This window comes from Molothrus aeneus, chromosome 6 (genome assembly GCF_037042795.1).
Source record: "Molothrus aeneus isolate 106 chromosome 6, BPBGC_Maene_1.0, whole genome shotgun sequence".
NCBI lineage: Eukaryota > Metazoa > Chordata > Aves > Passeriformes > Icteridae > Molothrus > Molothrus aeneus.
In genome coordinates this window covers 46881174-46948430 of record NC_089651.1, presented here as the reverse complement: position 1 = coordinate 46948430, position 67257 = coordinate 46881174, and the positions used below count along the sequence as shown (strand labels likewise).

General features: G+C 37.0%; 4 protein-coding genes across 7 annotated transcripts; 3 read left to right on the top strand and 1 right to left on the bottom strand.

The window, feature by feature from the left end:
• Positions 1 to 1199: 1199 nt before the first annotated feature.
• Positions 1200 to 16505, bottom strand: CPSF2 (cleavage and polyadenylation specific factor 2). The gene is made up of 15 exons (XM_066551496.1): positions 16455 to 16505; positions 15740 to 15925; positions 14107 to 14266; positions 13919 to 14024; positions 12302 to 12431; positions 11860 to 11975; positions 11106 to 11293; positions 10421 to 10711; positions 9259 to 9359; positions 8721 to 8921; positions 7968 to 8120; positions 7205 to 7430; positions 5218 to 5517; positions 4134 to 4268; positions 1200 to 3987 (listed from the first exon to the last, which is right to left on the bottom strand). Exons 2-15 carry the CDS (start codon positions 15886 to 15888, stop codon positions 3895 to 3897), a joined length of 2349 nt encoding a protein of 782 aa, XP_066407593.1. The 5' UTR covers positions 15889 to 15925; positions 16455 to 16505; the 3' UTR covers positions 1200 to 3894.
• A 74-nt stretch (positions 16506 to 16579) lies between these two features.
• Positions 16580 to 19486, top strand: NDUFB1 (NADH:ubiquinone oxidoreductase subunit B1). 4 transcript variants are annotated; one of them, XM_066551500.1, is made up of 4 exons: positions 16637 to 16678; positions 17673 to 17723; positions 17889 to 18033; positions 19170 to 19486. In XM_066551500.1, exons 3-4 carry the CDS (start codon positions 17894 to 17896, stop codon positions 19204 to 19206), a joined length of 177 nt encoding a protein of 58 aa, XP_066407597.1. In that variant the 5' UTR covers positions 16637 to 16678; positions 17673 to 17723; positions 17889 to 17893; the 3' UTR covers positions 19207 to 19486. The 4 variants fall into 4 exon arrangements, with proteins under 4 accessions (XP_066407595.1, XP_066407594.1, XP_066407597.1 ...); XM_066551498.1 differs by lacking the exon at positions 17673 to 17723 and having other exon boundaries at positions 16580 to 16678; positions 17892 to 18033; XM_066551497.1 differs by lacking the exon at positions 17673 to 17723 and having other exon boundaries at positions 16583 to 16678.
• An 871-nt stretch (positions 19487 to 20357) lies between these two features.
• ATXN3 (ataxin 3) lies at positions 20358 to 36687 on the top strand. Its single transcript, XM_066551439.1, has 11 exons — positions 20358 to 20397; positions 23155 to 23319; positions 23841 to 23885; positions 25166 to 25251; positions 25681 to 25747; positions 27896 to 27983; positions 28228 to 28360; positions 29424 to 29599; positions 30004 to 30127; positions 30863 to 30951; positions 31498 to 36687. Exons 1-11 carry the CDS (start codon positions 20374 to 20376, stop codon positions 31590 to 31592), a joined length of 1092 nt encoding a protein of 363 aa, XP_066407536.1. The 5' UTR covers positions 20358 to 20373; the 3' UTR covers positions 31593 to 36687.
• A 2241-nt stretch (positions 36688 to 38928) lies between these two features.
• TRIP11 (thyroid hormone receptor interactor 11) lies at positions 38929 to 67037 on the top strand. Its single transcript, XM_066551899.1, has 20 exons — positions 38929 to 39348; positions 41778 to 41854; positions 42821 to 42931; positions 44045 to 44320; positions 45131 to 45199; positions 45908 to 46073; positions 47944 to 48306; positions 48977 to 49017; positions 49890 to 50093; positions 51088 to 54117; positions 54327 to 54467; positions 54680 to 54873; positions 55824 to 55987; positions 56311 to 56414; positions 56664 to 56763; positions 60449 to 60530; positions 61329 to 61443; positions 62040 to 62162; positions 63441 to 63588; positions 64932 to 67037. The coding sequence occupies exons 1-20, from the start codon at positions 39210 to 39212 to the stop codon at positions 65138 to 65140; spliced, it is 5856 nt and encodes a 1951-aa protein (XP_066407996.1). The 5' UTR covers positions 38929 to 39209; the 3' UTR covers positions 65141 to 67037.
• Positions 67038 to 67257: the final 220 nt, after the last annotated feature.

Sequence of the window (67257 nt, the reverse complement as noted above, 5' to 3'; positions counted from 1 at the left end):
AGGATTCCATGAAATTTTGATCTTTGTATTATATTTCTTACCCAACCAAAATGAGTCTCAAGAGAAGGTAAGACCCAATACTGTTTAAAATATTTTTAAAAATCAATGCCAAAAGGCAATTTTATAGATTCGTAGATTCTTTTGATCTAGTTTCGTTATCCCATTTTGAACTACCATTGATGACTCACACAGTTTTCAGACCAAGAACTACAATTCTGGTTACTAGATACATTTCTTTATGAGATTTGACTGTGAGATCATCTTCCCCAGCACTTCCTTTTCAAAACTATGAAAACATCTCTAAAAGCCATGAAACAGAATATCATGCAGCATTCAGATCCTTAAAGTAAGGACAAAGACTCAAAAATTTTTAGTTGTTTTCACGGTTTAGGAATGGTATTCTCCCATTTAGTATGCCCTCCAAAACACTCCAAACCATGTGCCACTTGTTCACTCCTCCCTTCCCCTCTCCTTCCCCTCTTGGGGCTGAAGAGGAGAATTGGAGTCACAAAAAGTGAAGATTGTGGCTTGAGATAAGACCAGTTTACCAGAAACAGCAATGAAATAAGAAAATGAACAGTGACAGCAGCAACATTAATAACAGAAGTGTACATGGGAAGTGAGCAATTCCCATATGAATGCTCACCCCTGCTCCAAAGGGAGCCCAACAATATCTTACCACTGCCAGGAAGGGACCCCTTACCCATTCTTGGAAAATTACTTGAGGTGGCAGGGAATAACCTCTGGGTACTGCCCATGCCCCTTCTGGCTGCTGCAAAAATCAACCCTGTCCTGGCCAGAACCAAGTTTAAGTGTTTCCCCCAGGCAATACACTCCCCTTTACTACCCGAAGTAGTAATACATGTCATGCCTTAGCAAAGAAATCTTGATTCTGTACAAAACAAGTGTTTTAGGGTACAACCATCTATAATAATTATTTAGATTGGAGGGTGGGGAGGAAGCATGGCTCTGCTTGTTAATTCCTAATGAATAGCATTTGACTCCAATTAAAAACTAGTAGATATGGGAAAATCCCTACATTTCCAAGGAAGTTGTAGCACCAAGTAGATCTCAAGTGCTCTCCCAAGACTGTTACTCTGACAGAATGCTGGGCACCCTACCTTTCCATTAACAGCATATTTTGAGAAGTGGATCTGGTTATATCTAAATATTGTTGAAGAATGGACAAGACTGTCACCTTTACTTCACCTCCAGCTCATATTGTCAAAGTAAAAGGATTAAAAATGAAACTGTCACAAACAATGCTATTTAACTCAGGGTAAAGCTACGTTTTGATAACAGGAACAGCAAAATAACTAACACTAGAATTATATTTTTATCATTACAGACCTTTCCTCTGTCTCCACATACCCTTGGCTCTTCTTATGCGAGGAATCTGAACTATCCAGGTGCACTGGAAGGAAATATTTTTAACTGGTGAACACCAAAACTAGGTTTGAAGTTAATGTTCTTACCCTCCGGAACAACAGAGGGCAGAATAAGAAATGGTACTCTTTGTCACATTTTTACTGTTAATGAAAAAAATGTAGATGCCTGAAAACACAACTTACGGATCACAGCAGGACTGACATTTTGTGAAGGTAAGGGGAAATCAATCTTTTATTTCAGATAAAAACTAGAACTAGACTAGTAACTCTGAAAATCACACACAGAAGTTCAATTACTGTCTAAAGCAAATCATAGTTAAGAATATTTTAGGGAACTGACAGCAGAATAGGCAAAATGAATGAGCACTGGCTTCAGGTGCACACTGCTTTACAAGCACGGAATGCCCAGCTGAGGAGCACACCTGCCCTACAGCACCAGCGCAGCCTGTGGTGCATTCTCTACAGACCTCCAGACTCAGCTCTCAGCTGACTACTTGCACCTTGCATGTCAGCTTTCTAGGTCTGATTTCACTCTTCAGCCACACTCATGCTGAATAGACTAAAATAAGCAGCTGTTTTGCTTATACTTGAGCCTTTTCCTCAGTGATAGCACTAATTTGGGATGTCAGCACACAATAGAATTTACAGACTGCTAACACTAAAATTTTGTGATCCTAGCTGAATTTGTATCAGTAGGTCAGAAAAACAAACAAAACTGATAGAAAGGTTTATGATCACACTGTGCTGTCTTTATCCTTTTTTTAAAAGCAGCACTATTTTGACTTCCTAAGGGTTTTTTTCTTTATTAGCATATTCCATGCAGGTGTATGTGATCCCTTCCCATCCTAAGCCCTCAAGGTTAAAGTCCTACAGCCAATATAATTATGTACAAAGTAATTCACTTTATAAAAGTTCACTAGTATAAACAACAGTAGTAATACAATAGTATTCAGTAACAAGTATGCAGCATCATATAGATTTACATAGCACTGCTACAAAACCAGAGCATTTCTATTGAGTTCTGGATGTCAATATAAGGAAATACACATTTTTCTAGCCTGTTAAGAAAAAAACCCCAGATTTCGTGTAAGAAAATACATTCTCACTCAGTATTGTATTTTCAACTTTTTTACATTTCTAGTATACAGTTCTATCAAATGTTTAATACAGTCTTCACTTTTAATCTACTATTTTAAACAGAATAGTCTGTAGATCAGACAGAAATTTTTTGTTGAGAATGATTTGCAAAGTAAATTATCTTTCCATTGATAGCCCACAGGGCTATTTTTTGCCACTTTTTCAAAAGGTTTTATTTAAGCACACACACAAAGAGCATATATTACATTGTTTTATGTAAAAAGCAAACAACCCTCGACTGCCAAAGCTGGTGTTTCACACACAGATAGAGGAAAAAAGGATTAAATAAACTTGAGAGGCCATTTGTTTTCATAACTTAATTTCTGAGAAATTAATGAACTCAAAACTGTGTTTATCCTTACCTAAAAGATAAGGTAAATTCCTAGCATCAGCAGCTATAATAAGTCTTACTGTCATCTAGAACAGAACATGGTACAAAATCATTAAATACATTACATGAACAGATTTCAAGAGAAAAGATCTTCCTGAACTTGGCTCATGGCACTCTGAACAAACAGCAGTGCATGGATAAAGGCTTTAGAATTTGAAAAGTATTAAAATCACAACTTAGAAAAGGTTTTATAATTGGCATAATTTTGCAAGAGCTAGGAGTTATGAATTCTGTAAATTTGCACAGAAGTTACTCTGAAGCATAATTACTGCATTTTAAACTACCTGAAAATATAATCCAATCTTCTTAGAGTAATTGCCCAAGTAATTTTTTTATCCTGCAGATTACAATATGAAATGCTGTTTCAGAACAAATCAGTAAGATGGAAGAGATACAGCATTAAGATGCAGCCAGATTAACACTGGGGAAACTTAAAGCAGTCTAGCTTTAAGTGGGCTGTTAATAATGTACTTCAACTAACCTCAATTTCAAAACAAAAGAGGGAAATACTTGAGACTGTTCCCCAAATCAAACTTACTAAAAAAAACCCCAAGCATCCAAAACCAAAAACAACCACACAGAAACCGAACAAAACCAAAGAAACCAAAGGTCTTTATCCAATCTTATTTTAGAACAAAAAGAATGACTTTGACATGTTTCGTACTCTTTGACAGGAAATCTGTGAAACCAAAACATGCCCCGGCAAATTGAACCTCTCCTGAGAAGCATTCAGTCATAAACTCATTTATAATGTGTTATGTGGGAGATGCCAAGTTGTAACAGTTTAAGAGTCAACTACATGGAATGTACCAACAGGTTTATGAACAACAGTTGCAGTTACTCACATGTTCATGGCAGCTAACTCATCTTGTGAATTAGGTTTCCCTGTATAAATTAGAAAACTACAAAAAGTCAAAACTGGGAGAAACCTCCTTTGTCTGTAAAAGTTCAAGTGTAAACACCTTTGCAGCACTTTTCTTAGACAATAGCATATTGCTCATATAAAAGGTCTCTTATCCTATAGAAGTCCTGGCAGAGGCAGCCTTCCAATCCAATACGCCCTGTTTCAGTCTGAAATAAAAGACAAGTTTCAACTTATTATCTTTACATTAATTAGAAACTTCCCTTATTACTAAAATAATATTTCATTTATTACTAAAATAATATATTATTTCATAATGTTATTTTCCAAAGAGATTAAAACACAGAACACCTACCCTGCGGACAGCCACCAGGTTGTTGCACACAAGCACTCCTCCAACAAATTCAGCTTGTATACCTTCCCGCAAGAGAACCTGCTTGAAGTCAGACAGTCTTGGCTCATTCATAAACACAGACTGATGCCCAAGAACCTTCAAAACAACACACATAATTTTACTGCTTCTATTTAACACCTTCCATTTTTCCAACGATCTCATTACTGCATTGGCAGCAGTGAGGCCAAGACTTCATGACTCTAAATTGGTTCTATTTCTGTTCACCTGCAGCAATACATCTTCAGGACAGAAAAGCCTTAGAAGCTGCCCATCACACAAAGCAAAAGGTTTTTCTTTGCTCCCATATTGAAGACAAATCCAAAGCTACAATGAAGATCCCTCTTCCAAGCCATGCTATGCCAGGGACCAAGTTGCAGTGAGCTGTACTGCTGATCAGTACAGCGTGCTATGATGGTTGCCGTGAATCTGAACAGACCTGGCAGTTGTCTCCACGATTCTCTAGCTCCCAAAACAGACTACATTTAGGATTGTGAAACAAAGAATCTTAAAAAGCATCTCTAGAATTAAAAGGTACTGGAATAATTCAACAGAAAGATAAAATAATTATCTCCTAAAATGCAAAGTATTTTAAGAGCTATGGTAAATTTATAGAAAAGATATATTTAATAAACTCCCAAATCACTACTATAGAAGCAGATGTATGAACGTCAAAGATCTGTATCTCAAGTATATAAAATATCTTCCATGACATCAACAAAACACAACAAAATCCTGAAGTGACTAACACCAACTGATTTCTCTATCTGCATGTACTAATTATAGATATGACACACACTAATTAAAATCTTAGTTCATAAATATATGGCACTGTTAATGGATGCAAAAGATCATCCTCACTGAAAAGCAAAAAAGCTGAACAAAGAACAGTACCAGGTTTAACAAAGAGAAACCCAAACATGAAAACCCAGTTTCAATTAGGCTTTCATTTGAGTAAGATCACAGTATCAACTTTTCAGCACTAGAAAAAGACAAATTAATACACAGGTCTTAATAAAAGAAATCCAGATCAGCATCATTTCTGTACCTCATGAGGTGGCAGAGGTTCCAAAGTAGGAATGATCTCGCTCTCCTCACACATCTCCTTGTCATCGTCACCAAAGAGGCTTTTCATGGCCTTTTGTTGTGCAATCACACTCGAGTCTGAAGAAGGCACATCCACTTGCATCTCTAAGTCTTCATCTTCCCTCAACTCTCCCTCTTCCAAAATAACTCCAGTATCCACCTTTGAAACCCTCATGTCCAGAACACCATCTATCCAAGCCAGCTCGGCATCCTTGGCTTTACAGAACTGAAGAGAGCTGACAAGAGAATCTTTCAACCTGACCTAGGTTGCACAAAAAATAAAAGTACTGTTAGTTTCATGGAAAATACAGAGGTCTTACTTCAAGCTTTAAAGATTAGCAAGTTTCTCTTCACCATCTTTCCAGTTGGTTTGATTCATGCACTTTTATGGAGACAAAGGATGGAACTGGTATCACCAAAGCAAGATACTTTAAAATTTAATATATGTAACACTCATATCACAACTTAAAAAGCAGCAGAGATCAACACCTTTTTCATCTTGGCTAAAATGAAAAAAGAACCTATTGAACTGCAAACCTGATGTAAATTTACAGCAAGAGCAATAATTTCCTTTTAAAAACCAGAAACCTTTTTTACAGTCAAGTTGTTCCTCAGTTGGTCTTGGCAATTTCAGAGGAAGTTTCTATAAATCTATTTGTCAGTAACCTAAATGGTTCAAAATTTCAACCCTCCAAAAAATTATAATTACTATTTTATTGTAAGAAAAAATGTAAATATGAGAATTTTACGTGCCCTTACCCTGGTTCCTCTGGTGGACTCTGGGACTTTAATCCTTTAAATAAAGCACTACTCTCAGAGATTGTTATCCACATTAGGAGGTCCATGATTCCCACAGTGCAATCAAGGCTGCAACCATGTGAAAGAACCACCAGCTACCCACCCGTGTGCAGCACAGCCCACTCAAATGACACTGTGACACTGACACTTCACTCAAATCTATTATTTTCAAATTCAACATTGCCACTGCACTTCTCCTGGGTCCTTTCTTACACTCTAGCAACTCTCATAGCTTTAAAAAACAAACAAAAACATCCCAACAACCAACAAACCACATGAAGAAAACACGCTCTTTTAAGGCTGCCATAACTAGATGATTTTTAATAACTGGAATTTTCTACTTTCTAGAGGATAACAGATTTTTCTCTAGAAAGAAAAAGAAGTACCTCTTTCAACAATTCTACCAATGTTTTTCTATTAACTTTAAAAGAACAAAGGAATAAAGGACTACTGCAAAAAGTGTTTGTGAGACAATTCCCTCTAAACAACTTCAAAAATTAAATTGGGAGCATACACAATTTTCACATAATTCACACAAGCAATTCCAGCTTTCTTATTTAGAACTTAATATATTGAATTTAATTTTCACGGCTAACACACAACAATACATGATCATAACCTTACTTTCCAAGAATCAGCACATTAAGTTTTTGGGGGGTATGGGTATCTTATTTGTTTTTATCATTAACTTGCTCCTAAATTTACATGTTCACTCTTAGGTACTATTTAAGTATGAAGCATTTTTTTATTCTAGCTCTTTAAGGCTCCATTTGAGATTCAAAGAGAATCCTGAATTGCAGCTAGTATACAATGGTATTCTAAATATAGGCATTATAAATTTGTAAATACTTCAATAAAGCAAACTGATGCCCCTGTGGACACAAATGTGCAAAATTGCCTTTTGCACCTCAGGTAAAAAACCCACTGATATTACATTCAAGCTTTCAAATGCTTATGAATAATAAGCCTCAGGAGAATGCTTATCTAAACACAGAAAAACACAACTAATGCCTTGATCACACAAAACTGATTGAACTCACAGGTGGTATCACCTCTCCTCTCCCAAAGAACAGAGGGCAAATTACATTCTGCTCATACAGCTCTACTACAGTCCACAGTAGTTACACAACTAAAAAATTCCAGTACCTTACCTGGTAAATGTGTGTTTCACTTGTAGCATCTACAGTTTCATGAAGTTTGGGCATGTAAACTTTAATATCTTTTCCACCAAAAGCTCTGCAACATTCTGCAAGGTCCTGACTGGCCTCAGGTGGGCCATGGACAATGACCAGTTGTCTTGGTTTCATTTGGTTAATAATTTTTTTAATTGAGTCCCCATCTGAACGTCCTTCATAGTCAATGTATGTAACTCTGGCCCTAGTTTGAATTAAAAACCCGAGAATAATATGTTTTAGTTTAAAAGATTAAACCTTTGAGTATTCCAAAGTACTTCATTAAGATATTTTTTAATTATTGTACATCAACAAAAGCTGTCAGCACAAGGTATATTATAGATTGTCAAATATTAGCATGTGTGTATTTAACACTATACATTCACAAAATTCACTTACATAGTTATCAAAAAACTAAGTTATCCATGAAATAATCATATTTGAATATGTTATCCTTTTAACAAAACATACTTAAGCATCTATTTTAACATACTATTGTATCATTTCTTCTATCTCTTCCAGTTGTCTCCATAAGACAGGAAACAAACCAAATTTTTTAAGAGTGGGGAACCATAAGACTGTTCTGCACTCCCAGAAAGACTAGTAAAATACAACTTAGCTTGGGGAAAAAAATAAACAAAAATCAAGTCCTTTCCCACTTTGGGAAAATCCAAGTTAGCCTTTTACCCAATTTGCACTGTACCCATGTTCTAGTAGAATTGAGAAGAACAAAGTCACTCACTTGATTTCCATGGATTCTGTTGCAGAAATACATTTGGTAGGAACATCTGATAAATCCTGGTCCATAGGCTCCTCTCCATTTGTCAAACCAGACTCTAATTTGCTTTTTTCTTCTTCTGTTGCTTGAAGCTCTGGAACTAGAAAATCCTCAGGTCTAAAGAATTAAAGGTATTTTGCTTTTTAGAGTAAAACCAAAGCACTATCTAATATAAAAACAAACAGTGCTGATTATTACTACTAAGATTTTTTGTAACTGCTATTGCCAGCAACAACTACACCTGCCAAATATTTCTGTACTTGAAAAGAGCTGATTTGGAAAATATGACCTTCCTATCTTAAAAAAGAAGTTGAATAACTTAGGAAATACTAGCAAATTGCAGATTTCTAGCAAGTATTCCTTACGCAAAGCTGACAAATATCACTGAATTTTGTTAGGATGAATAGTGTTTTCTCACCTCACAAATTTAACATTAAGTGAAATTTAAAGCAGAATAGTCAGGTTAAAATAATTTAAAATCTTCTATCTCAAAATATTTTAAAAAAAGCCTGGAGTGAAAATACATCCTGAGGGGTGTGACCACAGGTCAAAGATCAGCACTCTGCAGCTTCAATCCTTATCATAAGCTGTGTCTAAGACTAAGCAGTTTAAAGAGCATATAGCAATGCTGCAAAAGAGACAGAATGGCGAATTTAATTCCTTCTAGGTTTTGATTATTTCATAGCTACTATGTTAGTATACATTACCACCACATACTTGATAATTTCACCATATTCATCCCATTTAATTCTTTCTTCAGGAGCTGGAAACATTGGATAAGATTTTTTTGCCTGTTTGAAGAAGCTTCCTTTCCGGCTACCTTCACCCTTCATCATCAAATCATGTTTGGTCTTATGTAAAGTTGGCTGATCAATATCCTCTTCAGCATCACTCTCATCACTGGAATCAATATCTGCCCTGAAATGACATTCCAAAAACACCTAGCACATCTTTTTTTTTTCTTCAGGTTTTATATTACATAGACACACTGACTAGAAAATAACAGTTGACATAACACTAACCAAGGCCAAGGGCAGTTTATGTATCTGAGAAAGAGCTCACAGTTAAATGGCAGATGAAACTGGGTCTATCAGGACAACAGATTAAAGACAACCCCTCCTGATTTCCTCAGGGCCCTTAGACAGGGCTACTGAAACTCTAATTCTCATTTAGGCCTGAAAAGAGTTGAAGGAGCAGAATAATCACACAAAAATCCCAACTCTGATCATAACAGGAGAATGAGCAACATACTTACTCTTTGGACTGCTCTAACTTCTTAGCTGCCTCTTTCTTTAGTTTCTCCTTTTCTAGATATTCCTCAAGTTCTTTTCCTTCCAACTTGACACGTTTTCTCAACTGCAGATGGAATTAAAATTAATGTTATTGTGAGTAGCAAACACAACTTTAATAATTCTCCTATATGCTGCTGACAAGAATACTTGTCCTTGTGCAACAAAGGCAAGCATAAAAGACAAGACTATGGCAACAATGTGGTACCTTGACATCATGATAGTGTCAATTTGTACAGTTTACTTTAAATGAAAGCATTTCTAAAAATATTAAAATCAATTAAGCTTTCCAAAAATAAGTGAAGGCAAACACTCTTAGATGAGCAGTTGTTTTATAGTTTTTCTATCTTTAAGATCAAACCAGAAGAAGCTAGCAAAGTCATACTAGCTGGCAAAACAATGGTAGATTTTGTTTCTTGTTTTCTGAGTACAGTTCACTTTGAATAAACTGAATTCTAGTAATAATCTAACACTATAATTCAATGATTTCAATCCAATCTAAAACCAAAATAAAGCTGCACCATCAGTGCTGAAATTATCACTGCAATCACAGGGGACTTCCATAAATTAATAATGTGCACCAGAACGAAGTAGACACAGGTGTACAGATTATTGAAAACAATTTGAAAGCATGAATAGCAATTAATTATCTCCTAATTTCCAGCATTTGCTTATCCCTCTAATCCTGTTGGGATTTTTATACTAATTTGAATTGATTCTCCTCTCATCCAAACCAGGAGAATTTTCCAGCAAGACTAACCCATTATATGTAGTGATCTGTATGTCAGCTGCAAGCAGAATTTTTTCTATTATAATAGAAACACAAAGGAATGAGTTGTCTAAGAATAAATATTTAAAAGGAATTTCATGCTCAGCTCGATTAATTTTGCCATGCCATGAAAAGCATTGTGCAGTTCTCAGGAGGAGACCTATTTTTATGTAAATTTACCCACAATCTGATAAATATGCAACATACCAATTTCAGGTTTCTCTCCACCACTAGAAGCATTTCCAGAAGATCAAAAGGGAAACCATGTTCAGTTTTGCCCACACGACCCCAGAAGAAGAAAGAATAAGAATAAGAAGAATTCCACAATAAGAATCTGGAGCTATAGTAACAACTCTTACCTCGATATCTATAACTTTTTCAGCAGGATTATCAATCAGGAATCGTGCTAATGTTCCGGGTGTAGTGCGATAAGTTAAAATTATGGAGTTTTTGGAATCCTGGCACCACTGAATGAAAAGATCTCTAGAAAACCCACACTCCAAGTCAGGCTGACTGGCAAGAACAACTTTAGGACTAGGCACTCGAGCCAGATCAGACAGACTGTGACATAAGGAGAGATGGCGGAACTGAAAAGGGTTGTTTCTCTTGTCTTCAAAGCACCTCATCAACTTGTCACTCATCCATTCCACCTAAAATACATATTAGAGAAACTTATCTATACAAATACAAGTTGTTCAACAGCACAAGCTTCATATGAAGTATAGGATGCAATATGGCCATGATTTCTTCAGTATTTCTCAGCAGGTATAGAAATAATGTTGAGCATAACCAACACTGAAACAAGTACTTTAAGTTCTCTTTTTTAACAACTATAAACTATGCTAACAAGTCTTATCATCAATAAACATGTCCACTGTCACAACTGGACACTGTGTTACTTGATCAAAAGAGCTGAGACACAAACATGCACTACAGAATAAGGACATTCACCCAGTATTTTGCCATTTTTTACCATTAAAAAGAAAAGCTTCTGCATAAATGTTCCTTTACTCTTCATAATTGGATTTTAAAATCAAAACAAACCTGGGATTTAGAGAACTCCACTACATTGTAGCTGACATTATTCAAAAGAGCAAGAGAGTAGACTCCCAATCCTGCATCTTTTGTTCTCCAGATCTGATCAAGAAGCTGAGCAAGTTCCAGAACTCTGCCTGCTGTATCCACAGCTATTAATACATTTCCATCACCTCGTAATGTCTCCAAAACATTAGCTAGGAAGAATTAAAAACAAAACAAAATCCTACTTATACTTTGAATCAAAGTTAGAAGGTTTGTGGTGTGGCTGCAGTTTTTGTTATGTCACACTAGCAATCATATTCAAAAGTATACTGAACACAGAAACAAATGAAACTTCAAAAGAGATCCAAATCTACACTTCCACCAAAATTAAAGGGAGCTGGAGTTTTCTCAGTAGCTCTGAAGATCTTTCTGCCTTGGTATTTCTTACTTTTGTTTGTTTGTTTTTGGTTTTTTTTTTAATTAAAAACCAACAGAAAATGAAGTTTAAAAAAATAAAGTGCTGAGGAAGGTAATGTAAAAATCCCTGAAGAGATTGAAGGATACTGGGTAAAATACACTGTTTTCAAATACAGTTCATTGTTGTTAGGAAAACATTTAACTCACAGGATCAGTATCATCAGAAAAGAGTAATTCAAAACTTGTTACATTTTAATATGAGTTCTTAAGTTTAAATGCTAATGAATTTCTCATAGAAAAATAATTTATAGTGGCTAATAAATCACATTACTGATATTTTTGAAGCCCAAACAATACATACTCAGCAGCTGTTCATCTCTTTGCTTCCTCCTGGGTTGTACATAAGTAGCATTGAATGAATCTGTAATAAGCAATGAAGGCCTGCTCAACATTTCCAAGGAACATCCATTCAGATGGCTGTGGAAAAAAGGAAAAATCTCACTTTTTTACATTTCTATTTTATGAGAAAAAATAAGGCAGCTAGATTACAGATATTTGCATGTACAGAAACCAAACTACTCAGCTGCTGAATGCTTCCTGCTTCAAATTTACAAATAAATAAACAAATGGAATAAAGGAATCCAGAGCTAATGCTTGCTTCAAACTGATTAATCTGGATGCAAATGAAATTAGTGATCTTATTAGAACTGGAAATGCACTTCTGCTTCCACACCTCTTTATCACCCACTAAATGATACACAGCTAACACAGTTAAGAACTATCCATTACTATGTTGAACTTACATCTCCCTCTTGTGGTTGAAATCAACGGCATAAACAATTTCTTCCTCCCCATCCTTGACAATCTTCCAAATTGTGCCTCCTATCATGTGACCAGCTGGCAATGGTGTGATTGACAAACCATGTCCTTTGCCTACAAAGGTTTTCAGTATTTTAGGTAGATTACACATAGTAAAATCCATTACTCTGAACAAGACATAGTAACTTTAAACAACTGAATACCCAAATTACTACTGAGAAAAAAAGTCAAATGAAGTATGAAAAAGCAGTAATGTCTGTCCTTATCGTCTAAGCAGTAATGTAAAAATATTTTGCAATTCACTTTTATATTTCCTCCAGAATAAAGAAACTAAAGCAAAGATCACTTCTTCCCTCCACCTCCCACTGATACTCAGAGCTGCTGTAACTATGGACATAAACAACAGTAAATTATATAAAAAACATATATCACAAGAAAACAAGCACAATGATGAAAGCCAGGATCCTCTCCGGGGCAACACTAAATGTTTACTACAGCATTCACTTTTGAGGTACTTAGGAAAACTTATGTAAATTACACAATCTTGAAGCTTTCCAGAATGATAAACAAATAAGTTAAACTGTAGCAGAAAAGGTGTTCATGTGCTGCAGTCAGGGATGACAGAACTTTTCAGCACCTGATCCATTTTTCAAATGCACTGTTGCTCCCTGTCATTGATACCAGCCTGTATGTACATCAGATTAAAATGAGACTACCCAAAACCATTACTCACTGACTCTGCTGCGTTAAATGCACAGTAATAATTAATAATTAAACATATATTATCTTCTAAAAGCTTCCATCGACTCTTTTCAAATCACCTCCATTAAATATAAAAGAAGTTGTTTGATTTAAAAAAGTTGTATGCCAAAATTACTCTTTAGATGTAAGAATTGCCAGGGCAGACATAGCCTTGCTACAACTATCTCGAAAAGGGGCCAGCAGTCTTTCAAAGACAACATCCTCTTTCTATTTTCCAAATAAGAAGTCTTTTAGCAGCAATGTTCATGAACCTGTAAAATACTGCACTTCAGAGACAAACTGCTGGTGGTCAGCCTCTACGTGTCTCTGTTCAAGAAGAGAGTTTTTATTTTATTCTGATCTTTACATTCAACTCAAGTGGAAAGCTGCTGATTATCACAGGTCCCAGCAACACGCTACACTGAGTATGAGTTGAGTCACTGACGATCTCCCCATTAAACCTGCACATGCTGTAACTTCATCTCTGCTCTACAAAGCTTTCCCTTGTGCTACTGCTTATGGAGAGTTTGGAGTATCTGTTGCTAGAGCCAAGTAAATACTTTTAACAGACATCAGTAAATTCCAAGAGAAGTTACAAAAACATAAAAGAGAAACAAACATCTAAACACTGTTTAGCATGACCTCCTCCTCATCTCCTCATTAAGTGAAAATTCTATCAATTTCTAGAGACAATTGCGATTGATACAGACTGACATGAGGCTAATGAATTGCAATGTTTCAGCACTGCAAAACACACAGAATTTTAGAACTCAGTCCCTTTAAAAAAGTTACTTTGACTCATAACTGCTCTGTTGCCTTTCACTAAAAGTAATTTCTTGAGATTTTGGTGACAACTTTACCTTTTAAGTTCACAATCTGAGAAAACTTCAGCTGTTGTATCTTATCAAAGGCTGCATCTACATCATCCAATGTAAAGAGTGTGAAATCTTCAGTATTATGGCGGGACTAAAACAAACAAAGAGGTACAGAGCATTCAAACACTCCACCATCAAAGATGTTGTGTATGAAAGTATCAACTTAAACATACCTGGTAGAGATCATACATAAACATCTGTCCCATTTTATATACAGGAATAGTTGCATAAATGGCACAATTCAATCCCATTTTTCCAACTGCATATGGAAGTGCACCAAGGTGTAGAGGGTCAGGGTGGGAAAGAAGAACAGCATCAACCTGGTGTACATGCCTATAAAAAGAGGGCCAACAAAAGCCATTGAAAGGAGCTCTGTATGGTTTTATATATCTCCTGCTAGGGCTGTTTTGAGAATACAGTCAGTCAGTCTGAATGTCAAACAATGAAACTTAAACCCTTCAAGAATTGGAACAGTTTTAAAAATCATAATTAAAACTTACAGGTGTTTCCTAATGTTCAAGTACTTAAAAACACAAGTGACTTCAGAAAGCATAACTTAAAGATTTGAAGAAGTAAGACCTTAGTATATAAGTGGACACCAGAAAGTAAATTAACTGAAGGACCAAGAATACTATCAGTACAGATGTGCCACAAATCGCTCATACACCCCAAAACAGATGACAACTTTTCTTCTGATGAGATTGACCAAGTAAAGGAACCAAAGACAACAATCCTTCAACTGATAAGGATAAATCAAAATATATTTCAATATTTTTTGATCAAATCAAAATATGTATCTTAATACAGAAAATATCAAACATATCATTTAAGAAAAGTAGCACATGAGTTTGGGGGATTTTATTACTCTTAAAACCATTTTTTTCCTTGCAAAGTGTTGCATAAATTTAGAACTCAGACTAAAACCTTTCTACATATCATAACTGAAGAACTTGAGGTCATAAAACACATGTACCAAATGAAAATACAAGCTGGACTGACAGTTTTTTGTTCCCTTGCATAGTAAGTGAAACACACACATTCTTCTCGATAGCTGTTATGAAAAATTTTATCTAATTGCTTCTTACATAAGACACTTGAAAAATTTTATAAATTATCCTCAGTACCTAACAATCCTCACTTAAAAGATCTTAAACATTGCAAGTGTGTCAATGCTACAAAACTAGTATCAAAAAGCTCAGTTTCTTTCCCAAATTTCCATGTCTCAGTCCTAACTTGGCCATCAACACAGCTCCTTGCTGTATATCTGAAGAAGTTCAATATTGAAGTCTAGACAGATGTTGGTCTGGAGAGGCTTTTTCCCTTTGTAGGGCTGGTGTCCTGACAGAAGGTGTTTTCCTGACAGTCTATTCAACTTGAAACAAGAGCCAAGAGTTGAACTGCTTTGTATTCAGCCTACATGCAGGAAGGCTTCCTCTCCTATTTAAAACTTAGTTAAGTATTCTAAATCAGTTGAGAGTCAAGGTCAGTCTCGCCTAAACTGTGTCACATTTATGACAATAAAAAACAAACAAATCATCCAATCAAAATAAAAACTGAACAGTTTGAGAATTACAGTTAAGAGACACAACTCACTGGACTGACAAGGAAAAAATCCCAAGTTTTTGCTGGAAATGTTTCAGCAGTGTGATTCCCTTCATGTAAAACATACATGAAACAAAACAAAAAAAAAAAGAACAATTTTTCATTTAGTAACACCATACATTATACCACTGCATGGAATTTTGAAAACTTCCAAGACAGACCAAGCCCTATTTTAAAAATAGGTGTATGAACTGAACTACTTACTTCCTCAGAGAATCAATAATATCCATAGAAAAGTTTTCATCCCAGCCACAGTCCAAAAGAAAACGAAACTCATCTACTTGCAAAAGATAGCAGAGGGCAGATTCCTCCTGCACCCCCGAGAGCGTAGTCAACTTGATAATCGATGTCATTTTCCTCTCCAAGTGTTTAATCTCCAAAAGAACTAATCTGAATGGGGGACAAAATGTTTCGTTGACTGACACAAAGAAAAATTCCATTTACTTAGATCTAGCTTCACATATTCCTGAAAATATGCAGGCTAACGGTGTTAATACTGTTCAATACAGCTGCTCGATACCAATTAGGAGATATTAACATTCTACTCTTGCAGGTCTTATTAGAAAGAGGCGAGGTTAGTTTTCTACAATATACATTACGAATAATTTTCAAAAAGCTCCCTAGGAGCAGCGCAGTTAACAGCAGCTCCACGGAGCTGCATGGGGGCACCCAGAGATAGCACATCCGGAGACGCGACCCCTCAGAGCAGAGCCAGGGCCTGCCCGAGCAGGGACCCAGCGCGGGGCGGGCCGGGGGCTCCGGGGCTCCAGCGCCCCGCCGGGCCCCGGCGCCCGGGCCTGCGCTCGAGCCTGGCCTCTCGCCCGGCAGGGACGGGGTCACGGGGGCGAGCCCTGCGCCCACCCCAGTCCGAGACGAGGAGAACAAGGGGAAGAGGAGGATGGTGTGAAAGAGCCGATACCTGCCGCCCTCAACCACCCCCAGCCCGCGCCGCGCTTGCCGCCATCTTGCGGGAGGCGGGGAGGCGGGGCAGCCGGCGGAAGGGTAGCGGGCGGCACCACCGCGAGCCCGCCGGGGGGAGTGCGCTCCTCCCCCGCCCCTGCGCAGCCCGTGGTCTCGCCCGGCCCGCCGTTCCCGGTGCCCTTGGCGCGGCCCCTGCGGCTCCCGGTGCTGGCGCGAGCAGCGGTAATGGCGGGGGCCGGGAGCGTGCTGGGGGCGGAAGCGCTGTCGGACCTCCCTGGGAGCGCCTCGCCCCATCCCCTACCTCTTCGGCTGGGACACGGCGTCGGGCGGGAGCGCCTCTCAGCCGTGGGCTTTATGGCGCTGTTGCTGCTGGAGGGGCGGTCGGGGTCCGGGCAGGCCGGGGCGGCTCAACCGGGACTTGGTGGGGCCGTGTCGCGAGTCAGCGGCCGGGGCCGGGGGGTCCCGCCGGGGGTGCGTGCGGGGCCGCCCCACAGCGGCCGCGGCGGAACGGCGGCGCCGCTCGCCCTCAGGGCCCGGCCGGGGCTCCGAGCCCGCCGCTGTGTGTGACAGACTGCGCTGGGATCTGGCAGTAATCTGTGTAATTCCCTGGTCTGGAAGGGTTTGGTTGGGTCGGAAAGGTTTGCTGGGCCTCTTAAGTCTGGAGAAGACTGCGAGGGGATCTCGTTAGTGCCTGTAAATGTCTCAAAGGCGGGGGTGCCAGACTCTTTTCGTTGGTGCCCAGCAACGGGACAAAGAGCAATGGCCATAAACTAAAACACAAGAAGTTCTGCCTCAAGACGAGGAAAAACTTCTATAATTTGAGGGTGACAGAGCACTGGAACAGCTGCCCAGAGAGGTCATGGAGTCTCCTTCTCTGGAGACATTTAAAAACCACCTGGATGTGTTCCTGTGTCATCTGCTGCAGGTGATCCTGCCTTGGCAGAGAGGTTTGACTGGGTGATCTCCGGAGGGCCATTCCAGCTGTAATAATTCTGTCATTCTGTGATTTTTGAAATGTTCTTCCTTATTTCAGAAATGTAATATCTGTCAGCTCCCCGGTAAATACACAACTTGTCTTTGGAACTTGACACAGATAATGAAGTGTCCTTCTACACTTTGGTTATGAAAGTGTTCCTAATGTTTTACAGAGCAGCAAACTTCTGTAGTTACTTTAATGAGTAAATTAAAGAGATGTTCTATTTCTCTCCTGTTTTAGGATGGAATCCTTTTTCCCAGGGTCAACAGTTAGGATTTCTAAGAAACCCAGGTATGGGTTTGAGAACATATGTGTGTCCTAGGAAGTGTTGGGTAGCCCTCATGTGTATTATGTCATTGTAGAATCCTAGTAAGTGAGAGTAAAGGTGCCAAACATGCAACAGTTTCCAAGTGCAGATCTATTAGTGCCTCTTACCTGTTCCACTTTTCTTTCCAGCAGTCATGGTGAATTTTGCCCAAGCTGTGCGTGAACACTGGGTTCACATCCTTGTTCCCTTAGGATTTGTGATTGGATGCTATTTGGACAGATGGAATGATGAAAGATTGTCTTCCTTCAGAAACAAGAGCTTATTATATAAAAGGTCTGCTTTATGATGCTTCTTATATACATAGATAGTTATTTTTCAAAGTGTTTCTCAGTTCTTTTTTAGTTATGAGTGTAACCAAAAAAAGGGAAGAAAGGCCTAAAAATATCAAGCATTCATGAAGTGTTTTAGGTCAGTAATACCTTCTGAAAATGGAATCTTTAGGAGCTAGCTTCATGAAAGAAAGGATCATTAACTACTGTTAATGACTGTAAAGTTCTTGGTCATGAGATATGGAAACCATTATTTTGACTTTATAACTTCAGCAAGAAACACAGTGCTTGAGTTTTAATTTTCTCAAATTTAAAATGATCACAGTGCTTTTCAACCAAATACTTTTATAATAGTGTGTTACTTCAAAATAATCACAAAGTTCTTGAAAATTAACATACATGCTGCTATATCTTCACTGAATTATGTGATTTTATGCACTGATCAGTTTTGGTTTTCTGGCTGTGACTCCTCAGGGAGTATTTCCATCAGAAAACTTCAGACACTGACTGTGTCAGTTCTAATTTTGTATTAGATCATCAGGTAACAAAAGAAGAGGGGAAAAAAGTCATATTGCATAAAGTAGGACTGCTATCAGTTTGTGTGCCAGTGGATTTTTTTTTTCAACTCTGGCCTCACCTAAATTAATTTTGAGTAAGAAAGAAAGCTTTTGACATAATCTACCCCACTGGTACATTAGCACTTTTCTTATGTATTTGTTAGTGAAGTTGGGCTGCTGTGTCAGAGTCTTGTAAAAATCCCTTCTTCTTTCACACCTCTCTTTCCCCTAAAGTAATAAATTGTTAAATTTAAAAGAAGTAGAATTTTTCATTTTAAATCCAATTAAAAGTCTCTTAACTCCTTAGAAGTCAGGTGTTCTGTGCTTCCAGTTAAATGAATGGAAATCAGAGGACTCAATCCATTGAAGCTTTTGAAAGAAAGGAGGAAGTTTATCAGTATGGAAGGATTTTTAACTGACAGCAATTGCAAGGAAAGTTAAATTTTTACATAAATCTCAAAATGAAGGTATTGTTGAATATAAACTAACACAAATAAGTACTTATATTTATTAATAATTATTCTAAAAAGAAAGGTACTAATTTTAGTGTCTTCTTTCTTGTTTGTTTTTTTTTTCTACACAGGGAGTTGAAGCCTGGTGAAGAAGTAACATGGAGATAAAAGCTGATGATGAAAAGGAAGACGTTTTTGTTTGAGTCATCATCTTCCCTCACATATTGAAAGAACAGGAATATGGTTTTTACCCTGAGAGGATACTACAGTAAAGGAAATCTGCCATTCATCAGTGCTAGTTTAATTTCTGGTGTTACTTTTTGAAGTTGATTTAATTACATGACTAATATGTGTTCAGGAATTCCATTAGTCCATAAGTGGTGAAAAAATTTTCTTCCCTACTCTGGAAAAAAGAGGAAGAACTATAGAATAAACTATGCAAAAATCATTTATATTGAATGTGGTGGTTCACAGGGGTCCTAGGGCAAGGGAAGAGATGAGAATCTTGACTCCATGTTTCAGAAGGCTGATTTATTATTTTGTGATATATGTTATATTAAAAAAATATATTCTAAAACTTATTAAAAGAATAGAAGAAAGGATTTCATCAGAAGGCTTGAAAGGAATAGAAAGGAGTAAAATCTTGTGGCTGACCAGGGAGTCTGAGACAGCTGGACTGTGATTGGCCATTAATTAAAAACAACCACATGAGACCAATCAAAGATGCACCTGTTGCATTCCACAGCAGCAGATAATTATTGTTTTTCTTTTCCTCTGAGGCTTCTCAGCTTCTTGGGAGAAGAATCCTGGCAAAGGGATTTTTCAGAAAACGTCATGGCGGCAGTTGTTATTGTTGTGTATGGTGTGGAATGCATGTGTTTATAGCTATTTCAGGAACTAGCCTTTAAAGGAATACTTCCATAAACCCAGAATGTGCTTGACAGCTACTGAACCCGGTTAAGTTTCTTTCTGGGTTTCCTCTGTAGGCTTGTTTGGAGTAGTGGTTAAGCAGTTACTGCGGCTTTGTGAGCGGACCAGGAGGGTGTTAGGGGCTGGTGAGCCCAAGGCAGGAGCGGGCGGTGCCGGGCGCTGCTCAGCTGGGTGCGGGGAGAAGCGGCGGAGGAGCCGGCGGCGCTGCGGGCACGGCTGCCGCGCGGGGGCGCTCGCGGATGGCGGCGGCTCAGCGCGCCGGCCTCCTCCCCGGCAGGGGGCGCCAGCGCGGCGGCCGGGCCGGGCGCAGCCAGCGGTGCCTTCCCTGCGCGGCCGGGGGGCGGTGGGCACTGCGATTGGCCGGGCGGGTCACGTGGGGTGGGGGCTGCGGCCGCCACCGTAAACATGGAGTCGATCTTCCACGAGCGGGTGAGTGAGGGAGCGAGTGCGGGGGGACCGGGTGGGTCCCGCTGCCTGCCCGCCTTGGCTGTAGCGCCGTCGGTTGTGGCCGTCCGGGCCGCCGAGACGGGGGAGGCGCGCGAGCTCTCTCTGAGGAGCTGCTGGGGCGGTGCCCGGGCCTCCCATCCCTGCGCTGAGAGCGGGGGAGCCCCCGGGGTGCGCTCGGGCTGTGTCGGGTCGGGCCGCGCTGTTCCTCCGTGGCATCTCGAACCTTCGGCAGTGGCTTGTCTTCTGCCCCGGGGGAGAGCCGAGGCCCTCGCATCTCGAACCTTCGGCAGTGGCTTGTCCTCTGCCCCGGCGGAGAGCCGAGGCCCTCGCTCCACGGTGCCTGTGCCTATGGCCCTTCCCGGCTGGACGCTGCCAGCCCTGCAGGGAAAGGAGAGCCCGGGCTGAGCCAGGCGTCCGCTTTAGCACGGGGACTGTGTTCTGGGGAGCGCAGAAACAGCCCCAGGTGTGCGGAGATGTGGGCTGCAGCTACTTGTGTTTCTTGAGAGGGAGCTCGCACGGCAGAGGAATGAGTCCGAGGATAAGCAGCGGCAGGCAGGGCTGCCCCTGTGCTCTCAGAGCCGTCTCGTCACAGCCTGGCTTGGCTGTGCCTGTGTAATGAGCAGGGAGTGGGAGAGCCGCTAGAGAAATCGCAGTTCATACAGTGTGCTTCTCTGTGCCGAACAGTATTTCCTGTTCTGGAGGACAAATGCTGCTGTGAAGTGCTGTGATTTATCCAGCTTCGCAAATATGACCTATTTCTGTTCTAATGCTGTTCAAATTATAATTGGATTTGTTCTTGCACTTTGCCAATGTCCTTTGAACTTTACTGTGTTAATCTTACTACTAGTTCTGTTACTTTGTTTTGTTATGTAGGATTGGTTTCCTTAAGAAGTCAAGTAAAATAGCTGTGTACCTTCCTTTAAAAATTGCTGTTCTGAAACCCATAAAACCTGGGGAGTAGGTTTGGGTTTCAAAATTTGGCAAGTGTTGTGATGTTAAGTAGCTGCTGTTCAGAGTGAGTGTTGGATTTCAGCCGTGATGGCCTCTGCTTCAGTGACCTTCAGTCTGGCTTTGAAAACAGTTTAACAAAATGTACTCTTTTGTTACATGGCCTAGCTTATCACAGCATGAATTAACTGTTTATTACTAAAAAGTTTCCTTTTAGAGAAATTACTATGTAAGCATGTAATACAACTAATTTTCAGTGGTATTTTACTATCTCTCTGTTTCTAAACCAGTTTCCTATTATTCTGTGATTGTTGAGCAGGTTCTTGTGTCACAGTTTTGTCGTGTGGCCAGCAGTAGGGATGTGGTCCCAGAGGGACAGAAGCTGCTGTTTACTCATGAGTTCCTTGCTGCAGGGAGGGCATGAGCTGGAGGAGGCTTCCAGAATCCACTGAAGCCTGGCTGTACAGCCAGCATAGCTTTGGTAGCTCATTGCTCAACCGAGTGATGAAGCCATAGGAAGGTTCTGGAGTAAAGGGAACTTTCGAGGTTTCAGCTGTAAGGGAGATCATGGGAGGGTTCTACATATGGTTTGTATGATGCTTTTATGGAATTTTAAAGAATATTCCTCAAAGGCATATTCTTGTATTCTTTGTTTCTGTGGGTGTGGCTTGAGGGAGGGGTGTTCTGTTTTGTTCTTGAGGGGTTTTGTTTTTAACGGAGAGTTAGGAGAATTCTTAATGTAAATAAAATGAAGACTGATTAAAACAAAAGAGAAAAGCAGGATTTTAAAACTGATACCACTTGTCTTGCACATGGAGTTACAGTTATTTGTGGAAAAAGATTGCTTTTCATGGGAAGCTGCTTTGGTAGGTTTACATTGTGATTTTTTTTTTAACGAGGCAGTATTTTATCTCATAGGTGGAAATGATGGAGCCTATCATACATTCATTTAGATCAGAGATTCTTTAAATTTATACTACAAAATCATGTCTGACATTGTTAATTAGCTCTTTTAAAATTTATACCGATGTTTTAAAAATCTTACACTATAGTTCTGTTGCCTGTAATGGGCTGGATATGTAACAAAGTATCTGAAATGTTTTTTATTTGAATCAATGTCAATTGGTCTATCAATAAAAATAAAATTCATTGTTTATTATGCTGAATTTAATATTTTGTTTCCCCATCATTCTTTTCAGGATTTTCAGACTAGTGGCATGACCCTAATTTATCTACTTCATATATGTAAATTTCATGTGGAAAAGGAGCTTTATTGTTTGTCCAGCTCCTAATCACTTTCTCAACAATAACGTGGAGGGCAGATTGTCCATAGCCACCCCTGGAAGAGAAGAATAGTTAAAAGATAATGAGAGTGTCTGTTACAGAAAATGTTTGTTCTAGGAAGTAGAGATCTAACTGTTTGATTTTCATATTTTGATGTTTTGGAAGAGGATGGAATCGATTGTTCTGATGGTTGTAGAGTCTCTGTGTGATTTGTTGGGTCATTAGCAATATTAATGGTGTTTTCAAAAAGAATTTTTACATGAAATTTATTTCCCTTAAGGAAATAAGGTAGTATGCGTGTTGGCTTTTCTCCCATCAAGCTGTTGGGAGGATTGTGTTCTATAGCTTGCAGTGTAATACATTGGAAGCAGATATGGTATTCTGCAGGAGTGGGGAGGGCAGGAAGTTTGCCAGAGTGAAACAGTTGAGTCATTTTACAGAGTTTGCATTAACCTGGGGTGATTTTTTTTCTTTTTCCATCGTTTTTCTTTTCTTTTCCATTATTAGCAAGAAGGCTCATTGTGTGCTCAGCATTGTCTGAATAATTTGCTGCAAGGTGAATACTTTAGTCCTGTTGAGTTATCCTCTATTGCACAGCAATTGGATGAGGAAGAAAGGATGAGAATGGCAGAGGGAGGAGTATCTAGTGAAGAATACAGGACATTTTTACAGGTAAAATTATGTTCATTTGAGGTTGCTTGATATTGCCTGAAATGAAATATTGTCTGGCACAGACCTATTCTCGCATAGCTAGACAAGGTTAATTTTCTAGTGCTAAAGGTTTTTAAATGTATAGGCCTTTTCATTCATATATCTTAGATGTGTCATTTTCAAATGTTACTAGTACAGCTTTATAATAATTCTACAAAAAGCTACATTACCTTCATCTTACAAGTAGGAAGATCAGGCATGATGAGGAGGATCAGTAATTTGCCTTTTGTTTTTGTAAGCCAGTGTCAGATAGGAACAGAAATTCCCATGTCTGTCTGCCCTTTAAGCACTGAACATCTCTAAAGGTTTGAGTTTTAAATTAAAATGCCTATTTGGGGCATTGTAATCAGCCTTGCAGACAAGGACATAAATCATTGCTTTAAGAATCTGCAGTTACATTTATTTTCACAACTCAATTATTTTTGACCTTTTATGTTTATACCATTTTTCCCCTTTCTGCCTTCCAACTTCACATCGAGCAGCAGCCTTCTGTAAATATGGATGATAGTGGATTCTTCTCAATTCAAGTAAGCACAGCTCTCTTCTGACACCATTTTCTATTTATGCAATATATGTTCTTTTATGTAATTTAAATGGCATTGAGCTTTTCCATCTAGTTACCACTTTATGGGCTTAATGGGATTAAGTGCTGGAGTTCCAAATGTTAGAGTGTTTTCCTTTAAGAATAGTGACTTGCAGTTATTCAGTTGATGGGCCCTCAAATCCATAGGAGAAACATGGATTCAGGAACTGTGAAATGACACCTGCTGGCAATAAGCTTGAGTTCTAAGCTGTTTTTTGTGGGCACTTCAGGTGTAGACCTTGTCTTCCAGGTGAAAAAGCATAATTCAGATTTCTTTCTCAAATTATAGATTGGAAAGCCCTTGGCAGTGGTTACAGGGTTATCACAATGATCTGAAGATTTTTCTTGGGTGTTTTTGGTTTTTTTAGGGCCATAGGGAAAAGTAATTAATAATAAATACTTAAACCAGACAAACAGCAAAAAAAGTTTTGAACACCAAATTGGGCGTTTTGTCTAGATTTGAGCTCTAGGCATCTTTGGCTGTCTCCCAAGCTTTCAGTGGTACTTGTCAATGCTCCAGGCTCCCTCAAGAGCTTGACTTCCTTTTGGCCAAATGAGCTGTTTTTCTTTTTAACAAGAAACCATTAACAGTTTGGCTTTCCTGCTGTCTTTGGGCTGCTTCAGTAGCTGAAAAAAATGCTTCCTTGTTCTACTGTTTTGTCCTGTCATTGCTTTGTCATTTGAGGCACAGTTGGCTTGCTGAAAGGAATTAGAATTGTTAACATAAAAGTTCTTACAGCCTTATTTCATGTACCTTTAAAGAGTTATTGTAAAAGAGTTGGTGCTCAGATCAATAAACTGACTGATCCTGTGATAATCCAGTAGTACAAAATTCCCAACAGCTACTGTGAAGAAAGATTGAGATTGTATTGGGGAGGAGGGGGAAGTAAGGGCAGAGCTGTGCATTGCAAGTAGAGAGATGATAACTACCAAAGTGTCTGTGGAAGGTGAAATGACAGCTTTGTTTGGAGGAGTATGCTCATTAACACAGCTGAATTAAATCCTAGTTTTGTTACTTCTCCTTAGATAAGATATGAGTGTTATGCTTGCATGTGGATTCATGACAGCTGCATTTTGAGTAATGTGATTCCTAGGTTTCCTGGCAATGTTTTGAAATTAAGTTTTATGAAAGCAGTATAATTGTTTAGCATAGCTAAGATGATTGCATTGCTTGAATTCAGATTTGAACTAGTGTGACTCATGAAAAGTGTACTTTTTTGACAGGTTATAAGCAATGCCTTGAAAGTGTGGGGTTTAGAACTAATCCTCTTCAACAGCCCAGAGTACCAGAGACTTGGGATCGATCCTATGTAAGACTCTTTTAGCACCTTGCTTTTATTTTACTGTAAAAATACTCTTAATCTATGTTTTAAATCTTTCTTTTAAATTGCTGTTTTATGCTCCATTGCATTTTGATATTTGTATTGGCCCCTGGCTTTGATTCTTTTTTCTTTTTTTTTTTCTTTTTGGGGGTGCATGAGAACATCTGTCCTCTGTGCCTTCATGATATTTCAGTATCTGTGGCATCACAGATATATGGAGATTTCACTGATATTGACAACTTCCTGAATGTTATAAAAGCAATATGAGTATTCTGTAATGTAACATCAATGGTTATATTACTGAAACTTTATTATATTTAAGTTTGAATTAGTGATAGCAAAGATCTTAAACATTATTATGTACTCTGATTTTAGAGTATTTAATTTTATTTATATATTTTGTTTTTCTTTTTACAGAAATGAAAAATCATTTATTTGTAATTATAAGGAACACTGGTTTACAGTTCGAAAGTTAGGAAAACAGGTGACACTGTCTTTTTTTATTTTAAAATTAACTTCAGAAATGGGTGTGTAAAAGTGGTTGCAAGTAGATTGTGCTTCCCTTTTGCAAGCTTTTGCTGCAGTTTGGTTTAATAGTATCCCATATAAAAAAAAGGTAAATGTTTGTTTTATCACAAAAATGCCAGGCAGGTCATTGTAAATATTAGCCTGGGAAAACACTGTAGGATCAATTCCCTCGTGAATGTCCTTTGGGGAGCTACAGCTCTGGTAGGGTCTTAGGTGACTTCTTAAGCTATTTCCTTTTTTTTTTTTTTTTTTTTGTCTGCATGAAATACTGAAGAAAACTTGTACTGGGGGGTCAGGGGGAGTAGGGAATCCTGAACAAAGATTAGGATCCCTACAGAATTCAAATTTATTTTAATACAGTAAGATAGTGGCATTGTAAAATAATTTTGTATTTAAATGGGCGGTAGATATAAGAAAATATTCAAGTTTTTGATGGATAATAATGGATACTCAAAAGTACATATAAAAACTTATGAGCTTTTATACAACACGAGCAGATTTGGTGTTTGGTTTTTTCAGGGCTTTTTTTCAGAGAAAACATTCATGGAAAACAGCTTTAAGAGTCTGTAATAGTGGGACAGGAATCTGTTTGCCCATTTGGTTCCTTTTTTCAAGTTCTGTCTATTTATGTTGTCATCCAGATTTAAAAAAATAAAGAAAAGTCACTTGTGAGTTAGAAAACTAAACTCTACTGTTTGGCTTTAGTTTAAAAGTATGGCTAATGTTTACAGGCATTTTTTGTTTATTTGATATCAAAATGGTTGTCTTTAAATTATGCTTATTATACAATGCAACCACGATGGGTGGAATTTTATGAGGGCATTCTAACCCAAGACATCCTAAGCTGGAGAGGGAATGCTTTTTTCCTCTTTTACCTGTGGCTTGTAACCACATGAAGACAGTACTAGGTGTTGTTATCTAGAGAGTAATGAGAACATTTGACAAAATAGGTTGCTTCTCCTCTGTTACAGTTAAAGCAAAATTAGTTTAACAAAACTTTCTCCTCCATAGTGTCTTTTAAAATTTGCTATAGTCTGTCCATCAGATTTTTACAGAACTTTTCATTCCCCTACTCTTCTATACTATTGGTCTTTTTACCCTTTGCTAGTGGCAAGGAGTGTTTTTGGCAAATGAAGTGATTGCATGACAGGGTGGCAGATAGTCACTTAATCTGTTGTATGAGCCTGGCTGCAAGTGTGTGGGTGCATATATGGAAGTTTGGGTAGATCAGTGCATTTCTGTGAGAATGGAGATAAAATTCTCCTTCCACTAAGTCAAATGGTGCTTTCTGGTTAAAACTGTATAATATTGAATGAGTAGGTCTAAAAAAAAGTTCTTTAGTTACATTGGAATTATATATGGGGGTTTAAAGGTAGAATATCTGGTTTCACATTGAATATATTTCCTCTCTAGAAGTTTTATGTAAGTATAATACTGTTTCTATGTAGAAGTATTATAAATTACTAATTATGGTCTTTGGGTCACTAGAAATTATTTGTGTATGTTTATATGAAGCCTCCCCTGTTGTAATATAGTGCTGTACTCTCAGCATACTAAATTTGAGTAATTTTTTTTTTTAATTTAAGTTTAAAAATTATCTAAGAGAAGGGTAAACACTAGTTTTCAGCATCACCAGCTATTAAAGGTGAAATGTTCCATGAAAGTATTTAATGGAAATAATTGAATGTCTGTTTTCTGTATCTATTAATTTCTTAATACATAGCATTAACTGATGAAGGGTTTCTTACTGCATTAGTCTCAGGTTTAAAACTAGGATTAAGCAGAATTTTAGAATGATGTCTGAAATAAATCAAAATACAATGGTTAAAGCTTATCTGGTTTAATGTGTTTCCCTGGTACCAGTATTCAGTAATGGGAGACAGCATGCAGTAATTTCCACACTTCAGATATCCTGTTAAAGTATTTGATGGACAACATTTAGCAGTATAGGTATTATGCTTCAACACTTGAATTTGATAATTTATTTTACTAGATTTATTTGGATATTCCATAATAAAAAAATTACCATAATGTACAGGAATGGATTACCAAGGAATCTTCATGCTAATTTGTTCTCTCAACCTTTTTTTTTTCTTAATTACAGTGGTTTAACTTGAACTCTCTCTTGATGGGTCCAGAACTAATATCAGATACATATCTTGCACTTTTCTTGGCTCAATTACAACAGGAAGGTAATAGTAACTTGCAGATGTTAAATCTCATTAATTAAAAGTAGGTAATAATCATAATTTTTTAGAACTTACGTATTCAGTAGCTACCCTTAGTTTTATGATTGAAATAGTGAAATAACGCAAGTCCTTATAATAAAAGGTAGAGTCTTACATCTTAAATTGCACATGATTGTATTCCATATAGTGTGCATTTTAGAGTGTTTGTATCTGCACTTTAATGCTGTAGACAATTTCTTTTTCTCAGGTTATTCCATATTTGTAGTAAAAGGTGACCTGCCAGACTGTGAGGCTGATCAGCTGCTGCAGATGATTCGGGTACAGCAGATGCAGCGACCAAAACTGATCGGAGAAGAGGCAGCACAGTCAAGAGATCAGAGGTAAGGCAAATAGAGATTTTCTTTTTATAATGTTCAGTATGATTGGTTTGTAATTTGGAAGTAACAAGAAGTACCTTTAGTTCAATGTGTACTGCTGTTGCACATGGGAAAAGCAAGCTGATGGTGTATTAAAATTAATAACTTAAAAATGCTGTATTGTTAAGTGGGCAAAAGCTGACTTGATTGAGTCTTTCCACTTACATAAGCATATTATAGTGCAGATTTTTGACTTAGGGAGGAAAATGGTTCAGGCAAATCTTATAAACTATGGTTAATAGTAATTCTTTTATAATTAAGACTGGTTTGTGCATTCTGTCATAAGTAATAAAGAACAAGAAACTGATCTTTGAATTCCACATCATATAAATCATACAGCATTCCCTTTTGGAATAATTTCACTGTAACATTGTGGTGCTGCTCATTTTTTATGTGTTCTGCTAATATAAAACATCCTTTAAAGTGTATAAAGCTAGTCCTTTATGCACTTCTGCAATGATTTAACTGAATTTTCATAGTGAACAAATTACATACTGATAAAAAGGCTTTAGGCTTCTCAGAGAAATTAATTACTTTTTTCCCCTTTGTAAAGTTAAACTGATGTTGTAAATTGATGGAATAATTAGTAGTAACATGGAAAGTGTGTACAGTTTACATGGGTTCTGTTGCTTTAGTGTGGCCTTCAAGGCCTCCTGAGAAGGAGACTGTATGCACTCTTTTCTGCTGGTGTAACTTTCAAATAGCAGTAGGTTGGAATAACATGTATCACAGCTTTTTGTGGGCTTATCATTTTTGATGATTTACTATCTTAACAGCTTCTTGTCAACATGTACATTGCTTTAGAGGTCAGTGTGTGGCAAATATATGTTAATGTTGCTCTGCAGCCCTTTTGTGCTTTTTCATTTTTCAGGAAAATACTTGTTTATGTAACAGACTTTCACAAGAAGAATGTTTTTCCCAAAGTTAAACCTAGAGTTAAATTGGCAGAACATACTAATTTAAACCTCATGATAAAATCTAATATAATTTCTGTCTAAATTTTGCTATGAATGTATGAATTTCACAGGCTATCCAGAAGTGATGTGGACCAAGCAATTGAAGTTAACCATCCTTTTGAAGGAACAGGCATGTTAGATGAAGATGAAGAGAATTTTCAGAGAGCCCTGGCTCTAAGTAGGCAGGAAATTGATATGGAGGATGAAGAGGCTGATCTTCGCAGAGCCATTCAGCTCAGCATGCAAGGTGCAGTGCTCATCTCAATTTCTTACAGTGCTTTAAGCAGCTCCTGGAATCAGTTTGTCAGGCAATTTTTCCAGCATGTGTCACCATCTCTGGAAAGACTGGTTTGAGGCATGGAAGGACAATCCAGGATTGCACCTATCTCCCTCCTGCTTTTTGAAAAGTTGTAACTTGGATGTTGTTATTGATTATTAGGAAGGAAGAACAAATTGGCAAAGGGTTGCAGGAGGAAAGGGAAGCAGTCCTAAGGTGAGGAGAGGAGAAATTATCCAGCGAAGTTCTTCTAGGTGCTTAGATCTCAAAAAAGTCTTTCTTCTTTTCAAGTTTGAGGACATTTTTTAAGTTATATTTTATTTACTAACTTCATTTTACTATAGTTAGTAGGATATGGCATGTTCTGCTTTCAGGTAGCCGTCGAAGTGAGCTCTCAGGCTCATTACCACAGAATGTGCCTCAGTCGTCTCACAGCAGTCAGACAGAGTCCCTTTCCTCAGAAGAGCTGCGAAGGAGAAGACAAGCATATTTTGAAAAGTAAAGTAGCTGATAGAAAACTGCATGTGGAAGTACATGTATTTTTCAGTGTTTTTGGGGTGTGGATGGGTTTCTTACTGAGGTCCAGCTCAAATTTTCTGTCTTAATATGATTTCCTAACAGTACCTGAATTTTACTATTCTCAGGTGGTTCCTACAGAGAAACCTCTAGTAAGAGAGTGTTTGTTAATAATGCAGTAGTCTTGTTATTACTGCAAGTCTTGTGAAGAAAGAAAAGAAAACATACATTATTGAAGTATTTTAAATGAAATCCTGTACATTTCTGCAACTACCTTCTCAACAAAAAGTATTATTTCTCTAAGACTTTGCTTTGGGTAATGATGTTTCTCATGTGCATCACATAAAAGCATTGTACATATTTTATGTTACTGTTCTGGTGTACCTTCCTAATAGATAGTTGAACTATTGTAGCTTTTCCTTATCTCTGTCTTACAGTAATAAAGGAAATAAAGACCAGGGAGAAATGCTATGGATGGGAGGAGTTAGACTTCATATGGTAGGATAAGAATGGAGAGCTACCAAATCCTGGGAAAATATTCTTGTGGCTTGGAATTTAATACTGGGAAGATAGGTATCTGAAGGTTATCGGGGTGAAATGATGAAAGAGATTTTGGGCACAGGGCTGTTATTGTACCAAACAGCTTCTACTTCTGACTTGACTCACGTCTCATACTGAAGTTAATCTTACTCTCTTACAAATTTATGACACTTTCAGACAGCAACAACAGCTACAGCAGCAAAATCAGACTCCAAACCTACAGGACAAAGCAACTCTTAGTTCAAGCACTCCAGAACCTGGCCCAGGTATTGTTTTTTAACCTTTCATTCAACACTGTCATGTGTCTTTTTCATCTTTGTGTTATTTGTTAATTTTCCTTCCCTGCCTGCTTTGCACTTGAGCAGCCATTCGGATTGTGTATTACAGCCATTACTGTATTGGCAGTGAAGGAAAGGATCACTTTCCTGAAAAGCCTGTTTCCATTTGAATGTCAATATCCCATTTCAAAGTATAGACCATTGCTATTACCCCAACTGTTTGTTTTCTAAATTGATTTTAAAGTTGTATGACAACTTGCATAGTATCTGACAAAATTACTGGAACCAGTTTTCAGAAGACCGTGTGTAGACCTTACCAGTGTCAGGTATTGGTGATCCAAAACTGGTGTATATTGTTACAAACTGACTGTTGTTGGTGATAAACTGCTTGCAGAATGTTCAGTGACTTTGAAAACAAAACCAGTTTTGTCAGTGGGGTAGGAAAAGGTGGGTGTGGACGAAAACAACAAAAGCATTTAACTATAATTAAGAACTGTGAATTTATTACAGCTTGTATGCATGTATTGTCTTTAGGAGGAGATATGAGTGAAGAAGACATGCTTCAAGCAGCCATGAATATGTCTCTGGAGTCTGTCAGAAACCACTTGAATTCAGAAGAGGAGAAATAACATCATTTTTTCCCTCTTATTGTCAAAACGCTAAGTCTCCATTAAAATTCTACTGTGTGGATGTTGCACAAGCAGGGTTCACTTCAGAGTTCTGGAAGCAGGAATGAAAGGGGGGCTGCTGGAGGTCAGTTTAGAGAGGATCTGCAAATACAAAAAAGATTGCACTAATTTAGAGAACTGTAGCACTCCTACAAAACATCTGCTCACAAGAGTAGTGTTGTTAAAATTACTGGAACCATTCACACAAAGTTAGACAAGGGTAGCAGCTGTAACTTTAAAAAGTAAAGGTTTTAAATCTTGCATTAAAAAAGCAAGTTTAAATTGTTTTGAAGAATTCTATAGAAGATACAAATGGTGCTGAAAACAGCATCAAATTATTTTCTTCAGTACTAATGGAAAAACAGATACAAGTAATAAATTATGCTCATAAATTATTTTTAATAGATCACTCTAAAATGGAGAGAGTAATTAAATTCCAATTATCTTAAATAATTTATTTTGTGATTGTTTATTATGAACAACTTAATGTCAACTTTTTGATCCTGCTGTCCACTTTTGAAATTATCCCTTCTGCAGGAGAAATCAGAACCCATCAATTTCATACTTTTCAATTCAAGACAAAATTGTATTGTTGACTATAATGTTACTCCTGAGTCTTTCAGTGATTTCTGACTTTGTAACAATTCTTGGTTTTACCTTCCAATTGTAAAATTTTAGATTTGTGTTTAACATATTGTCTTTTAGCAGATAACTTGCCTTATTTGGCTTGGGGTTTTGTTGTTCTTGTTTGTTTTTAATTATTGTTTTCTTATGTTCTTTCTTGTTAAAGCCACTTTCTTTTTACTTCAAAAGCAGCATATATCCAATTGGGTTTAGCAGGTTTTCTTTTCTACCTCTTCCAGAGAATTTTCCTCATCAAGCCCAACCCTTTATTCTGGCCTTTCAGTATGAAAGAGCTGTAACTGAGTCTAAGAGAAAGTAGGAGGGGATTTCAGTGCCATAAAGTCAGTGCCACACACATAAGATGCACTCCTGCAATCTGAAATGACCCCTGTTCAAGTAGCTCTTTTAAGAATGAATATTTATGCCTGTGTGGATGTTCTTTCTGAAATGCTTTCCATGAGTGTCTGTCAGAATGTTGCAGTTTTTTCAGGAATGGCCTTTATTCATGCACCTTACAATTTTTTATTACGTTGTTTCTGATCCTGAGAAAAATTGGGAAGCAAAGTATGTGAGATGGCTTATGCTACTGGTTGTAAGACATTTGCTTTGATATCCAGGATGAATGTGTAACAGGATGACCAAACCTGACCTTGAACTTCAGTGCAACAAAAGAGAGATGTTTCATTTTCCTAAATGGTGCTTGAAATACAAATTCTGTTTACATATAAATTATATGGAAATATGTTGTAGATAGAGTATATAAGCTGTAGTCCAGTTAAAGCATTAACAGTTAGCACAGGCATTCTAAGAAGCTTTCAAAGATAATCCCAAATTTCTTTATCAAAATATTCTAAAGTTACATCTTTGCACAATAGTAACGTTTAATTAAAATTAGTAGGAGATGAATGGTAGCTAGATGGATATACACATTCAGCATCAAGTAGTACTGTACATGAAAGGGCTCTTACCTCTCAGTAAAGATTTGTTTACAGCAATGGTTTCCTGATAGCTTGGGATATTATTATAGTATGCATAGTTGGGCTAAATTCTGTTTTTCTTATCTATGTGCTGGATTTTCACCAATGTCACCAGTATGTGTTACACAATTTGGATTTTGACATGAGACAGCACTACTTTTTAAAAACTGATTTTTGTATTTTTAAAATAATCCTGTCATCCACATTATAATTATTTGTGATGTCTCAAATTAATATAGCTAAACAATTACTTTAAAAGTCCATGTATGCATATACCATTTTGAAATGCTGTCTTTTTCAGGGTGTGAATTTCTGCTTTCAGTTTGAAATTTCTATGAAACTGAAAGCAAGAAAGGTGTCTAAAGCACTGATTTTTTTTCTCATCTGTCAATTAACCACAGCTTAATTTTCCTTTCTTAGTTGTGCCATAAACTAATTCTGAAATAAGACTCATTTTTATAAATAGATGTAGACGGGCAAGCTGATGCCAGTATTTGGAACTCAGACCTTTTATTCTCTAAGAACATAATAAAAATATTATTTCTAGCTCTAGCAGCCCTATATTAAAAAAACCCCAAAAACTCAGCCCCTTAAATCTCACTGACTGTAACCCAGGCCAACTACATGATTTTATAATCACTAAAACATGGAGGTTTGCCTTTGAACTTTCATGTCACATCATAAGTCACTTCATCACCCCAGTATTTTAATATGGAAGAAATATAAAATGTCAGTGCCTGAAAGGCACAGCTGAGTCAGTGATCACAGGGACAACTATTATCCTTTCTATGGAGAAATGCTGTCAGTCAGCAAATACCAGTTTGATTTTTAGAGAAATGTCAAGTTGAATGATATAGGCACATCTATGTAGTCAAGCAGATACAAGAGGGCAATTGAAGCTGCATCTGTTAATTCACGTAATTTTGTCACTGCAAAAGACCTAAACCAGCCAGTCCACCACTAAATGTAATGTTCCCAAGCACCACAGCTGCACCTCTTTTAAATAGCTTCAGGGAGGGGGCTCAACCACTTGCCTAGGCAGCCTGTTCCAATGGTGGACAACCTTTTCAGGGAAGAAACGCTTCCTGATACCCAAACTGAACCTCCCCTGGTACAAACTGAGGCCATTTCCTCTCATCTTGTTACCTGGGAGATGAGGCTGACCCCCACCATGCTACAACCTCCTTTCAGAACTTGTAGGAAGTGACAGGGCCTCTGTTTGAACTGTACCCAAGGAAAAAACTCATACTAATTGCTGACAGTACATTTTTTATTACCCAGGTCTCAAGTTCAAAATGTCTGGGCCTGCCAAGAAGCTGTCAATAAACTGCTGTCATTTTTTGGTGTTCATTCTTTCAACGATAAACAGTTATCAGTGTGACTTAACTATGCTGTTAAATTACTAATTTAGAGTGTACTTCTGGGGTTACCTACCCTATCAAGCTGAAGGGTTGGGTTTTTTCCCATGTTATAGCTTTAGGCCAAAGTCCATTGTAAGGGAGCAGACATTGGTTTTTGTTAGTGGGTTGTTTTTTTTTAATTATAGAATTATATTTGATGGAATTTCAGGCTTCATTCATTCAACAGATTTTACTGTTCTCCAGTGAATGGTCCATGTGACATAAATTATGGTTTTGTGCCAGTAAAAATAAAAGGGGCAGGAGTAATACAATAAGTATCTTCCATAATTACTTTGAGTATAATTCTACAAACAGCTTTCATGGTATTACAGTGAAGGGAAGAGGAACAAGAGTTGTAATGCAGTCATGCTTGCATGCAGTTCTTGTTAGGCACAGCAAGTACAAATATGAGCTGTTTAAAGGCTTACATTTTTTCTAGACCTGAAACTAATATATGATATGATACTCACTTTAAGATTTGGGCTTCCTGTGCCCTTCAAAGAACTGAAGCAAATTTAAGTGTAGTTTTCAGCTAAGGTACTCTTCTGACTTGTCATACTTCATTACTTTGCAGACTACTTCAAAATAACCAATACAAATGTAAATCTATGATGTGTTTTATTGTTGGACTACTGCTTCTGTTACAAACTTACAGAATGGGGGGGGGGGATTAAAATGGATTTTACAGGTGTCTAGTAGACAAATATTATCATTTGCAAGCTGGTTTGTCTTATTAGAAAACTGACTGGCTTAAAAATTAACATGTTACAGTTCTAAAATGTGACATTTTCTAGTATTAATTGGTTCAAACAATAATGAAAACATAAAAATGGTGGCCTTGTACAGAAAAATACAGTATAGGGGAATAGGATCAGAGAATTAGAATTCAGACTTACAAAGTAGTATTTTGCAATTCACATTACTAGCACTTCACTTTTAAAGGAGTTGAAATAAGAATCCAAGGAAGAGAATAACTGATGGGGAAACTTTTTTTAAGGGCTTAGGTAGAAAATTATGTTGTTTGCTTGGTAAGCCATTCCTGTCTTGCATAGAATAAACTTAAGTCCTGGAAAATCCTGATAATTATTCACAAATCATTACAAAAAAAAAAAAAAGAAAATATGTCCAACATGTAATAAATACATACCTATTCCATATACACAATCACTTGGTCAAGTGAGAACAATACTTAATACATTCAAACTGGCTGGGTCCAAATACTTACTTCTTCAGTTTAGAATTGGTAGCTTTGTCTTGTGTCTAGGTTTTCATCTTAAAAGCATGAGCTCTTCTGCAATAAATTGTTTTAATCCTCATGCACACATTTTGCCTTATTTGCATTTCAGAGATGGAGGGAATGCTGGAGTATTTAACTTGCCATAGTCACCTTCTTCCCCAGTTACAGTTCTTCAGACAGTTAATACATGTAACTTTTCAACTGCTTTCACCAAATCAAAATACTTATATATTATTTTCTTTGTTAAGAAAAATAATTATATCTACACTTTTCTTTTAATCTCCCCCCGTCCTCAGTACAGGCACTGTGTGAATTCAGGAGGAAACTTCAGGAGGGAAAAAAGGGATGTAATACTTAAACGCCACTGTGCAAAAGCAAAATGAAAAAAGAAAAAGAAGATAAGAACCTTGATCTTGTCTTTAAAGTATGTAAGCTTTGATAAAATGTTACTTTTTGCTACATGAAACCCCCTGTGTACAAATCACTGTAGAGTTAGGATTTTGTAAGGGAATAATTTTTCATCTCTTACCTAATAGTTGTGTATTTTAGAAATCATTTTAAGTAAGATTTTTTTTGTCAAGACTGTTTTCATATCACATCTCTGGCTCTGGATTCCTGTATAATTTTTCCTATTTTGTGTATATAAAGCATAGAATACTGAAAAGATTTAAAAAGGGAAAGCTGAAATGCTTTGTCATTGTTTTGACTGGAAAATGGCAGCACTGTTCGATATTTTGAAAATGCTCTCCAAATAGGCATGAATATATATGGTTGTATTTGATATCACTTTTTTAAATAAATATGATTATAGCTTCTAATGTTTCTCTCAAGTATTTGCATATGTGCTTTCCCTTACATGTGGATTGGACACAGAATCATCAAACATTGAAATCTCACCCCTGGTATCAGTGGGCTTTGCACCAGAGGTGTTTAGACAGAGCGGTGGGATAGTTTTGTCTTGCTGACATTTCATCATCTCTGAGTCTTTGCATCTGTTGGTACTCCAGAAGTTGTGTAAAGACACTCCTGTTAAGGAAGGAAGTCGGTGCCAATTGTAGTTATGTTACATCTTTTAAAATTGTATGCTTTCTAATTTTTAAAGCTACAATTTCCTGCTTTGCAGCCAGAATACTCATTCTTTTTGTGACACAATGCATTGCTCTTGTAACTTAGTCAAAACAGAGTATACTGGATGATTTCCCTTACTAACAGTGGATGAAGTCAGTCAGCTAAAAAAATTACTTGCAATGTTAAATAGTTTCAAGTTTTGCAAGAGTAGTAATTTAAAAAAGCAGTACAAAAAGTCTTCTGTACTACTTTATTGACTACATCCCTTACTTGGCATTATTACATTTACCACCATAAAAAACATTTTTATCATCCCTAAATATTTTAAATGTCTGCAGGACATCTGTGATCTTAGTTGAAAAAATGCTGAATTTCCCATAAAAACTCTTTAGCCAAACTAAATGACACATCTTTACTGTCATGAGGACCCATATGGGCTTTGTTAAACGAATGATAAGGGGTCTTTTGAGTATTGTAAACTTTTCATCTCCATTAAACCCAAAAGTGCAAATTAATAAAACTGATAAAGGTACATGTCTACATTCCATGCTATATCACAGCATTAGTACTTCCTACAATTCTGATGCTTTTTTTTTTAAGCCAGAAATGGGTTTGAAATGGTGCATGATTGGTTTTATTGTGTATAATCATAAGGGTGACTTATGATTATCCACAATATGCCATTAAATATACTGGTGAAATCCATTAGTATGCCATTAAATATACTGGTGAAATCAGTTATAAACCTGAGAGAGTAATTGTTCCATGAAGAGGGAAAACAATCTTTATTAGAGAACTTTTAACTTCTAAACTCCTGGAGCCCTTACCATGCCCAGCCTTAGCATTGCCTGGGAGTGGCAGAGGCCAGTAAAAGGTGATAGAGTATTGCAGGCCAGCCCTGAACCCTCCACCAAGCTCTGCAAGATCCTGTTTGGGGAGCAACATGCAGGTTGTTCCATGTCTGTCTGGTAACGTTTGCCAGCCTGTGTTTTGTGCCTGCTGCATTCTCAGACTTCTAAAACAGATTTCACCTGTGGAATGCTCTTCTCAGCTTCATTTTGCTGTTGATGTGGTCCTTTAATTACACATCTTTTTATGTAGTTATCAATTTGAAATGAGCAGTGATCCAGCTGCCCTGTATTTTAAGTCAGCATTATGTATATGTATAAATATATATGTAAATGTATAAATACATTTCCCTGTATTTATATCAGCCTTTTTTATAACGATCATTCTGACTGATACAAAACTGCTTTTTCTGTAACAGTGCAGTACTCCATGTAGTCCCAAGTTTAAATACCTCACTTGATCAAAAAACAAAAAGAACTTTGAATTGGAGCAGTTTTGGGGTTCTGGTTGGAAATACAACCAAGAATCACAGAACAGGTCAGGTTAGAAGGGACCGCAGTGGGTGATCTGGTCCAATCTCCCTGCTCAAGCAGGGTTATCCTAGAGCACATGGCACCGAATTCAGATGATTCCCGAGTATCTCCAGGGAGGGAGCCTCCACAGCCGCTCCGGGCAACCTGTTCCAGTGAGCAGTCATTGCACAGTAAACAAGTTTTTCCTGATATTCAGGTGGATCTTCCTGTGCACCAGTTTCTGTCCGCTGCAGAAGCCTTGTCCTGTTGCGGGGCTCCAGCGGGAAGAGCCCGGACGCAGCCCCTTGGCCCCTCTCCTTGAGATTCTGATAGACACTGCCGAGGTCCCCTCAGTCTTCCCTTCCCATTCCACTCCACGTACATCCAAAGCAGCTGGGGCTTCAGGATCTTGTGTGTGTTGTGAGAACAAACACAAATCGTGTCTCATCTCGTGCACAACACACTGTTTTGCTCATGGCCCAGATCCACCCGGACGGGCGAGTTCCCGATAATCACACGGCGCTCCACGCCGCCATCCCGGCATCCTCTGCTCCCGCCCACGCCATATCCGCCTCCGAGGCGGCGCTCTAGCCCGAGCCGCCGCTCTCGATGGTGTTTGGGAGGGGTGTCATGGCGGCCGTTGAGGTGGCAGCGGCCGGAGCCGCCGGGAGGAGTCGCTGAGCCAGTACGGGACAAGACAAGCCGGGAGGAGCAGCTGAGCCGAAGGAGCCGGGAGGATGAACGCGGCTTTGACGGACGAGTCGCCGAGCCCGGTGTGCTGAGCTCGGAGCAGGAGCCGCGACCCGCAGTAGCGAGGAGCAGGGAGGCGGAGGCGGCCCCTTGGCCCGCGGGCAGCGGCTGTAGGGGCCGCCCGGCAGGGCCGAACGAGGCTCGGAGGCCTCTGAGCCGCGATGGCATCGTGGCTGGGCGGGCTGGGCTCGGGGCTGGGCCAGTCCCTGGGGCAGGTGGGCGACAGCCTGTCCTCGCTCACCGGGCAGATCTCCAGCTTCACCAAGGACATCCTTCTGGAAGGCGCGGAGGAAGTGGGCGGTAAGGGGGGCTCGGGTTGGGCCTGGTTCCGTGAGGGAGCTCTTCCTCCTCCTCCGGCCGCCGGTCCCCTCCGGACCGACCGTGGCGGGGCCTGCGCTGCCCGCACCGGCCCGGAGGGAGCTGGTCGCGGCTTGGTGCTTTTCGCGAATGCTGCTGCCTTTGCTGCCTTTGTTTTTGTTTTTACTCCGCTCTTGTGATCTCAGGATCTGGAGAATATAGTCCCAGGCTCTAATAGCAGATGTGAACCTGTTTTAGGCTTATTATTGAGAGGTTTCTGAATTCCGTGAAGTGTTGTGTTGCTCCGTAATGACAGCACTCAATCAACACTCTATTTCCTTTCTGTTTGCTTAGTTTAGATAAACTCTCAGTTAATTAGCTGCTTTTACACCGGTTCTATAAAACTGCAGAGTTGTAGTACAGAGGTTGTTTTGCCACAGGTGTGATCTAAGTCTGACGTGTCACAGAGGCAAAGGTTCAATGTTTGTCAGTGTTTTGTTTATATTTCATTTGTGCCCAGAGAAACCTGTCGGGTTCTACAATTCCCCTACAGTCAAGTAGGAGAACGTGGCCCTTGCTTTAAAAGGATTAGAGGCTAGAACGATTTATCTTTAAAACAGAAAGTTAGAACAAAATAAACCCAAAAACCAACAACAAGCAAACAAACAAAAAAACCCCAAACAAACAAACCAGAGACATCAGAGTAAGATATTCTACAAACCAACAGTAAATCTATTAATAGTAAATTTAATATTTTCTTCGAGTTTTTACTAATGACTTAATGACTTTTGCTTACTTTAGTGAAGCAGTTGTACAATATAGTAATAAGTATCAATAGATTAATATCCATAGTATTACCATCTTGTAACTATATTTTTTTTATGTTAGCTTTCTCAGAACAGTGTTAAGAATAGAAACTACAAAGAACAGCTAAGACTTCTGAATAGTCATTTTAAATGTGAAATTAAGTAATTCTACTTCGTTTACAATGTCTCATCTGTGAAGCATTGTGAAAGAATATTATAGAAACATATGTTGTATAAACCTTGTTGACAAGCTGATATAATGGGTCTCATATGGATGGCCTTTTTGGTGCACAGGTAGAATGCTCAGAAGAGAGAAATTCTGACAACTGTGAAATTTTTTTTTCACTTTTCTGAAAGACTTAGAAATGTTTTAAATTTCAAAGTCTGTAGTAGGTTAGTTTGGAAAATTATTTTATTCTCCTGAGCTGTGCAGTCATCTAGAGTGTTTGTTTTGCTTTTTTGGAAGATAAATTGTGAACACATTGGTGCATGAGTTTGTGCAAAAGAGATGTACAGATGTTTAGTAGTTACTTCCAGGTGTGCTTCACTGCTGGATACTGCTGTGAACATCAGTCTCCTAAAAATTTCAGGGTAGTACATTCATATGGGTTACTAGACTCCAGGGTGTAAAGATTCTAGTGCCATCCAAGTACTCTTTTGTAAAAACCTTTAAATAATATGTCCTTAACAACACTTTTCAAGTAGTTCCTTACAGTCTGGGTTTAATTTCCTAATTGATTAAAATTTGGTAGGTTTTAATATTATCTTTTATATTCAGTGTTTTGACTCCCATCAGTTTTTTGTGGATTATGGACTTGCACATCTTCCATTTCGCAGTTTTCATGTGCAGATTGTTTCTTGTACAGTGCTTGAGCTGTCTCAGTTTTAAACAGCACATGGGAGATTATGAAATATAGTATTTACTTGGAAATTGTACTAATTTAAAATTTGAAGTATTGTCAAGGTTGCTTTATAGTCAATTCAGGATGATTTCTCATTGCTAAAAGGAAATGTGGTGTTTCTGTCCATTAAAGGTAGGACATAGGAGGAGTAAACATAGTCAATTTGAGGACAATTGATCATTAAAATATATCTGGAATTACATGCTCTTTCTATTGAATAAACTGGGATAGTAGATGTATCACCTTTTTAGAGACAATGAGCCTTAGGGGGTTGATGTTTTGTTGGGTGTGGGTGGTTTGGTTTTTTTTCCTGAAAGTTCAGTCACTGTTATGTGTATTTAATGGAATTAATACTTGTTTTGAAACTTCATGTGGCATTACAGAGAAACACAACTCTTAGGTCAGGAACAAGTCTGAAATGAGAAGCAGATTCAGGGACACAAAATAGTCAAGTAAAACATCTTTATCTCCCTTACTTTAAAGCTTAAATCCATACTAATCTGTTAGAGTTTTTATTTGATTTAAAGCCTAAATGTGAATGAACTAAATTAGATGCAGAAAGATTGTCTGAAAAATAATTCTTACAGTGTTCTGATAAAAAACAGCTTTTGATATTTACCTAGGAATGAACATAAAAGTAGTCTGAAGTAAGATATGTATTAATAACTGGTCTTAACAGATTGAAAGGATTGTGATTAAAATGAAAATTTTCACTTTCTTTCAGATGCAGCAACAGAACTCCATGTGTCCAATTCTAGACTCAGAGAAATAGAAAGTATTAATGCAGCACAAAAGCTTGAAGTAAGAAATTTTAGATCATTATTTTGTAATTAAATGCAGTGATTATGATTTGTTTTGCATGAAGTTGAAATATTGCACAGAAATTCTTTGTCCTTGGGTAAATCCAGAAACAATGGTTAGAGTGGTGTTAGAATGTGACTCTGCTTTTGTGCCAAACTGCCATCACAGTTAGGAGCACACATTTTATTTAGGGACACATATGTTTATTGGTGTATGCATGTGCTGCAAGTTTTCATCTTTTGCTAACTGTGACTGTACCTGCCCTGTCAGGTGGACTTGGACTGCAGCAGTAGGCTTGGCTCTGAAAAGAGGGGGCATTTTCCCCGGTCCTGTTCTCTCTCTGTTGTCCTGCTGTTTGGTCATTCTGACATAGGCTGCTCATGCCTCTCCAAAACCACTTAAAAATCTCATGTGCCCTCGTGGAAAGTGACTTTCTGTGCTCTTGAAAGGGACTTGTTGGTCTTGTGACTTTCTTTATGTCTCTAAATAAACAATTTTCATGCATGCCTTCAGGCCTCAAGAGGATTGTGAAGTTAAGATACTATTTTGGGGACATAACTGTTCCTCTTTGTCCTCTTTCTAGTTTTTTGCCATCTGCTCTTGCCTGAGGTCAGAGAGAAAATGCTGGATACTAGCTCCAGTTTGTGCTTTGTGGCTGTTCTTAAATTCTACCTGTGGATCTTGCTAAGATGTGATTCAGCCCTGACTTTTTTAATTCTTGGCATTTATCTTTGGTCATGGCAGCCCTTTTTTCTGAAAGTGAGCTGGAGTCCATGCCATATAAAAATGGAAAGCTTGGATGTGACCGTGAGTTGGGGCCCAACATTGCTGTTACTGTGTGTTTTGAATGAAGTAACATGAGAAATCTGTACAATTTAACTTCTTTGCTGTCCAGTAGCTTTGTGCTTTTCTGATTCTTTAAGGACTGTTCTGAGTTTACCAACATTCATTTCTCATTTTTGCTAGAATGATAGACTGAAAAAAGTCTGCAGTGACTTAGAAGAAAAGCATGAAGCAGCAGAGCTGCAAATAAAGCAGTTGTCTATCGAGTACCGCAATCAGCTTCAACAGAAAGAGGTAAGACACAGAGTAAAATTTCTCAGTATGTCCAATAAACTTACCTGTTGTGCTGTTTAATGCCTTTGTTCTAGTGTCTGTTCTCTTCCAGTAGAAGTATTGGCCACAGCCATGGCTTCTTGGTTTGTTAATGTAGACTAAGACATATTTCATCACATCCTGTAATGTAAGCCAAGCTGTCAGGAGATAGTTGAGACAAGAGAAAACGCTCTGGGAATGTTGTGCAGCTGTCAGAATTTCTGTTGTTTCTGGGATCACTGTGAGAACAGACACTCTACTGCTTTCTATTTCTGATTCAGTTACTTTAAATGAAGGCAACAGGAACACATTCCCATTTGAAGCAATTATTTTGTCTTTTGGTATCATTATTTATCTTAACAATTAATTATTAGGTATCATTATTTTTCTTAACAATATAAAATTAAAGAGAACAGACCTAGCTTTCAAAATTTATGAAAGCTCCCTTTGTGATGGTAGCGTCAGCTTTATAGCCTATTGTATGAGATTTCATAGACCTAAATGAAGAAAGTTGCCAGTATGCTGAGATGTACACAAAAAGGAGTTTAATTTCTGATTTGTTCACAAATTCATGTGGGAACTAGAGGAAGCAGAAATATGAGATGTATGAAATTCTGCTTGTTAAATACAGTAACAGAGTTGTTACAAGAAAATTACATGCAGCTAATTTCACTTAATTGTGAGTAAATTTTCACTACATTGAGTTGTTAAGCATAAAAGAAATCAATTGTAGTAAAAATAACTAGAAAATCATCATATATTGTTTAACTTTCATATCTTAATACCCTCTTATGTATTTCATTTTTTTGTATAACTGGTTAGCCTGGATTTTGCTGTAGTGCTTTTGTGTACCTTTGCTACTAAAAAAATCCTATGTCTTTGTCTGAGGTACTTCATAGCACTTGAGCTCAGGTTGGTTTTTCTTTCTCCATTATGAGAATATTTGGAGGTTTTTTTCATTTTTTTAGTGAAAGTGATCAGTTATTTGTGATGGGAGTGTTGTTTGGTTCACATTTCATAAGGCCACAAAGGGTAAAGTAGAGTGTATTTTCATGTTCTTTTATTCAAACAATGCATTTTATTTTGTATATCCAGGTGGAAATCAGCCATCTAAAAGCCAGACAGAATGCACTACAGGAACAACTGCAGAAAGTACAGACAGCTGCTCAGACTGCTCAGTTGGGAGCTGGTGTTTTGCCAGCAGCCACTGCATCAGCCTCCTATGTTCCAGAGGTCAGACATTCCTCAGGTTTTGAAGGAGATGACATGGATTTTGGAGATATAATCTGGTCACAACAAGAAATAAACAGATTGTCCAATGAAGTTTCCAGGCTTGAATCAGAGGTTGACCACTGGAAGCAGATTGCAGTGGTGAGTGGTTTCTCTTTCACACTGCCCTTCTCTCTCCCCTCCAAATTATTGCTTTCATTGCATTTGGTGGATTTTTGAAAGTTCATGCTGAAAAATTTCATGTTGTGATGGAAAAGCTGAAACCTTTTTTGCTGTCGCATCACTAAGGACACATTCAGTGACTAACTTCCAAATGCTTTTTTGCTATGCTTTTGTGCATGATTTGTCAAGTTAGGTAAAAGATTTCATGAACATTCACCTAGAATGCTACTTCAGGGTTTCATTGTTGTTCAGCCTTTCAAAAACATACTTCCCTTCCTCTTGGCTATCTTACTAATTTTTATTGGTAGCACAGTACTGTTCAAAGTAGTGGTTGGATAATTGGATGCTTTTATACTTCCTCTTCTCCCAGTCCTTGATATGTCAGTTATAATTCATGGTCTGTTGAGACAAATATAAATATAATCTTTCAAGCTGCTGCTGATGTGAGTTACCATTTCTCAGGTATAGCCTGATTTCAGAGATATACTTTTCCCATGTGAAAATACTCAAAACTAAACAACCCTCTTGTCCTACTATGAGCAATTACACCCTCACTCCAAATTTTTACCCATTATATGTAGTAATGTAATAATAAAAATCCATGAAAAATTAAAATGTTTCCATTAAAATGTATTTTTTTAAAAATCAGAATTACAGTGGATTTTTATTTTGCTGCATGTTAGCTTTGTTGTTTTCTACTTTTGAGTATCAATAGAGGAACCACTTTGATAAAAAAATACATATATTTATCACATTTTTCATATGGATATATGGTTTGGGTTTTTTTAGTCTTCCAAAGTGCAAGGCACAAATGATGCTGAACAAAGTGAAATATGCAAACTACAAAATGTTGTTAAGGTAAGATGACAAACTAATCTTCTTGTGCCTTACTCTTCATGGTTTTGTGTATGGTGTAAATGGTGTATGGTTTTGCACATGACTTGTAAATATTTTAACTAACACTATTATAACAATATTAAAAATGCATGGGGGCATGTAGTAGCATAGCAACCCTTCAGTCAGCAGTACAATATTTTAAAACAGTTACTCTGAGAAAGGGTGTTTGTATGATTTGATAATTACAGTATGTTAGCTTGAAACGGTGACATTAGTATTTACAAGGGCAAATCACTTGTGAACTGTTGATCAGTTATGAAACTGGATTTTAGATACACAGAATATTTTCTCCCTTCTCAGAAACATGTTGCCTTTTGTTGTTGAAGGTATAAAATATAGATTTTACATGTCATCCTTGAAAGTTACTAAAAGTGCATTCTAGTGTATCCACTTTGTATGTAAGACTTGTAATTGATTTACATTAGTTTAGTATTTGCTCTTGTGGAGAACATACTATTTGTGTAAACATATTTTTTAAAGGAATTTCTTTCCATGTGCTTAAAAAATCCCAATCAACAAAGATCAAATAACCTGACTTCTGTGAGAAATCCTTCAATAAATCATTGAATTAGACTGGGGGAAACTTCTTTCTTTTGTATTGTCCTATTTCTTACATAAGAAGACACTGTGCTGTATTTTGCCATTTTGTTTCTCTAATGATATTTTTAGGAGCTCAAACAGAATTTAAGTCAAGAAATAGATGAACATCAGCATGAGCTGTCAGTACTGCAGGATGCCCACAGACAGAAGTTAGTAGAGTTAAGTCGTCGACACCGAGAAGAGCTGCGTGAATATGAAGAGCGAATTGAAGAACTTGAGAATCGGTTACAGCAAGGTCTCTCTTACCACGTGCTTTCTGTTTAATTTTATGTGGGGTGAATTTGGATTAAAATGCTGAATGTGCATGTAGCAGTACAATATAGATCAAATACATCATGTTTAGAATTTAAATTTCAATTTCAGTTCAGTTTCATATTTAAGACATGTGTCCCATATCTTTTATTCACTCTGGTTGGCTTGAGCACTGGAATGATAGCATTTCATCTGTGGAATGTATCATTCTGGAGGGTCGTTTTGCATACATACCAATTGTTGTGATTTGAATTTTGCACTTTCTGGGTTGGTTTTTTAACTTAAACTGAATGTAGGTAGGGATAAGACATACCGAATTGAAGATAACAAAGTAACAGGGTAAAAAAATAACTTTTATGAGAAGTACTGTGTGCCAGTTGGATTACTTGACAAAAGCCCAAAGATTGGGTGGTGAGACAGTGGAACAAGTTGCCTAGAGAAGCTGTGGATGCCTCATTTCTGGAAATGTTTGTGGCCAGATTGGATAGGACCTTGAACAACCTGATCTAGTGGGTGGCATTCCTGCCCATGATGATGCAGGTGTTGAAACGAGATGTTCTAAAGGCCCTTCCAACCCAAACTGTGCTGTGATTCTATCATTGCCATAAGGGCCACACCTTAGTGTGTGGTATAACTATAATGTAGAAGCTCAGTAGTTCCCTCAAATAACTTTTTGTTGCCTTGTAAGTATTTTATCCTCCTTAAATATAGTAATGCCAGTTGGGTTTCCTCAAGAGGCTTCCTTGCACAAATACATAAGCTTTGCCTGTAAACCTCTATATTCACCTGGTAAAACTTGGACTTCAAGAGAGTATATACTCTCCTTTTGGAACAAGAGATCTATTCCCTTCTTGGAAAGAAGGGAAGATTTGTTTTTTTTTTTACAGCTTCTCTAACTTTAAAGGTAGCACTGCTAGGGAATTTATTCCTTAAAATCAGATGCCTGTTAAGATGTAATATGTTTTTTCACTTCACATACATACACCAGCAGGACTAATTTAAGGAAGTTGAAGGCAGAAGTCCCTTATCTTTTACATCACCACTTATCTGCAAAATAAATACTGTTAGTGGCTTTTGAAGAACTAGAATATTTTATCTTTTTGTTTTGGTCACTCTGTCTGACAACATAATAGGGACTAGGGCAGGGTCAAGTGTTGGAACTGACACAGAAGTGAATTCACAAGTAGTGTGCTTTCATTTAACTTTTTTTCCCTGCACTCTTCTGATGATGCCTTTTTGTACTCTCTAACTTATCTGGAATTATAGAAGATTGTACAGAAATATGAATGTCAGTATAGTATGAGAGTACGATGGATCTTTAAAAAGGTTAATTTTGAAAAATGTTTTTCTTCAGTTGAAAACCTTTGTGCATCATTTAGCAAGTTATTTGGAGCAAATTTTTCTCTGTAACAACTATTTGGCAAACCTTTGAAATGTAATTAAATTATAAATGGATTTTGCATCAATCTTAATTAGGTGGGATTTGATAAATTATTCTTAGAAAATTGAGAGATTCCAAATCCTGATAAATTAGATTGTCATCTCCTCACCAAGAGAGGTGGGGATCAAGTATATTTTAATTAAATTGCAAACAAAATGTCTTGCAACACTAATATTTAAAGTTATTTTGAGCCACGCATGTGAAAGTATTCAAAAAGCTCCTTGTCCTACCCGTAATATGTATAGCACAGCTCCAAATGTTAAACCTATTTAACCAAGCTTTCTGTTGATGATGACCATGTCTTTGTTTTAGTCTATCTCCCTCTGTCAGGAGAAGAGGTGAAAGAAGATAAGTACAAGATCTAGAGTGATGGTTTTGGTTAATAATGCAAATAATCTCTTTTGTCTTTTAGATGGTGTGAGCACTGATGCTGTGGATGACCCTAAAATTACTGAACAGAAAAAAAAAGCTCAGAGTCCAGATGGAGGACAGGTGGAAGAGTTGCAGGTTGTAAAGGACCTAGAGGAAGAAATAAGAAAATTAAATCACAAATTATCTTCTGCCAAAGCAGAAAACAAAAATCTTCTGAAAGAGCAAGAATTTGCAAAGCTAGAAAAAATCCAAATAGCACAAGATTATGAAAAGCTTAAATCTGACTTTGATGCGCTTCAAAGGTCTGTGGCAGAGCAAGATGCTCTCCTGAAAGAACAGAAGCAGCTCCAATCAAAGACATCACTACCACAAGATGTTGTCAGCCTACAGCAAGCATTGTTAGGTACTATGATTTTTTTATTATTATTATGGTTTTTTTAGTATATTTTTACAAGTTTTCACTTCTAAAACTCAAAATTTGATTTTTTAATTTAAAACTGAATATGCACCTTTAAAGTATTGCTGTTTTAGAAAAGCATTGTCCATTGAAGTAAGATGAAACAGAAAAGAGAATCCTATTAGGACTAATGTGGTTGTCATAGGGGCTTCTGATTAGGGAAGTAATCATGTCTGCCAACTGTTTGGTAGGGGTTTTTGTCTTTAAGTTAGCCTCAATAGAAGTTGTTTGTTTAAATTCAAAAAGTACATTTTTTTGTGTGTATGTATAAATATACTCAGTTGCTACTATCTTCTCCTTAAGGAAACACTAACATACCTGTTTAAAAAACATATCTGTAGGTAGAAAATACTTTAATATTTCATAACTGATGAACTCTAGTGCCAAAGTCCCCCTAATATGGGCTGAGTTGTGAGAGTAATACTCTGCTTTGAGGTGTGGTGACTGATGGTATGTTTGAGTCCTCTATGGCACTGATGCTTGTCATCACAAAATGCTGTGAAACTATTCTCTTTGGAGCAGCAGAGTTCTATTTGGGCAAGGTGGAAGAATGTTTTTGTTTTATTGTTGTTTGAAAAGTAGTAAATTACCTATTTGATTTCATTTTCCTTTATAGAAGCAGAAAATGAAATAGCAAGACTTTCCAGTTTAAATCAGGTAAAGCAATTTCTAAATTGGTTTTTTGTTTTGTTGTTTTTTTTAACGTTTGCATTTCTACATAAATAACAATGTAATATAAAAAGAAATAATTGTAGTTGAATTCTGTAATTATATGTGGAATTTATGGAAACAATGCATTTTTGCTTGTGAAACTCCACAGTGTATTCTATTAGGAAAAGCATTCAAGTTCTACCCATCTCATTATTGCCTAGAAAGCTATAACACACATTTTCAAAGTACTAATAGCATATTCTGTAAAATATGTCATTTTTCACTTCTGCTTTAGCATGTTTCAGTTTTGGCACTTTCCAGTTGTGAAATATTTCTCTTCTGTGTAGTGCTCATAATAATACTGCCTTCCATCTTACTGATGAAGTGAGGCAGTGGAACATATCACACCGTTAGTTCTTGGTGGTGTTGTCTTGGTCCTTTATGAGCTCTCAGACTTGAGAGATTTAGTTTATTTTACTTTGTATCCATTAGTATTTTTCAACTGAGTATTTCTGTGTTTTGCATGCACTCAAGAGTTCCCATAGCATTGTTCATAATGATGTTGTTTAGATGCCCTTGATTAAAACTTCTGTCCCACCATGCAGCCTGCTGTGTTTGGGGTGGCTCTTGCAGTTGTTAGTTTATCCCAGCTGTCGGTCCATACCTCAGAGGTGGATATAACTTCTTACCATACCATGCTTTTTGTGCAGAAGTTTATGCAGTGATGAAGAAATAAATATGTATGTATGAATGGTAGAGAGAAATACTTCCCAGCAAAAAATTTTTACTGGGGTAGTATTTATGCAGGCTTAGCGATTCTAATGTAATTTCAGCTAGATAAAGTCTGATATTTACAATTTTTTTTTTTTTATTTTGAGGGACTTGAGAAGGAACTGGCAAGTGCACAACATAAACATGAGAATATTCTTTCTTCGAATACAGAGGATCAGAATTCAGAAATAAATCAGTTAAGACAAGATTTGGAAAGGAAAAAACATGAATTAGATGAAAGTGTTGCAGAAAGAGAAACATTAATAGCAGAGTTGGAAGAACTAGACAAGCAGAATCAAGAAGCTACTCAGGTAATAAATACTGCAACTAATTACTGAACTGCTGAATAAATGTTTTGAATTCTGTGTATGTGTATTTGTCTTTTAAGTTGATCTTTGAACATAGATAGCAGGGAAATATAAGTTATCTTTTGAGGTCTAAAAACCAATACTTGGGGCCAGTATTTCTCTCTATCTACCATCTCAATGTGAAATTCAGAAGTGCAAGTAAAACCCACTTGTTATAGACCAAGATGAAATAACAGCGTGTCAGCTGTCCATAAGAGATGTTACTTTACGAAGTCCAATTAAATAGTCCCTGATTTTTCATTGCAACATTTCTGATGAAATTTATCTTGGTAATATTCTGATCTGTCTTAGGTAGTATGCATTACAATGATTTTTGAAACATTTTCTTTATAATTTTTAATTATGTTGAATATTTAAGTTACTTTATTGCAAGTTCTTTATAATATCAGCATTCATGAAATAAAAAAGTCACCAATTATATATAATTATACCTCTTGGTCAGAGTTCCAGTATATTTGACCTGAAATTTGAGCTACAAGCCATGTGTTTTCAATTTTATTGATTTACCAATGAATCACCTATGAAATTAATCCAAAGTTGAAACAAAAAGTTGAAAATAGAATATACAGGTAACTTAAATGTAATGCTACCCTTTTTTTAGCAATAGATGTTTGCTGAATTCCAAATGTCTTGACAAATTCTGACAGTTCTTTTTTTTAAACAGGTCTTTTTTTATTTCTTCATTTAGGTAGTTATGATTCTTTTAGGGGTGGTGGTTTTTTTTTTTTTCTTTTTTTGTTGGGAAATGTAATCTGTTCTTATTTGATATTTGGTTTTAATTAATTTAGCATTGACTAGTTGATCCTACTTAGGTTGGCAACTAAGAAACATTGTTTTCCTCTCAATTTTTTTATTGTTTAGAGGATAGACATGAATGAAATGCATAGTTCAGCTGCTTTTGCTACCCTAATGAATTCTGTTTTGTGTTCATTTCTAGCATATGATTACACTGAAAGAGCAGCTGTCGAAGCAACACACAGAAACTGATAGTATCATCAAACAGCTGAAGCTTGACATAGATTGTGAAAGAAAGAAGGTATCAGAATTAGAAACTGAGAAGATGAAAGCTTTTAAAGAGTTAGATAGTCAGAAAGAAAAACTAAGCCACTGTTCATATGCACTTAATGATTTGCATATAACTAAGCAGCAGCTACAAGACAATATTAAAGATCTTCAGGAACAATTAAGGAAAGCCCAGGAGTGTAATTCGCATAGTAAAAAAGAAATTGAAGAGTTGCAGCAGAGACTAAAAGAAAGAGAGGAGGAACTTCATGTATCCTTGAGCAAGTTAACAGAAAAAAACAATGAGGAGTCTAACTACACTTGTCAAGATCTGATTCTGAAAGAAAGAGAAGTAGAAATTGCAAAACTACAGGAGGATGTTTCAGAAGGCAAACAAATAAATGCAGATCTACAGAAATCTCTGTCTAATCTCAGAATAGAAAATGGAAAGCTGATGGCAGCCATTGAAGAACTAAAACAGGAGTTAAGTGATGCCATTTCTGAGAAAAAGAAAGTTCATTTGGAAAAAGACACTCTTGTAGAGGCTTTGAAAATGGAAAAAAAGCAGTTAGAGAGTGAATTAAATGAGACAGAGAAGAGGCTTTTGGAACAGGCACGTAATTACCAGCAAACTATTGAAGATCTGTCAAAGGCGCGTAGTATGGATACCAGTGCCCTGCAGCTCGAACATGAGCGCCTGGTGAAGCTTCATCAAGAGAAAGACTTTAAGCTTGCTGAGCTTAAAAAGACTGTTGAGCAGATGGAGCTTGACCATCAAGAAACAAAAGAGATGTTGACTACTAGCTTAGGAGGACAAAAGCAGTTGACAGATCTCATAAAAGAGAAAGAGGTATTCATTGAAAAATACAAAAATCAAGCCTCACAGGTGAAGCAGGAACTTGAGGAATATATGAAAGTTTCAAAAAAGCAGGATGTCTTAAAACAGAATTTGGAGGAAAAAGACAGAAGTCTTGCAGTCATGAAGGAAGAAAATAATCATTTGAAAGAAGAAATTGAACGGCTAAAGGATCAGCAAAGTAGATCTACACCTGTGGTTGAGCCTAAAACTTTAGATATTATTATTGAACTTGAAAGTGAGGTAACACAGTTAAAAGTGATAAAGAATAATCTTGAAGAAGAAATAAAAGTTCACAAAAAAACAATAGAAGATCAGAATCAAGCAACAGTGAAACTTCAGCAGTCACTGCAGGAGCAGCGAAAGGAAATAGATGAGTCCAAATTGCAGTGTCAGCAAATGAATGTCACACATGAAAGACTCTTTTTAGAAAAAGATGAGGAAATCAAAAATTTGCAGAAAACAATTGAACAAATTAAAACTCAGTTGCACAAAGAGAGACAGATTATTCAGACTGATGCTTCTGATCTTTTTCAGGAAACCAAGGTTCAGACTCTTAATGGAGAAAATGGAAATGAAAAACATGACTTATCAAAAGCTGAAATTGAAAGACTGGTCAAAGGTATCAAAGAAAGAGAGATGGAGATTAAGCTGTTAAATGAAAAGAATGTTTCTCTAAGTCAGCGAATCGATCAGTTGTCTAAGGATGAAGTTGGTAAACTTACTCGGATCATTCAAGAGAAAGATTTAGAAATACAAGCTCTTAATGCTAGAGTTTCCTCAGCTTCCTACAGACAGGATGTTCTTTCCCTTCAGCAGCAGCTGCAAGCTTATGTACTGGAAAGAGAACAAGTACTAGCAGTTCTAAGTGAAAAGACAAGGGAGAACAGTCAGTTAAAAACAGAATATCGTAATATCATGGACATGGTCGCTGCTAAAGAAGCAGCTTTGGTGAGGTTGCAAGAGGAGAACCGAAGGTTATCCAGTAGATCTGACAACAGCAGTCAAGACATGTCTAGAGAAACTATTCAGAATCTGTCCCGTATCATTCGAGAAAAAGACATTGAAATCGATGCCCTAAGTCAAAAATGCCAAACCTTATTGACTGTCTTGCAGACATCCAGTACAGGTGCTGATAATGGGGCAGGGGGTGTGAACAGTAACCAGTTTGAGGAACTTCTGCAAGAACGTGATAAACTGAAACAGCAAGTAAAGAAAATGGAAGAGTGGAAACAACAAGTAATAACCACAGTCCAGAACATGCAGCATGAGTCAGCTCACCTCCAGGAAGAGTTGCACAGGCTGCAAGCACAAATTTCAGTTGAAAGTGATAGTACTTCAAGGCTGCAGGTAGATTATAATGGCTTGATTCAGAGTTATGAACAGAATGAGAAAAAGCTGAAAAGTTTTAGCCAGGAATTAGCACAAGTTCAACACAGCATAGGACAGCTTTATAACACTAAGGATCTTCTCCTGAGCAAACTGGATTTGGTAACACCATCTGTGGCAACAGCTGCTACCGTTTCACAGCTTTCAGGTGTTCAATGCAGTCCTCCTGAAGCACTTAATGAGGAATCTAAACTCCTTCAAAATGAGTTGGAACAACTGAAAAAAAAGTTACAAGAAAAAGATTCAACTATCAGGATTCTTCAGGAAAACAATCAGCGATTATCTGATTCTGTTGCTACAGCATCAGAGATTGAAAGAAAGAGTCAAGAAGGAACTGAATCAGAGATGAGACAGATCAAAGAAAAACATGATGTCTTACAGAAGTCACTAAGAGAAAAAGATATATTAATTAAATCTAAAAGTGATCAGTTACTTTCTGTGAGTGAAAATCTTAGTAACAAAGAAAATGAAAATGAGCTTTTGAAGCAAGCTGTAACTAATCTAAAAGAAAGAAATTTAATTTTAGAAATGGATATTCGAAAACTGAAAGAAGAAAATGAAAAAATAGTTACAAGGTGCAGGGAAAAAGAAACAGAATTCCGTGCACTTCAGGAGACTAATATGCAATTTTCAATGATGCTGAAAGAGAAAGAGTTTGAGTCTCACTCAATGAAGGAAAAAGCTCTTGCTTTTGAGAAGCTGTTGAAAGACAAAGAACAGGTATGTACATTCATACTTATGACCATCTCTTCAAACTAGACAAGTTCAAAGTAATATGCTTCCTGGATATTTTTCTGTGTTGCAAGGCCATAGATGTCCTGCCCTATTCCTTGTTAGATTAGTTGTATCTTTACACTCTTCCTGGCAAAGACTATGCCTCAGGTAAAATTGTTGGCCATGTTTGAAATATTTGTTTATGTCTTCAACAGGGCAAGACAGGAGAATTGAATCAGCTGTTAAATGAAGTTAAATCAATGCAGGAAAAGGCTGTTACTTTTCAGCAGGAGAGAGACCAAGTGATGGTAGCACTCAAACAGAAGCAAATGGAGAGTAGTGCCCTGCAGAGTGAGGTACCACCAAATAATTTATAGTTGCAAGAAATAAACGAGAAAATAATAAGAAATTGCATCAGTAATATTTTTTGGATTATTTTAGTAGCAGTCACTTGTTAAAAGCACTTAATACACTTGCAGTGTGCTTCAGTGGATACGTGTTACATTTTTTACTTAATTTTTTTTATATGAAGTGGCAGTCCAAGCAACTTAAGGTATGTTCTCCACAGGTGCAGCATTTGCATGAGAAGGAGCAGCGCCTAAATCAGGAACTGGAGAGGCTGAGGAATCACCTTTTGGAAATGGAAGACTCATACACCAGAGAGGCTTTAGCTGCAGAAGACAGAGAGGTCAAGCTAAGAAAAAAGGTTTTGATTTTGGAAGAAAAACTTGCATCTTCATCTACTGCAGTGGAGAATGCCAGGTAGTCTTAAATATCATAGTTAACTAAACTGGTACTGATGTCTCTATTATATTGAGCTGCTGTCCTGTAACATACTAAGCACTTGAAAAATCAAAAAGATACAAACTTTTGTAACTCAGAATCACGAGGGTGATTTGAAATAGACTTGGCTACTGTCAAGAATTTAATGTATTTTTCCTTTCAGTAACAACTGTTGAAACCTTACATCATCCACGGTGCTTAGAACTAGAAAAAAAAATCCTTAACCCATCAATTTAGCTGTGTGTTAAAGTTTGAAAGAGTCTTATTTTATATACTTCAATGCACAAATGTGCATTGTCTGTGACTGTCATGCCTTGTGAATTGCTTTAGAGACACTTACACATTTGTACTTTGTGCCTGATAACCATGGAAAGTATACACTGCTGAGAACTTCCTTCTTCATAGTGTAAACATTTAGAGCAAGATGCACTGAATTTCTCATGAGTAGCAGAATCTGGGAGGCTAGAATATCTTTGCACAATGGGAAATTAAGTGGAGCATTCAGTCATTAGTAAGTAGGAAGATACACTAAGTTCTTGAAGACTGGGCTTAAAAGTAAAAACTGGTAGAAAGATCTATTGATTCATAGTAATCAAAGCAGACAACTAGGAAGATAATAATTTTTTTAAATTTTTTTTAAGATGCTGTTATAATAATGAACAAAAAGTAGGATTTTTTAAAATGCATTTCAAACAAAAGAAGTTCATGAGGATTTTTTTCTTTGATTGTCAAAATTTTGTTGCCAGACTTCTTTTAAATCTCTTTTTAGGTTGGTTTTGTTTGTTTGTTTTTTAAAGAGGAATCGGGGGGAAAATACCATAATTTTTGTAAGTTGTGCTCAAAAATTTTGGTAAGATGTTTTTTGGTAGGATTTAATTTTCACTGTGATAATTTCTGTTATTTAAGTAATGTATCTTGTTTTCATTAAGTCATCAGGCTAGTCTGCAAGTTGAATCTTTGCAAGAGCAGTTAAACCTCGTTTCCAAGCAGAGAGATGAAACCATGCTGCAGCTGACCATCTCCCAGGACCAAGTGAAGCAGTATGCACTGTCTCTGGCCAACCTGCAGATGGTACTAGAGCAGTTCCAGCAGGGTAAGGTTTGTCAAGAAGTAGCAAAGATTGCAACAAGTATTTTGCAGCTGAATAGTTACCATATTTTGTTGCTTTTGAAGTATTAGTTACCTCGTTTCCTTTTTGATAGCTTGAACTTCAGAATCTCTTCTCTATTAAAAAACTTGAAAAAACCAATTCTGTGAAAACTATTGATCAATATCACATTTATGGAATTTGAATTCCACCTCTATCTCATAAAGACCAGATGATAATGCTGAGGTTTTGCAATTTCATATCCCAAGAAGAGTTATTTGTTGTAAATTAAGATAGTTTTGTTTTGGCTCTTATTTTTAATTCTTTAGAAGAAAAGGCTATGTATTCAGCAGAGCTGGAAAGACACCAAAAACAGAGTGCAGAATGGAAGAAGAAAGCAGAAAACCTAGAAGAAAAAGTTGTATCACTGCAGGTGGGCTGAATAATGAAATTGAACTTTGTGAAACTAGATTGTAATTCTTCACTGAGCAAGCAAAATAGCATTTTTCTGCTGACCCTCTATTTTCTGAGGGTGTTTACAATCCAGTTATTTGAAAGAACAAGTAATTGCAGTCTCTTCATCTGTTGTGAAAGATGTGTGTGGTATTAGGGTAATGTGATATTGATCTCTCTGCTTCTCTTTTTTTTTTTTCTTTTTTTCCCTTTCCTCCCCTCTATTTAGGAGAGTTTAGAAGAGGCAAATGCAGCTCTGGATGCAGCATCCAGGCTTACTGAGCAGCTTGACATCAAAGAGGAGCAGATTGAAGAACTTAAGAAAGAAGGTACATTTTTTTTATTTCTACTTAAAATATTTCAACAGCTGAGGAGATAATGTAGTATTCCTAGAAACTTACCAAAATTCATATCCTATGAGGGACTAATTCTGTGCCGCATTCTGAGGACTTTCTTGTTTATAAAGCAAATATGAAAAAGTATATTTACGTTCTGTTAGACATCTTTCTCAAACAGTAGAAAGTTTTTTGTAGAAGTTTTTTGGGTTTTGGGGGTTTTCCCTGTAAATACCAAGACACTTGATTTAGCTCTGTAAGTGTCTTTTTTAAAAGTTGGTGAAATGCCGAATGTTGTCAGATTTTCCAAAGTAGCTACCATATTTGACATAGATACAGGAGTACAGTGAGGTAAAGGTGTGCAGTTGGTAAGAGACATAGAGGCAGCAGCTCTTGCACAGATGTGACTGCCATCTCTGCTGGGTGCAGTAGTAACTCATGCTTTCAACATATGCAACTAATTATTGCTATTCCTTTTTAAATGATAATAAGTCTTACTCTTGTAATAAGTGATCTTTTCTTGAAGCATTCTTGCTTATGACAGATAGATGGTGTGAGATCTCATTTGAAAATCTTCAAGATTCCAGCAAGAGCTCTACAAAAAACAGTCTATTGCTTTTCTGCTACATATTTGAATATGTACTTACTTAAATTTACTTCTCTCCAAGTGCAATTTGATATCCAAGTGGGCATCATAGATGTGGTTCCTGAGTTCACATATGAATTTTATAGGCTCAATTAAATTTCAAGCTGCTACATAATGTACAACTACTGATCTGTTTTTGAATTGACTGATCTGTATGTCTATGTCTCACTACAGACATTCACAGCAAAAGTTCACAAACCCTGGATTGAAATTAACTTTGGCATAGGCAAATATTGCTCTTAAATGGGAAGTTCTTCATTACTGTTTATTTTCTTGTTAAAACCTTGCTTAAGAAAGCAGGAGGGGTTTAAACTCAGAGAGAAAACTAAGTATCAAGCAGTGTTGTATTGGCAAGCAATTTACTTGATAAAAAATTGAAATGGAATTGCTGCATAAAGGAAATAGCACTTTAATGTTGTTGTAGAGTAAATAATGACTTTTATAGAAAGAAAAAATAACACTTCGTATTCTCTATTTATACAAGAAAACATAAAATGTCTTATTGCAGATTGGCCAAATACATTCCCAGACACAGTTTTGTTAGCCAAATCTTTTGAAGGATTTCTTCATGAATTTTTTGGCAGAAGAAGTGATTTTAATGGAAAAGTATTAGATGTACCAGATGCAGTTTTCTGGATTGCCATAAATGGTTAACAAATTATTGGACACTGTAAATGTCTGGTTTACAGCAGTCCATGCTGAGTTCTGGCTCAGGACATTTTTGTTACTTAGTCTTTTCATACACCCCAAAAGTACATGTTTAAGTCCTTTTCAGCTGTAGGATTCTATTTTTGAGGGAAATGTTCTATTTAAAAAATATTTTTAAGATAAAGTTGCATAATCACTGTAGATGGGATATAGCTGTGTAGTGGTCCTGAAAAGTTCATCCTCTTTGATATAAATTTTCATTTAAATTATTAATGCTTTTCATTTTGTTTAAATTATTAATACTTTTGTTTTAAGATCCATCATAAAGGAATAAATGAAATTAATAAAAATTGAAAAAGCAACTCACAATTGTCTTGCTTTGTAGAGAAATAGCAACAGTGTAAAATTTAATTGAAATTTGTTTTCAAACGCTGCTTGTTTATCTTTTTGTGGCATTGGTAGTATAACTCTTTATTCCCTTCTGTTCTGTGGACATGCAAATAACAACTCACCTATGTATGCTCCTGCAGCTATATCATTCTATAATCATATTACCTATGTTTTCCTTCAAGTATTGGTGTCCTTTTTAACCATATTTACAAAATAGCATAATTTTAAGTAAATGTAAACGTTTAAACCATGAATTAATTCTCCTGTACCTCACCCTGGTGTGTTGAGAGAGAAGTGCTGAAGAGCAGTCACACTATTGGAATGGAATTTGATGCATATGGATGTAGTTGTTGCAAGATAGATTGTTGTATAGTACATGTTTTCCTTTAGTTTTAACTTGCTCTGAATGAGGAGCTTACTCTGTGTGTTCCTTGAATAAGAACTTTCCCAGCATGACATTAGGTTGTTCTATTTTGTACTCCTTAAAATTCATATTTGTGAAGTAAAATGTTTGCATAAAGATGTGGAGTACAGGAGAACAGGGCATATTAGGTTGCATCCATTTCACAGACTGGCTCTTTGATGTGTATACATATGAAATCTCTATGTGAATTCTCATGGAGTTAATTAATTAGTGTTAATTGAGAACCATGTTTTGTCAACGTAGTTGTGCCATGTACTTATTAAAGATTGAAAGCTGTGGAAATGAGCGGAATCCCTTTCCATGCACCACAGATTATTTCAAGGTTGTAAAAAATTCATAGAAGTCATTTTTCTTACAATGTTGAGGCTTTTTAGAAATTAACTATAAGATAGATGAAAGAAAAGTGTATCTTTTGTGGCTTTTTAATGAAGCATTTTTAACTAACATGAGCCCAAAAACTGTTAAAAACTAAGCTGACCAGCAGTTTTTCCAAAGGATTTGGAGGTAAGCATTACACCTCATAGGGAGAGAGGAGAAAAAGTTCATCCCATCTGCTTATATCTGTAATGTAGAGTTGGTCTTCACATGGACAGTCCATTTTACAGTATATTTGTCAGGTTTTTGTGTGTGAATAAGGCTTAATTGTACTTTTATTAGGCTTCAGAGGGAGTATGTTGCAGAACGCCAGTTTGGTGAGGAATGACACTTTTGCTGTCTTTCTGGTCTTAAGCCACCTCATACTCATTGACTTATAATTCTGGCCTACTTATTCAGCTTGCAGGCCATGATGCCTAACTGAAGTGTTTGCCATTTTTTTCTCAGTCTTTTTTTGGTTCATGATAGCATTTAATCTCTTCCATTCATGGTTTTGTTCCCAAAAGTAGGGGTAATCTTATGTAGGTCTGCCTCTCTTGCTAGTATACTGAATTTTGAAGCACAACACTGTTTCTATGGTGCATTAGTGTGTCCCAGCATGCTGTTTCCAGGTCTTGCATCAGACACAGGAGTGGGAAGGGTCCAAACAGAACAGGCAGACCGTCAACAAGCTCCTGATGTTGCTCTGCTAGCAAATAATGCATCTAGGAAACTTAAGAACTCCTTGGTGCTTCAAAGGAGCAACTTGATGGTAGAGTACACAGAATATCTGGGCTTGGATAATATTGGAGGTTATGGACAGAGATCAAAAAGACCTGATGCCACCATGGAATTTGGTCATTATGAAGAAGATTGCTACCAATCTTCAAGACTGAAGAAGATTCAGACCTTGCTGAAGAGTTTCTTTCTAGTTCTATATTATTTAGATAGAAAAGAGCAGTTCATCAAACCTTCTGCAATGGGTTTGTTTAATGTGTGGTCCTGTACTTTAACTTTGAGTATCATTCCTGAAATTTCAGCTTGTGGTTTCAAATAGCAATGACTTACTAAGTTGACACCTTTTTTAAAAAATCACATCAATTTTATGGTTTTGTTTTTTATTTAAAGGCACCATAGCAATATTTATGAAGGTATGTTTTACTGATCAATTTTGCAACAAAGTTTTTGTTTCTTTTGTTGTGACATTACATTTATAGGTGAGATCAGAAGAGAAATGTTAGAAGATATGCAAAATAAATTAATGAACCTTATGAACAGCACAGAAGGGAAAGTGGACAAGTAAGTCTTTAATGAAAGATTTGGTCAAAGATTTTGGTCTTTTTGGGTTTATTCCTCTCAATGTACAGATGTGGCACTCACAGTTGCAACTGTAGTAGAGGACTGTACTTCTGTATGTTGCCTTGTAATTACACTTTTATTATTTTGACATTTTTCAATTGCTTCCTGGTTGTAAATAGTCATTTTGATTAGTAAAACCAACAGATATGTGACTTTGGCTCACTGATGTGTTTGTTAAGCAGAAGTGCACTTCTGTAGCATCAGCTCTGCAAATGGAGATAAGAGTTCTTAATGAACATATTTTATAATGTTCAGGGTGTGAACAGCAGGCCTTTTCATGTGTCTGCATCACCTGGATGTCATGTAAATCTCTTCCTTGGTGCTTTTTTTTTTCTTTTCTACCCAGCAGAACTGGAACAGGGATAGGGCAGATGGGCTCCCCTGCCCCCTTCATTATGTCTTGGTTTGGCACTACACAGAGCTTTCTTTTTAAATACTCTGCTGAATCAAGATCTTAGAACAAGCATTTTCCCTGACTGTAGTATGTACATCCAAATTGCTCGTGTTACCATTCAGTTTCACCTCACTGCATACAATATTGCTAATACTGTCCAAATCCACGCTGTGTAAGAAATAACTTAGAGGAAATTGGTGAGGTACCCTTTAGTTATTTGTATTTGATGTGTTGATTTGTATTACTGTAAATTAGGGAAGAGTATGAGGAATAAATGCACCATTATTATGGTGTCAGCTGTTACACAATAGCAGCTTGTATAACTACCTTCTTTTATTCTGCAGGCTGTTGATGAGAAATCTCTTTATTGGACATTTTCATACTCCAAAAAACAAACGTCTTGAAGTGTTAAGGTTAATGGGAAGCATCTTGGGACTGAAAAAGGAGGAACTTGATCAGGTAATACTTTGCAGAAAACAAGGCACTTTTTTTTTCTTTTCCTTTTTTCTTTTCTCTTTTTCCTTTTTTTCTTTTTTTTTTCCAGTATCCTTATCTGAAAATAGAATGACTTGCTGCTGAACTAAATGTCCCTGCACATTTTGTGGGGAAAGTGTGTTTTTTCTTCTTTCATCCCATCTTTTTTTTAAGTGGGACTTTTTAATGTTTTTTTATATGATGATCTTAATCTTTTGATGATGTTGTTTTAATAGGGTAGATTTCATTTTGCTGAGGAATGCTGATGCAGAAAGGAAAGGATTTTGTGCTGTTGTGTAGAGTAGCTGTAATATATCAGTTACAGAAAAGTAAGCCTGTTATATATGTACCAGTAGTTATTACTGAAAAATGTGAGGCTTATGTTTTTAAATAAAGAGACAAGTTTTTAGACTGCCACCTTCTTGGGAGGTGGAGAATATGGTTTTGACAATAATAAATATTTGTATTTATCGCTGAGTGACACATTTTGTAGCATTACAGCTCGTATTAATTCACTTTCTTTTATGTGCTGCTTTATTTTTGTTGTTTCCTAACTTTGTTTTCCTTAAATACTTCTCTAGTTACTATCTGAAGAGCAAAGAGGAGTTACAAGATGGGTGACTGGCTGGCTTGGTGGAGGAGCTGGGTCAAAGAGTGTTCCCAGTACACCTTTGAGACCAACTCATCAGAACATTTTTAATAGTGTAAGAAATAATCATTCATTCTCTTGGTTTGAGTGGAAAAATGGGGAAGTTGCATATTAATGCCCATGTTGGGTTCATCAGTATATTGAGCTGCATTTACTGGTGCTGCTGGATCTTGCCTTAATTGTTTTGTGCAACTGCTTTGGCAAAAGGTTTTTTCCTGCACTAAGGAAATATTTCAACATTGAAAATGACACAGTGATAAATCTTGTCTTCTAATACAGAAGACAATTACTGTTACACTGGTTCCTGGCATCACTCTCTTACAGTATGGACTTCATCTTGCAAACTATGAATGCTGGAAGTTAAATGTATGTGAGAGTATGGAATTACACAATTCTCAACAGTATAGAATATGATGACATTGTATTTTGATGATTGTGTTCCCATATGTCCTTTAAATTTAAAATGAAAAGCTTTTTCAGCTGCTGCAGCTAATGCCTCTTATGTACAGCATATAAAACTGATATTTTAAGTTTTCAAATAGTTTAAAATAACAGATATCATAGCATGATCCACGGGAGCAGTTTATCTATGGAACTTTCCATTTTGCAGGCCAGTAAATAATGTACTCAAGGACCAAGCACTGAGGGATTGGGGTTTTTGGATTGACTGGTTTTTTGCTCAGTTGAGCTAGAAATATTGAGAATGGATCTCTGAAAATAATCTTGAACTGTAGGGGTTTGTTTTTTCTCCCTAAAATAGTTCAGGCACACAGGCTACTAAAGGACTGTGGTCTGATTAACTGTAGAAGTAAAAGAGAAAAATTAATGCTTTTGTGTGAATAGGACAGACTTTACTAAGCCAAATTTTATCTTGTCATGCTACCAACATCTTAATCATTCCATGCTTGCTTCCTTTATTTGAGATTCTTTATGAAATAAAGCATGCAGGGGCTTTAAGAGAAAAGATTGGGTTTTATGTGTTTCTGCAGGAGAGATTGGTTGAGTAAAGACTAAGGAGGTACTGTAATGTCAGTAATAGCATAGAATTCTTGAAATAACTGGCTTAAATGAATAATGGAACCATGGTAGAAGTATGTTTGTTATCTTTAGAGTTTATCAATTTTATATAAATGCCTCTTAGTGAGACAACAACAAAGAGTGTATTTTGAAAATAAATTTAATTGTCACTCACTGAGGACTGCTCAGTACTAAGTACAAGTAAAAAATTGATTGCAGGGCATGACAGCTTTTTATTTTATGTATATATGTATTTTTGACTTAGTGCTTTTCACCAGAGCATCAGTGAAATATAATAACTAGTAGCTTCTTATAGTCTTTTTCAGAACTGTTTGTGAAATTCCTTGAAACTGAATCCTGTCCAAGCCTTCCCCCACCCAAGCTCTCTGTTCATCACATGAAACCTTTAGGAGCAGCAGGAACTGGTAAAACTAGCAGTACTCCACCCAACAGTCAACTGCAAGGTAACATTCTAATCTTTACACAGAACATAAATAACTAAGGGTAGAATTTTCAAGGCGATTTTAATGCTTCTGTGCTTCCTCACTTGTAAATTAAGAACTTGATTTCTTCTCCCCAACCATGTCCTATTTTTGTCTTTTTTTTTTTATTCTTCTCCTGTCTCTACTTCCCATTGCATCTATACCTCACTTTCTAAACTCTCAATACAGAAGATTAGAGGAACCAAATTCTCTTTGATACCAGAAGGATTTAACAGCACCTGTTGGAGTCAAACAGTTGCTGTGTAGACAACTTGATACAGTGTAGCAGTGAACCCAGTCCTGATTTTCAGCATCCCTGTTGATCAGCTTGTGTTGAAGTGAGTGAGGAATGCAAGTAATGCAACTTTGCAGCATCTCTCTGGTGTGTAGAACCTGGTTGCTCAGAGAGAACCCAAACAAAATCAGTTAAATGTATGGCCTGGTATGAAATCTCTGTAAGCTGTGCAGAAGTGTTGACTTTTTCTAAGACAGAGAACAGTTCAGCTTATATTACACATGTTAAATTAATGAACTTTTGTCTTAAATAATTTAAAATTCAAATCCTCAGTTTAGCTAGTCCAGCTTGGACCTAACTTTTTACAAGCGTTTAAGACTTCACCTTAATATAGGCCTGCTGGTTTGCAGAAGCTTGCTTGGTTTGAAACTTAGCTGTAAACTCAAAAGAAAATTAAAACAAAAAGCCTTGAATGCCAAACCCCTACATATTATATGTATGTACAGAGATAGAGAGAGATGCTAAAAAACCCTCTTTCAATCCACCTAAAGTAGTTGATTGTTACAAAGTGCTTTTTATTTATGGGGGTCTTCTTGGAGCTGACCCTGGGAAAGCTGTGTCATGTGTTGGGAAACCTTCTTGTGCTCTGCATTGTAGTGCATGTGCCCTTACACCTCTGCACAGTGCTGGAGTCAATGTGACAGATACTTCATGTCTGGCACTGCACATGTGAAGTGAACTGCAAAGGGTGTTCATGTTGCCTGTCAGATGTGCATGTTTTCTTGGGTGGCTTGAGCTGTTACAGAGTTTTGGTGGTGGACTTGGCATTGCTGGATTAACAGTTGGACTTGATTTTAAGAGTCTTCTCCAACCTAAAGGATTCTATGGTTCTATGGGACTAGTCAGAGACAATAAGTCTTTGAAGGTGTCTACAGTCCATGGCTAGGAGATTTTCAAGGACTTACATGTTGCAGAAGTAATAGGCAGTTTTAGAACGTGTCTCCGAACAAATGCTGAAAAACTGGATAGATTTAGGAATGCTTTTTAACAGAGTGTTTTCATTTTTGGTTTGGGTTTTTCTATATTCCAGATTCTCCAGTCTCAGGAATGGGTAGAAGACCAGATGCAAATCCATTTTTAGCACCTCGATCTGCAGCAGTGCCTCTCATAACACCAGCTAGTAGTTCTGGACATCTGCTTATGAAACCTATTTCTGATGCATTGCCTACTTTTACACCACTGCCAGTGTCCCCTGATGCCAGTGCTGGTGCTGTATTAAAAGACCTCCTAAAACAATAGATGACCTTGTATCAGTACTATGATAGCACTTTAAGGAAAATGAGAACACTATGTTGTATATAATTTACCACAATGAGGCCTTCTGTAAAAAGTCATGTATTTGATTGCAATTGTACCTTGCTTTTCTTGTACTTACAAACTTATCAGTGCTTCAGAAATTCTAATGGTGGAATGAATAATTGCCTCCTGTATAGCAGGCATTCATTTTGGGTGTGGGTTAAATATTTAACTGAGAAAAAAATCTGTCTTGTTGCTAGATTGTCACAAGACAAATTAAAGGATTTTTAAACCTTAGGTATACTGGGTTATTTCAGATATGCATAGATAGCATTAACTCTTTGGTGTTGAAATTTGTTTTTCCGTTAAAATGATCTGCCATCTACGTTCAAGAACCAGACTAAAAAAATAAATTAAACGCCCAATTAACAGTGTTTATTTAATGTACTTTTGGACATGTATCTCTTATTTCCAAGTTTGATTGCATTTGGGGGCAATTTGAGGCACATTAATCTCTTTGCACAATGATTTGGTTTGCCCCCCCCAGACTGAGAGCTGCTTTCAGCAGTCAAACCCATCAACACCAAGGAGTTAACTATGGAAGTGAGGCTTCACATCCATGTGAAGAATGGGTAATTTAGCAGATGATACATTCACATATATATATAAAGACACTATGCTCTAATGGTCCAAGGTGTATATATGAGAGAATTTTTATCTTGCAAGATTTTGTAGATCCAAATATAGACTTAAAGCTTGAACACATGTATAGAATTAAAAGGGAGGAAGGTGCTTGCTTATCTCAAATGTGTAAATAGGTCTTTGTACAACCAAGGCCAAAGTCAATTATTCTGTAAATTTTGCTGTGATAACTTGTACACTTTGTTTAACAGGTAAAGAATGAAGTTGCATACTAAAGAATAAGAGTCATCCTCATAGTGAATCGGAGATAAAACATCTTCAGTTTAAAATGTGTCATTTCTATGTCTTTTTATATGTCTCTCCTTGTTAAGTCAGTGTTAAGATAACTGTTGTGCAAGTTCTATATTAGAACTGTCAACCTTCTTCATTTTCATTAAGATTCTGGATAAAATTGTTGCAAGAGTTATATTTAAATAAAACAAATTAGTGAACTTGTACAGAATCAACCAAAATAATGCAAGAAATCTTTGCATTTATTTATATAGAGGTCATATAGTGAATTTCATTTATTGCCTTGAAACCTTGGAAAGGTTTTTTATTTGCTGTACTTACTTTAAGAGCTGTTTGAATCCCTTTTCTCCAGTATAGTAGTGTTTCATGGAAAACTTAGCAAATTTGTAACTGGATTGACCTACCATATTGGATTTTGATTTTAAATTTTTTACCCAATTATGGACAGTTTGGCAGTTTGATTTCTGAAAAGACAGCAGCCACATATTTACCAAAGTAAATTTTGTGTTATGTAGTAAATGTAATGAGAATCTCAAATTACCTCAGCTGAGAATATTGCAGTTAGATACTTCAAATGTACATCTTCATTTAAACTGGACTGGAACAGCTATTTTTTTTTCTATATAGCAATTATAAAGAAAAGTGAAATCAGATGGCTTCTGTGCAATCTCTCTTGGTCTTGTAGTCATGTCTGTTTAATGATACATAGCTGCTTCGCAATAAAATTGCCTTTTGGTGAGCCAAAGCAGAAGGAAATGGTTAGTTTTTAAAAATTATGTGACTTACGTGTTGTAAATTACAAATGGAGTCATGCTGCTCACAATTCTCTGAAGATACTAACTGTGCAGTTCTTAACTTTTTTAATGCATTTTTTTCTTCTTTTAACTGCAGAGAACTTAATATGTACACATTTCTCTTTCAGGAAGCTTTCTAAATTGCAATAAAGAAAACATAGTAAGACCATTTATTTCTGCATGCTGTAAATCAGTTCTGTTTATACACTAAGCCATGAGTTTGAGGAGGGAAATCTAATACCAAGCAGAGGTGCTGAAGAACTTCAGAGTTCCTCATTAAGCTCCTTGATGGAGACAAAAATCTTCTACAGCAGAGATACAAAAGGCTTCAGTCCTTAAGTCCTAGAAGGTGAGCTCTGTTGAACTATGGAGAAAATCCTCATGGCTTAGAGG

Coding starts and splice junctions, on each gene's coding strand:
- CPSF2 (XM_066551496.1), bottom strand. CDS start 15,888: ATGACATCGATTATCAAGTTGACTACGCTCTCGGGGGTGCAGGAGGAA. Junction 10,712..11,105: donor TGGAGTTCTCTAAATCCCAG/GTTTGTTTTGAT, acceptor TATGTATTTTAG/GTGGAATGGATGAGTGACAA. Junction 7,431..7,967: donor ACAGAATCCATGGAAATCAA/GTGAGTGACTTT, acceptor AATTCAAACTAG/GGCCAGAGTTACATACATTG.
- ATXN3 (XM_066551439.1), top strand. CDS start 20,374: ATGGAGTCGATCTTCCACGAGCGG. Junction 25,748..27,895: donor TTCGAAAGTTAGGAAAACAG/GTGACACTGTCT, acceptor TCTTAATTACAG/TGGTTTAACTTGAACTCTCT. Junction 30,128..30,862: donor AGACAAGCATATTTTGAAAA/GTAAAGTAGCTG, acceptor TGACACTTTCAG/ACAGCAACAACAGCTACAGC.
- TRIP11 (XM_066551899.1), top strand. CDS start 39,210: ATGGCATCGTGGCTGGGCGGGCTGGGCTCGGGGCTGGGCCAGTCCCTG. Junction 62,163..63,440: donor ATCAGAACATTTTTAATAGT/GTAAGAAATAAT, acceptor AGCTTCTTATAG/TCTTTTTCAGAACTGTTTGT. Junction 63,589..64,931: donor ACCCAACAGTCAACTGCAAG/GTAACATTCTAA, acceptor TCTATATTCCAG/ATTCTCCAGTCTCAGGAATG.
- NDUFB1 (XM_066551498.1), top strand. CDS start 17,894: ATGGTGAATTTTGCCCAAGCTGTGCGTGAACACTGGGTTCACATCCTT. Junction 18,034..19,169: donor AAGAGCTTATTATATAAAAG/GTCTGCTTTATG, acceptor TTTTCTACACAG/GGAGTTGAAGCCTGGTGAAG.